The 72,089-nt window shown below is 42.1% G+C and overlaps 1 pseudogene; it reads left to right on the forward strand.

Annotated features, from left to right (window-relative positions):
* Positions 1-1,084: 1,084 nt before the first annotated feature.
* LOC120045914 lies at positions 1,085-45,471 on the forward strand (annotated as a pseudogene).
* The last annotated feature ends 26,618 nt before the right edge of the window (positions 45,472-72,089 follow it).

Raw genomic sequence — 72,089 nt, forward strand, 5'->3', positions numbered from 1 at the left:
TCAATGTGATGACGTTGAATCAATGTGGAAAACTGATTGGATTTGCAAAAAGTCATCAACGTAAGGGCATTTAGTATTTTTTATACGTTTAACCTAAATCCAATGACAGGATGACATTTTTTGTTGAGTTCACGTTAGTTGACAACTCAACCAAATGTAAATATAAACTGGACAATGAACTGACGTCTAAGCCCCAGTGGGACAGACGTGTTACAAACATTGAACTACAGTAGGGTACGTCAAACATCTTATCTTGACTCAAGAACAGAAATAACAAATTCACCTTGTAGACAAACACACAAACATTCAGGCTGGAGGGTTACTTTCCCAGGTGGCATGTGTGAAATCACATCAAGCACTAAGTCAATTACTGCATCATTCCAATTTCAGGCCTGATTTCTGACAACTAAAAGGTAATTTTGTTAATCTTGCAACTGTAAATTGTCATGTCTACTCCCGCTCCTCCCCTCCAGCGTTTGCCGTCGCCGGTTTACTAACCATCATCACGCGCACCTGGCATCAATCATTACATGCACCTGCACTTCATGAGGCACACCTGGACTCCATTACCTCACTCATTACCTCCCTTTATCTGGTGCTCCATTAGGTTCATTTCCCACGCAGTATTTCTTCTGTGTTTTATGTCAAGACACTACACCTATGTTGTCTCAGTACTCAGTTCTTTGTTTTATTAAACTTACCACCTGCTTCTCGACTCCCAGCTTCTACGTTACAGAATACTGCCTCAACAAATGGAAGCAGCAGGACATCAGAACATCTCCCAGACGGTCATCAGACAGGGGTTCTTACTACTTCAACACCACGACCAGCTGGCGCAACGGCGGACGGCTATGGAAGAGGTTCTTCGCAGTGTTCAACATCTCAGACATACCCGCAGTGTTCAACATCTCAAACATCCCCGAGAAGCATTGTCTTCAACTAGAGGAGGATACTACACCGCCAGTCGACCCAGCACACTAGCCCCTCACGTCAGTGACTCCCGTTTGTCCCTCCCGGATAAATATGACGGCACCCCATCGTCTGGGAGAGAGGAGAGGAGGAGCTTGATTTGTATGAGGGGTTCATGGCTCTGTTCAGAGGTGTCTTCGATCATCCACCGGAGGGTAGAGAGCGGGGTGAGCTCCTACTCCAACTAGGGCAGGAGGACCAGACTGCTGTCAAGTACACGCTCAGCTTGCGGACAGTAGCAACATCCAGTGGATGGAATGAGTCGGCGCTCCGTACGCTATTCAGAAGAGGACTGCGTGAGGTCCAGATCCAGTCTGGATAACCTACTTCGGGAGCGTCGGTACACCCATCGCTTCTTTCCCTCCCTCAGTGAACACTTTGGTACAGAGCCTGAAATTATGAAGGTAAGGGTCACACGCCTCCCTGCAGCGGAGCGACGCAGATGGAGACAGCTGGAGATCCGTCTCTATTGTGGTCAAGGAGGGCACCAGCTCAAGCAGTGTCCAGTTCGTCTCAACTCGGGATCCACAAGAGCAGATGGATGGTCACGTGATCTTCCACCTCCTGGGGCAGGTGTGAGTATCCCCTCTTCATCACTTTCCACCAAGCTCTTTTTGGTATTGATCACACTCGGTGACTGTCCCTCATGTACTGTTTCTACAGCATTAGTGGATTCTGGTGCTGCAGAGAACTTTATTGACCAGACCCTTGCCGCCTCTCTTAACATCAACTCATACCCGCTCTCCTCTTCTTTCCCAGTTCAAGCCCTCGATAATCGGCCAGTAGGTTCTGGGACCATCACATACATCACCAAACCACTCACCCTCACCGTGGAGTCCATCCATCAGGAGAACATTTCCTTCATCACCAGTGCACCAGCTCACAAGATCATTCTTGGCCTCCATTGGCTTCAACGCCATAACTCCACCATCTCATGGTCGAGGATGAAAATCACTGACTGGGCACCTATATGCCGGCGGACCTGCTATCCCATCCCCTGTGGTTCCACATCAGTTGAGAGTCCTGTGGTTGTTCTTCAGCCCAACATCCCATAGGTATACCAGGACCTGCAGGAGGCATTTTCCATAACCCGCTCCACCTGTCTCCCTCCTCATCGCCCATGGGACTGTGCCTTCGACCTGTTTGCAGGCTCTGTGCCCCCGCGCAGACGCATCTACCTACCCTCTGTCGGTGGATGAAGCCAAGCCCATGGAGGAGTACATCCATGAGGTGCTTCAACAAGTTTATATCCGCACGTCCACTTCTCCTGTGTCTGCAGGCTTCTTCTTCGTGGCCAAGAAGAATGGAGGGTTAAGCCCAAATCAAATCCCAAATCAAATTTTATTTGTCACATACACATGGTTAGCAGATGTTAATGCGAGTGTAGCGAAATGCTTGTACTTCTAGTACTGACAATGCAGTAATAACCAACGAGTAATCTAACCTAACAATTCCACAACTACTACCTTATACACACAAGTGTAAAGGGATAAAGAATATGTACATAAAGATATATGAATAAGTGATGGTACAGAACGGCATAGGCAAGATGCAGTAGATGGTATCGAGTACAGTATATACATATGAGATGAGTAATGTAGGGTATGTAACCATAAAAGTGGCATAGTTTAAAGTGGCTAGTGATACATGTATTACATAAATATGGCAAGATGCAGTAGATGATATAGAGTACAGTATATACATATACATTATATTAAGTGGCATTGTTTAAAGTGGCTAGTGATACATTTCTGATCAATTCCCATTATTAAAGTGGCTGGAGTTGAGTCAGTATGTTGGCAGCAGCCACTCAGTGTTAGTGGTGGCTGTTTAACAGTCTGATGGCCTTGAGATAGAAGCTGTTTTTCAGTCTCTCGGTCCCTGCTTTGATGCACCTTCCTGTGACATCGGGTGGTGTAGGTGTCCTGGAGGGCAGGTAGTTTGCCCCCAGTGATGCGTTGTGCAGACCTCACTACCCTCTGGAGAGCCTTCCGGTTGTGGGCGGAGCAGTTGCCGTACCAGGCGGTGATACAGCCCAAACAGGATGCTCTCGATTGTGCATCTGTAGAAGTTTGTGAGTGCTTTTGGTGAGAAACCGAATTTCTTCAGCCTCCATGTATTGATTAGAGGACTCAATGATATCACCACCAAGTATGGTTACTCTCTCCCGTTGATGCTGGCAGCCATTGAACAGCTCCGCGGGGCCCGGTTCTTTACCAAATTGGACCTGCGGCATGCATACAATCTCATCCACGTCCAGGAGGGGGATGAATGGAAGACAGCTTTTTGCACAATATCTGGTCACTACGAGTATTTGGTGATGCCTTTTGGCTTAGCCAATGCTCTGTCAGTGTTCCAGGCATTCGTAAATTAGGTTTTCCGGGACATTCTCGGATGCCAGGTGGTCGTGTATATCGACGACATCCTGGTCTACTCAGCTACCTTCGGAGGATCACATCGCTCACGTCCAAGTAGTCCTGGATCGACCTCCGAGCTAACCAAATGTTTGTCAAGGTAGAGAAGTGCCAGATTCATCAGGAGGCTGTTTCCTTTCTAGGCTACCACATCAGCCCGTGAAGATGAACGTCAAAAGGTAGATGCAGACAGGTCCTGGCCAGTCCCAACCACAAAGGGGTTTCAATGGTATTTGAGGTTTGCCCACTTCTACTGCCGTTTCATCAGGAACTTCAGCTCCATTGCCGCTCCTCTTACCTCTCTCCACAAGGGTGGTCCCCATAGGTTGGTGTGGAGTCCAGCAGCTGACGAGTCCTTCCGAAGGGACGTTTCACCTTCACCCCATTGCTGAAACACCCAGATCCCACAATACCCTTTGTGGTGGAGGTGGACACTTCAGAGGTGGGCGTGGGGGCACTAAGGACCCATTCATCATCCTCAATGAGGTGGGCCCTTTTCTTTACGAGGTTTGACTTCACGCTGATCTATTGCCCAGGTTCAAAGAACACCAAAGCCGATGTCCATCTTGATATTTGCATGAACATGGCCATGTCTGTCTGTTTGTATTGAGGTAGCGTCAAAGCTGTCATTTTTGTGTCAAAACTATTTTGATGGGTGGTTAGGACGTTATACTAGCCAGACACACTAGTCTGTCTAGTATGTGCTCATCTCCATTTCCAACAGACTTCAGGATGTGGAGAGGTTGCCTGAGGGGAAACACCTGAAAGGAATGTTAAATGCTGAAGTTTATCAATGAGAGGATGACTCAAAGTACATAAATTATTTGACCCTGCTGGTCTTCTATTAACATTTTAACATATTGTAGAATGATCTGGCCTTAATGGCCATGTACTCATATAATCTCCACCCTTGCCACCCCTTGGAACCTGGTTCCTCTCTAGGTTTTTCCTAAATTCCTGCCTTTTCTAGGGATATTTTCCTAGCGCCTGTGTTTCTACATATGGATTGCTTGCTCTTTGGGGTTTTAGGTGTGTAAAAAGGGTTTTATAAAATACGTTTGATTGATTGCGGCTCTGACGCTCAACGGAAGATTTGGCATGGGCCCACAGACCCTCAAAGTCCTACAGCTGCACCATTGAGAGTATCTTGACTGACTGCATCACCGCTTGGTACGGCACCTGCAAGGCATCAGACTGCTAGATGCTACTGAGGGTAGTGAGTACGGCCCAGTACATCACTGGGGCCGAGCTCCCTGCCATCCAAGATCTCTATACCAGGCGGTGTCAGAGGAAGGCCTAAAAAATGGTCAAAGATTCCAGCCGTCAAAGCCATAGACAGTTCTCTCTGCTACCGCATGACAAGCGGTACCAGTCCACCAAGTATGGAACCTGAACAGCTTCTATCCCCAAGCCACAAGACTGCTAAATAGCTAATCAGGTGGCTACCCGAACTACCTGCATTGACAATGTTTTGCACTAACTCTCATGCACTGACTCTTTGAACACACACTGGAGTCTACCCACACCCTCACACACACTTAGACTGACACCCCAACACACACACACACACAAACACACACACACAACATGCACACACATGCATACTGACACCACACTCACACACTCACACACACTTTCAGGCTCACCACATACAATGCTGCTACTGTCTATCTATCCCTACCTATATGTACATATGCTACCTCATGTACCTTGTTCCCCTGCACATCGACTCAGTACTGGTACTCCCTGTATATAGCCATGTTATTTTAACTCCTCATTGTTATTTGTTTTTCACTGAATATTTATTCCTCGTGTCACTATTTCGAATTATTATTTTTTTAAATCTTTAACTCTGGAAGAGGACCCGTAAGAAAGCATTTCACTGTTAGTCTACCAATGTTTACGAAGCATGTGATAAATATAATTTTGTTAAAACATTTTTGATAAAGAGAGAGTTCTGGTAAAAAAAGATAATCTTACAGGTAACGGGTGGGACCTGAAAATCAACAAAGATGCAAACTATTTTACTGAAAACATCTTAAGGGGGGGGGGCAGTTGCGCAGACAGAGTGTAATTTAAGTCAGGACTATGCTAATTCTACTTAAATTAATTCAGTTTTTTTTTTTAAATGGCTTTCTGAGACATTGCTTAACTTCAGATTAAATAGTTCTAGACTAGGGAGTCCCAAATTAAGGTAAATAAGGACTAACCAGTTAATTTAACGATGTGTACTTAGTGCTGACCTGAGAATCCTTAAAAAAACAGGGATAGGACACATACGTAAGCATTATGTGGAATTGAAGCAAGTCACCTAAACCAAAAAAGTAAATGAAAGGATGACACCAACTTCAGGTAAAATGCTGCATTCATTGTTGGCCCACTTTTACAAAAGAGAGTCACTTTGAAATGTTATTTTTCTTGTGTAACACAACACATTTGGGCCTAAATGTATTTGTGTGACAAAGGTAACACAAACAATATCATACATAATTACTAATATCATTTTTATATTGTCTTGCCTTTCTAATATCCTGTGTAAAAACAAAAAAATGAATTTAAAGAAGATAAATGCTGTTGCTCATAGGGAGTGTTTCAAGACTGGTAAGACCAGAGACAGATGAGCTGGGGGACTTGGTGACGAGGATCATTGATAGCCACCAACCCCTGGAAGGTATCACTGATGATGACCATTTGGACAGTTCAGATGGGGACCGTTCCAGTCCTCAGTTGGTAGGACACATTAATTCAACATGTGCCATCCCTGGACTGCAGGGAATATGTAATGTTGTCAGTCATCTCTTGATGTAATGAACTCAACTCTCAACTAAATAATGTTCTCTAATAATTTTCTAGAGACAGATGTTCACCATAGCGTGCAGGGGACTTTCTTAACATGAAGAAGATCAGCCCGCAACATCTGCAGCAGCCAGGAGGGAAGATTGTGTCACTAACCTGTTCTGGAGGACAAAGACAAAGAGGCTGAGCATGCATGAGAAACTGGCAGCATCTTCTTGGTTGAAAGTGTGCTTCTGATACACTGAAAACAACTTTTCCATACACCAAACATGCACTCCACTATACCTCTGGTGCGCATATGAGCTTGGTTGTACCGTTGTTGCTCAGGTCCTATTGCATGAAGATAGGGGATGAACAAGAAGTTGGTCTGTGCATACCCACAGTCACCAAGCATGATTCCACTATGTTGTCCTCCTTCAAGCTGAGTATACAAAGAGTTTTGAAAAAGTAATTGAGTCATGAGTTGCACCTTTCGAACTTGCAACAATGTTGGAGAATTGCAAATTGGGATTGCACACACTTTGTGCATTTATTAATAATCATTTAAGATTCCTGTACTACTCAGCATATGCTCTAGAGGGACACTTGATGGGAATATGAAATCCATCTATACAGCTAATGACTCCAGGGAAGTTCTCATATTCAACTCTACCATGTAGTTGGCTTGGGAAGCAGCATCAGTAAACTTGATCAAATCAAATCAAAGTTTATTTGTCACGTGCGCCGAATACAATAGGTGTAGACCTTACAGTGAAATGCTTACTTACAGGTTCTAACCAATAGTGTGAAAAAAAGGTATGTGTGTGTGTGTGTGTGTGTGTGTAGGTAAGTAAAGAAATAAAACAACAGTAAAAAGACATTTGAAAATAAGAGTAGCAAGGCTATATACAGACACCGGTTAGTCAGGCTTATTGAGGTAGTATGTACATGTAGATATGGTTAAAGTGACTATGCATATATGATGAACAGAGAGTAGCAGTAGCGTAAAAATAGGAGTTGGCGGGAGGTGGGACACAATGCAGATAGCCCGGTTAGCCAATGTGCGGGAGCACTGGTTGGTCGGGCCAATTGAGGTAGTATGTACATGAATGTATAGTTAAAGTGACTATGCATATAAGATAAACAGAGAGTAGCAGTAGCGTAAAAATAGGAGTTGGCGGGAGGTGGGACACAATGCAGATAGCCCGGTTAGCCAATGTGCGGGAGCACTGGTTGGTCGGGCCAATTGAGGTAGTATGTACATGTAGATATGGTTAAAGTGACTATGCATATAAGATAAACAGAGAGTAGCAGCAGCGTAAAAGAGGGGTTGATGTAATTATCTTTCAGTTCACATATAGCATTGCAGACTTTGTGGACTATTCTGCTTGAAGTTAGTTCACTTACAACACAAAAATCTGTTTCAGAATTAAAGGTTCCAGATTCCAAAAACATCAAGGTGATCAGTACTTGTTGGGAAGGAGGGATGGGCCTTCCCCAAATAGAGTCATATGAAAGCCTTGGTTCAAGAAAACAAATGTCCGCTGCATTTTCTTTGTACTGTACATACGGAAACCTGTCCTTGGTGGTGCTCTTTGATCATCACTGAAATAGTCCAGGAATTCATTTTCCTCCATTTCCAAGGTCAACCTGGGGACCAACATCCTCTAATCTGAAGTTAAACCTGTCTCTGATTGACACAGTCTCCTATGAACAGTTGATGTTGAGATGTGTCTGTTACTTCAACTCTGTGAATAATTTATTTGGGCTGCAATCTGAGGTGCAGTTAACTCTAATGAACTTATCCTCTGCAGCAGAGGTAACTCTGGGTCTTCCTTTCCTGTGGCTGTCCTCATGAGAGCCAGTTTCATCATAGCGCTTGATGGTTTTTGTGACTGCACTTGAAGAAACGTACAAAGTTCTTGAAATCTTCCATATTGACTGGACTGTCATGTATCTTTGCTTATTTGAGCTATTCTTGCCATAATATGGACTCTGTTTTTTTACCAAATAGAGCTATCTTCTGTATACCACCCCTACCTTGTCACACTAATTGTCTCAAAGACATTATGGAAAGAAATTCCACAAATTATCTTTTAACAAGGCACACCTGTTATTTGAAATGCATTCCAGGTGATTACCTCATGAAGATGGTTGAGAGAATACCAAGAGTGTGCAAAGCTGTCGTCAAGGCAAAGAGGGGCTAGTTTGAAGAATCTCAAATATAAAATATATTTTGTTGAACACTGTTTTGGTTATTACATGATTACATATGTGTTATTTCATAATGTTGATGTCTTCACTAATATTCTACAATGTAGAAAATAATAATATATATATTTTATTTAAAGAGTAGGTGTGTCCAAACTTTTTTTTAAGTGCAATTTAGTCTATGATTAGGCTTAATCTCTGTCTGCGAAACCACCCCTGAATGCAATACTGACAGCTACAGTCATACAACATTTTTGAATGGTTTAATTTGTGTATAGAGTGAGATATTATAGGTTTAACTGAACCAACCATTGAAAAATGTTTTATGATGCTACTATACCTGCATTCCAGTATTTCACACTCTCTAGCAAAAAGCACACTAGCTGCACCAAGCCCCCTTACATAATTGGCACTTCATACATGTGCTTTCATGGTTTAAATATGTTTTCTCAAAAGTCAATATGACAACATGTTTTATACATTTTTTCACACAAAACCATTTATATTAACTTTTGCTTTCTGAGAATTGCAGTCAGTGGAAAGTGAGATGCATTCAGGGTTGTGTAGGCTACTTTCTAAATGTAATCGGTTACATTGTAGTTACCTGTCCAAAATTGTAATCAGTAATGTACTGTAACATTTGGATTGCTTAATCTCAGTAATGTAAGCTGATTACATTCCCCTTAAATCCTTTAGAGTCTATTGACGCACCCATACGTCAGTCTAAGTAATATAATTGAAAAAATTCCCATTAAAATCTGTCAGTTTAAGATAAAGATATCAGCAATTTTTGGGATATCGGCCTTCCGCATCTGCGGCTGAAAGGTGGCCAAGCTACAATGGTGTTCTTACGAAACTTTCTGTAGCATCCAAACGGTTTGGCCTACAAACTATTATGACTCTCACAAACATGATGGTGTTCCCTGTTTTGCTCTACGACCCCCACAAGTGTCACAGTAACCGATACAAACAAATTTAATTGTGAAGGTATTTTTTTGCCAACAAAAATAAGGGGTTAAATATGTGTCAAAAAATGTCCAGAGCTTTCTTATATCTCCTAGATATAGCACCTACACTTCAAAACCTTATTCCTTATGATTTATTTTTTGACCGTCTTTATTGCCATTTATTCATTTGTTATTTATTGTGTTTCTATTACCTTCAATATTTTATCAAATAATGTAAAATATATTCTTTATATATATATACCTAAAGGGGTCCTAAATAAATTGCTAAATGAATGCATTTTTTATGTTAAAATAGGTAATTAGACAGCAAATTGTATTCAGTTAGAAAATGTATTGATTGATGCAGAAGCTCATTAACTGTAAATACTAAAATAAGATGAGTGTATTTTCAGACTGTAAGACAATAGTTGCCCGTACAAACTTCACCTAAACTATATTGAAATTCCACATATACGAATAATTATAATAATAGAGACAAGTTAAATTGACAATAGTCTGATGTATGACAATATTATCAATTTCGAATAGTTAATGAAGAGACTGTAGACCTGCACAGCGTGCATTGACAGCTTGCATTGACAAAGAAGCAAGGAGCATATATATGTATATATATATATATATATATATATAAGGATATAGCACTTCTTCCATATCATCCTACAGATGTCCATGCTGGCCAGATGTTTTGATTGCTACAGTATACCCTATCAAAAAGAGCAGATTCCAAAGTTTCTAATTAACCTATTTTTGCCAAACAACTGTGCAAATGTTGTGGATGGTCTCTGTTTCAAAATATTACTTTTTCCTAGAATAACTGTGGCTCCTAGTAGGCTACTGGTGACAATCAGCAATAGCCATTTGGGACATTCCATTATGTCTTACTGTACAATATCTGTGTTGACTGTAGGGCCTGTGATGTCTGCTAAACTAACTAGTTGATAGGCATGGCACAGCCATAGATTGGAATTGTGCAGCCATAGCCTTGGCAATTAAGCACAGATCTGGGATAGGGTTTGGCCTGGGTAGGCCATCATTGTAATTAAGAACGTGTTCTTAACTGACATGGCTATTTAAATAAAGGTAAACTTAAAAAATGTAAAATACAACTCAAAACATGCTATTTTCCTCTTTTGAAATACATTGCCTTGCATCATGTTTTTTTATGACCCTCCTAAACAAAATATTGATTGATTTATTTGTGATAGTGTATATTAACACTAGAAAGGCAGAGAGCATCATGTCTCAAAATTAATTTAAATGTTTAATTAGTCTGCCATTTTTAAAGTCATCTCTCCCTCCTCCTTTCCTAAATAGGTCTATATAGCACACTGTCATTGTTAGAGTCTTATTCTTGGGCTCCCGAGTGGCACAGCGGTCTAAGGCACTACATCTCAGTGCAAGAGGTGTCACTATAGTACCTGGTTTGATCCAGGCTGTATCACATCCGGCTGTGATTGGGAGTCCCTTAGGGAGGCGCACAATTGGCCCTGCGCTGTTGGGGTTTGGCCGGAGTAGGCTGTCATTGCAAATAAGAATTTATTCTTAAATGACTTGCCAAGATAAAAAAATATCATAATATCACAAACAGAGCTGGAGTTATAACACATTTTGGGAGGGCATGTCCTTTATGTAATGATTTTCTCCGCTCCTTCTCTGATGTTGAATGTGCCATGCCCAGTTTATAATCACCCGACATTTGCATCGAAACTGAACCTAAACTATAACGAAACTAATTTCACACATATAACTACAGATGAAATAAATGTGGAGAAAATTTTGTGGAGAAAAGGGGAGAGTAGGTGAGTTGATGAGTGAGGGGAAGGAACGATACATAATTATGTAATCCCCAATTGTGAATGAAGAACAGGGCGGGCCATTCTATTGTATTCATCTATTCTAATTATAATCTCATGAACAGCGCATGAATAACACCACACGCAGGAGAGACTTCATCATGAGTCTGGCACACGGGCTACGCGAGAGACATATGAGGGCCAAGGCAGCAGCATAGATTCCACGCAAGCCATTGCGCGAGTCAAATTGCGCATGGCTCCTGGGGAGGATACATTTCAAGGTGGGCAGATGCACTCGGAACAGAACCCGGACACCTGTATCAGCTGCAAGGGACTTGTTTGTGGGAAGTGTTGTAATCAAGTGAATGTGACAAAGATTTGTAGTGACTGTTAGGACAAAGGATAACAGCTAAATGAGATCCAACTGTTGTGTAAAGACACACCATACTGAAAGCACGAGCAAATAATGTGTCAAATATCTGAAAACAATATACTATTTTTGACCACTGTCATATCGACACATATTCATTCATTAATAATTCCATTATTTATTTTGTGTTAATTTTCACTATTCACAAGCACGCTTGGTGCCTATACTGATATTTAGGCTACTTGTCACGCCCTGACCTTAGAGATGACTGTTTATTCTCTATATTTTGGTTAGGTCAGGGTGTGACTAGGGTGGGTACTCTAGTTTTTGTATATCTATGTTTTTCTTTTTCTTTGTTGGCCTAGTATGGTTCCCAATCAGAGGCAGCTGTCTATCGTTGTCTCTGATTGGGGATCATACTTAGGCAGCCCTTTTCCCCACCTTCAGTTGTGGGATCTTGTCTGTTTGATTGCATCTATTTTGCATGACGAAGCTTTTCGTTCGTTGTATTGTTTATTGTTTTTTTTTGCTGGTTCACATTTTAATAAAATCTGATGAACCCAAATCACGCTGAGCCTTGGTCTACCCTTAACGACGAACGTTACACTACTGATATTTTCTGATGTTTTCTTCATTGACCACGTATCTTGCGGTTTGGGCATTTAAATGTATTTTGTTGTTATAAAAATAAGTGTTTACTGTATTTCAATGCACTTGCTTTTTGATTCATAGTTGTAACAAAGGCATTCTACACATAAAATAGATTTTACACTTGAAATTCAGTTTTGTGGTTTTTCGTTTTCTCATATAGCCTACAGTAACATAAACTAATGAAAATGTTCTTAAGTTCTTTCAAATAAATCAAATCAAATGCTATTTGTCACATGCCCGTATTCAAATGTTACCTAACACCTTAATAAACACAACCAAATGACATTGGCATGAAAGGGGGGTCCAATGAGGCCAGGCTTTTTTCATTAAATGAATTTATTAGATTGGTGGCTATAGGTACTTGACAATTAAACCTATTAAAAATTCCCTGTCTTAGGTCAGTTAGGACCACCACTTTATTTTAAGAATGTGAAATGTCAGAATAATAGGAGAGAGAATGATTTATTTCAGCTTTCATTTTTTCATCACATTCCCAGTGCGTCAGAAGTTTACATACACTCAATTAGTATTTGGTAGAATTGCCTATAAATTGTTTAACTTGGTTAAAACGTTTCTGGGTAGCCTTCCTCAAGCTTCCCACAATAACTTGGGTGAATTTTGACCCATTCCTCCTGACAGAGCTGGTGTAACTGAGTCAGGTTTGTAGGCCTCCTTGATCGCATACACTTTATCAGTTCTGCCCACAAATTTTCTATAGGATTGAGGACAGGGCTTTGTGATGGCCACTCCAATACCTTGACTTTGTTGTCCTTAATCCATTTTGACACAACTTTGGAAGTATGCTTGGGATCGTTGTCCATTTTATATCAATAGCAGTCAATTATTAATTGTCACCTTCTCTCAGTCTCATTCTGATTGTCATAAGTACTTGGTTATCTTCACGAATCCTGGCTGACAAAGTGAATCAGCAATACAAAAATTTGCTTAATTATTTGTTCACTAAATACCTAAATAATCACACAGAATTACATATACACAGGATGGATCATACATCAATTACTAATCATGTCATAAAATAAAAAATCCCTAGCGGACGAAACCGATATGACAGCTGGCTACACAAAGAAAGGCTGTTGAGTTTGAATGAAAAAGCGTGAAGACTGAGGGACAAAGGGGATTGGGTCTCTAACGGACCTTAAGAAGCTATGCTACCGTAAATACAGAATCTTATGCATTCTAATAACCGCCCATTCGGAAAAGGAAAATGCAAGAAATATACGGTATTTACACTGAGCTGCACTTGCCATGCGTGGCCATGCACGCCTCCAACTCAATCATCAAGTTTGCAGACGACACTACAGTGGTAGGCTTGATTACCAACAACGACGAGATGGCCTACAGGTAGGAGGTGAGGGCCCTCGGAGTGTGGTGTCAGGAAAATAACCTCACACTCAACGTCAACAAAACAAAGGAGATGATCGTGGACTTCAGGAAACAGCAGAGGGAGCACCACCCTATCCACATTGATGGGACAGTAGTGGAGAAGGTGGAAAGTTTTAAGTTCCTCGGCGTACACATCACAGACAACCTGAAGTGGTCCACCCACACAGACAGAGTGGTGAAGAAGGAGCAACAGCACCTCTTCAACCTCAGGAGGCTGAAGAAATTCGGCTTGTCACCAAAAACACTCACAAACTTTTACAGATGCACAATCGAGAGATCCTGTCGGGTTGTATCACCGCCTGGTACAGCAACTGCTACGCCCACAACCGTAAGGCTCTCCAGAGGGTAGTGAGGTCTGCACAACGCATCACCGGGGCAAACTACCTGCTCTCCAGGACACCTACACTACCCGATGTCACAGGAAGACCAAAAAGATCATCAAGGACAACAACCACACAAGCCACTGCCTGTTCACCCCGCTATCATCCAGAAGGCGAGGTCAGTACAGGTGCATCAAAGCTGGGACCGAGAGACTGAAAAACAGCCATAACTAACATTGAGTGGCTGCTGCCAACATACTGACTCAATCTCTAGCCACTTTAATAATAAAAAATTGGATGTAATAAATGTATCACTAGTCACTTTAATACAGGTAATGAGTGGAGAACAGGAGGGCTTCTTAAAGAAAAACTAACATGTCTGTGAGAGACGGAATTCTTACTGGTTGGTAGGTGATCAAATACTTATGTCATGCAATAAAATGCAAATTAATTACTTAAAAATCATACAATGTGATTTTCTGGATTTTTTTAGATTCCGTCTCTCACAGTTTAAGTGTACCTATGATAAATATTACAGACCTCCACATGCTTTGTAAGTTGGAAAACCTGCAAAATCGGCAGTGTATCAAATACTTGTTCTCCCCACTGTATGTAATACTGAGATATACTCCATGAACTGCAACGTCATTCGTCTTATTTCAAAGTAGCATTAACATTTTTACAACTTAAAAACTGATACAAGCTTTAAATGGATTGAAATGTTGCACGCACTGTGTATTTTTCACATTTTGTATCATCACCGCAGCTGCATTACACTGAACATATTATAAACGGAACATGTAAAGTGTGGGTCCCGTGTTTCATGAGCTAAAATAATAGATTGTGGAAATCTTTCAGATGCACAAAACAGCTTATTCATTATAAATGTTGTGAACAAATGTGTTAACATCCCTGTTAGTGAGCATGTCTCCTTTGCCAAGTTAATCCATGCACCTGACAGGTGTGGCCTATCAAGACAGTGATTAAACAACATGATCATTACACAGGTGGACCTTGTGCGTGGGACAATAAAAGGCAACTCTAAAATGTGCAGTTTTGTCACACAACACAATGCCACAGATGTCTCAAGTTTTGAGGGAGTGTGCAATTGGCATGCTGACGGAAGGAATGTCCACCTGAGCTGTTGCCGGATAATTTAATGTTGATTTCTCAACCATAAGTCCACTCCAACGTTGTTATAGAGATCTTGGCAGTATGGCCAACCGGCCTCACAACCGCAGACCACGTGTATGGTGTTGTGTGGGCGACCGGCTTGCTGATGTCAATTTGGGGAACAGAGTGCTCCATGGTGGGGTTATTGTATGGGCAGGCATAAGCTATGGACAACGACACACTTGCATTTTATCAATGGCAATTTAAATGCACAGAAATACTGTGACGAGATCCTGAAGCACATTGTGAGGCACATTTTTTTAAAGGTACTGTAGGTTATTATTGTGGAGCAACGACAATGTTGCTGATTCATCCTCAGTTTTCTCCGATCACAGCCATTAAACAATGTAACTGTTTTGACGTCACCATAGGCCTCATGTTGAAATCCCTGAGCGGTTTCCTTCCTCTCTGGCAACTAAGTTAGGGAGGACACTCTTTTTAGTGACTCGGTGTATTGAGTTTGACTCACCATCCAAAGTGTGATTTATAACTTCACCATGCTCAAAGGGATATCCAATGTCTGCTTTTTTTATTTTTACCCATCTACCAATAGGTGGCCGTCTTTGCGAGGCACTGGAAAACATCCCTGGTCTTTGTGGTAGAATCTGAGCTTGAAAATCACTGCTCATTTCACACCCTGATCTGTTTCACCTGTCTTTGTGCTTGTCTCCACCCGTCTCCAAGTGTCACCCATCATCCCCATTATCTGCAGCGTATTTATAAGCTGTGTTCTCTGTTTGTCTGTTGCCAGTTTGTTTTGTTTCATCAAGTCTACCAGCATTTTTCCCCATGCTCCTGTCTTTCTCTAGTTCCTGTATTCTAGTTTTCCCGGATTTGATCATTCTGCCTGCCCTGACCCTGAGCCTGCCTTCCGTTCTGTACCTTTCAGACTCTACTCTGGATTACTGACTTCTGCCTGCCCTTGACTTGTTGTTTGCCTGCCCCCCTGTTTTTGTAATAAACTTTTGCTACTTTGAAAATGTCTGCATCTGGGTCTTCTCCTGAGCCTTGACAGCTTAAAACTTCTTATGGCTAGGGGGCAGCATTTTCACGTTTGGATGAAAAGCGTGCCCAGAGTAAACTGCCTGCTACTCAGTCCCAGTTGCTAATATATGCATATTATTAATAGATTTGGAAAGAAAACACTCTGAAGTTCCTAAAATTGTTTGAATGATGTCTGTGAGTATAACAAAACTCATATGGCCGGCGAAAACCTGAGAAAAATCCAACCAGGAAGTGGGAAATCTGAGGTTTGTAGTTTTTCAACTCTTGGCCTATCGAATACACAGTGTCTATGGGGTCATTTTGTACTTCCTAAGGCTTCCACTAGATGTCAGTCTTTAGAACCTTGTTTGATGCTTCTACTGTGAAGTGGGGGCGAATGAGAGGGGATTGAGTAAGGTCTCTCCCAGAGTGCCACGAGCTGACCATGCGCGTTCATGTGAGAGTTAGCTTGAGTTCCATAGCATTTCTGAAGACAAAGGAATTCTCCAGTTGGAACATTATTGAAGATTTATGTTAAAAACATCCTAAAGATTGATTCTATACTTCGTTTGACATGTTTCTACGAACTGTAATATGACTTTTCGTCTGAACTTTTGCCTGGACCTGCCCGCGCGTCGTGAGTTTAGATTGTGTACTGAACGCGCAAACCAAAAGGAGGTATTTGGACATAAATTATGGACTTTATGGAACAAATCAAACATTTATTGTGGAACTGGGATTCCTGGGAGTGCATTCTGATGAAGATAATCTAGGGTAAGTGAATATTTATAATGCTATTTCTGACTTATGTTGACTACAACATGGCGGATATCTTCTTGGGTTGTGTTGGTCTCTGAGCGCCATACTCAGATTATTGCATGGTTTGATTTTCCCGTAAAGTTTTTTTGAAATCTGACACAGCGGTTGCATTAAGGAGAAGTATATCTTTAAATCTGTGAATACACTTGTATCTTTTATCAATGTTTATTATGAGTATTTCTGTACATTGATGTGGCTCTGTGCAAATTCACGGGATGTTTTGGAGGCAAAGCCAAGTGTAAACTGAGGTTTTTGGATATAAATATGAACTTGATCAAACAAAACATACATGTAGTGTGTAACGTGTTGTCCCGGGAGTGTCATCTGATGAAGAATATCAAAGGTTAGTGATTAATTTTATCTCTATTTCTGCTTTTTGTGACGCCTCTCTTTGGTTGGAAAATCGCTGTATGCTTTCTGTGACTAGTTGCTGACCTAACATAATGATATGTTCTGCTTTCGCCGAAAAGCTTTTTTGAAATCGGACACTGTGGTTGGATTAACGAGAATTTTATCTTTAAAAAGGTCTCTAATACTTGTATGTTTGAGAAATGTTCCGCTAGCGGAACCCCAGTACTAGACAGGTTAACTCAGGGACCTTACAGATAATTGTAAGTGTGGGGTACAGAGATGAGGTAGACATAAAAAATCATGTTAAACACTATTCTTGCACACGGAGTGAGTCCATGCAACGTATTATGTGACTTGTTAAGCAAATATGTACTCCTGAACCTTTTTAGGCCTGGGTTAAATATTTATTGACTCAAGACATTTCAGCTTCGAAAAACGTAATTCCACTTTAACATTATGGGGTATTGTGTGTTTAGGCCAGCGATGAAAAAAATCTTAAATTGTACATTTTAAATTCAGTCTGTATAAAAACAAAATATGGGAAAAGCAAAGGGCTGTGAATACTTTCTGAAGGTACTGTATATACTCTTAAATGTAATGGAAAAATGTAGATTTCCACCTAAATAGACGTACACAAAATAAACTGCTATTCACGTTAAATTACATGATTCTGACATGCAAAAACTTGGTATTTTTGGAAAAAAGACATATGGGAGATTATGAGGAAATGATCAGAAGATATAGAGTATATATACATACATACATAAATAAATACATACATATACAGTTGAAGTCGGAGGTTTACATGCACCTCAGCCAAATACATATAAACTCCGTTTTTCACAATTCCTGACATTCAATCCTAGTAAAAAAATCCCTGTTTTAGGTCAGTTAGGATCACCACTTTATTTTAAGAATGTGAAATATCAGAATAATAGTAGAGATACATACACTCCACAAATTTCTTGTTAACAAACTATAGTTTTGGCAAGTTGTTTAGGACATCTACTTTGTGCATGACAAGATATTTTTCCAACGATTGTTTACAAACAGATTATTTAACTTATAATTCACTGTATCACAATTTCAGTGGGTGAGAAGTTTACATACACTAAGTTCTGTGCCTTTAAACAGCTTGGAAAATTCCAGAAAAGGATGTCATAGCTTTAGAAGCTTCTGACAGGCTAATTGACATAATTTGAGTCAATTGGAGGTGTACATGTGGATGTATTTCAAGGCCTACCTTCAAACTCAGTGCCTCTTTGCTTGACATCAAGGGAAAATCAAAAGAAATCAGCCAAGACCTCAGAAAATAAATTGTAGACCTCCACAAGCCTGGTTCATCCTCGGGAGCAATTTCCAAACGCTTGAATGTACCACGTTCATCTGTACAAACAATAGTACGCAAGTATAAACACCATGGACCACATACAACTCAGGAAGGAGACGCGTTCTGTCTCCTAGAGATGAAATTTGGTGCGAAAAGTGCAAATCAATCCCAGAACAACAGCAAAGGACCTTGTGAAGATTCTGGAAGAAACAAGTACAAATGTATCTATATCCACAGTAAAACGAGTTCTATATCGACATAATCTGAAAGGCCGCTCAGCAAGGAAGAAGCCACTGTTCCAAAACTGCCATAAAAAAGCCAGACTACGGTTTGCAACTGCACATGGGGACGAATATCGTATTTTTTGGAGAAATGTCCTCAGGTCTGATGAAACAAAAATATAACTATTTGGCCATAATGACCATTGTTATGTTTGGAGGGAAAAGGGGGAGGCTTGCAAGTCGAGGAACACCATCCCAACCGTGAAGCACGGGATTGGCAGCATCATGTTGTGGGTGTGCTTTCCTGCAGGAGGGACTGGTGCACTTCACAAAATAGATAGAATCATGAGGTAGGGAAATTATGTGGATATATTGAAGCAACATCAAGACATCAGTCCAAATGGACAATGACCCCAAGCTTACTTCCAAAGTTGTGACAAAATGGCTTAAGGACAACAAAGTCAAGGTATTGGAGTGGCCATCACAAAGCCCTGACCTCAATCCCATAGAAAATGTGTGGGCAGAATTGAAAAAGTGTGTGCGAGCAAGGAGGCCTACAAACCTGACTCAGTTACACAAGCTCTGTCAGGGGGAATGGGCAAAATTCACCCAACATATTGTGGGAAGATTGTGGAAGGCTACCCAAAACGTTTGACTCAAGTTAAACAATTTAAAGGCAAAGCTACCAAATACTAATTGAGTGTATGTAAACTTCTGACCCACTGGAAATGTGATGAAAGAAATAAAAGCTGAAATAAATCATTCTCTCTACTATTATTCTGAAATTTCACATTAAAATAATGTGGTGATCCTAATTGACCAAAATCAGGGAATTTTAAATTAGGATTAAATGTCAGGAATTGTGACAAACTGAGTTTAAATGTATTTGGCTAAGGTGTATGTAAACTTCTGACTTCAACAGTACATACTGTAAATGCCTTATGTCATATGATGCTATACATACTATGAAGTCAGACACCTTTGTTTATTCATTACACATGCAGAAAGTCATAACGATGTAAAAATAAATGTATTAACTCTAAAAGGAATTATCACTAAAAGCTAAAACAAATCAACATTAAAGACAAGTTTAAACCATACATTTCCCTATATTTTTTACATAAAATAAATACATAAAGTTTCGGCCAGCAATGCAATTACATTACACATGGCGGTGAATAGTGTATCTTGTCCCTGAGCTGTCAGACAAATGGTTCTTGCCTCTCTTCCTGCTGGAGGTACTGCATGTTGGGGTGGGGGTCCGCTAATACAGGACTAGTGAAGGCCCAGTGCACTACTTTTATGAGTAAGCATTGTTGTTGTCTATAATTCTACATTTATTAAACTGGGGGTAAACCAGAAAGAAACTGGGGGATGTAAACTGATTTAAAACGGCCCATCCAACGTTTTTTCTGTGCATGACTGCACTTTAGAGCTTGTGTCATTCTGCAGCACAGCATTTTGGGGAAAGTTGAGGGCAAGTCCAATACTGGCTGTGCAACCTAGAGGGAAAGAGGTTGGGCCATTCTAGAAAGGTTTAAGAGTAATATAATATAATATATGCCATTTATCATTGTAATGGGGCACATAGTGTACTGTGCACAGAGACTGTGCACTCTCATTAGTTTATTTCCTGTTTTGTGTTATTGAAAAAATGGCATTTATCTGACACAAAATTGCATTGTGATCACTTTAGCATAGTAGATGCACATTGTCAGGCATTGCAGATGTTACAGGAATGTAAGTGATGCTCACTCATACTGATAGGCATGGTGTGGTGCACATTGGGCCTGATTTATAAAGTGCTCATACCAGTGCGGTTTGCACCATTTATTATCCTGAATGATTATAAAATAAAAGAGGTTTCTTGAATACAGCTGAAGGGAGGAAAATACCTTTAAGTAAAGTCAAAAATAGACATGTTGAGCTATGTTTTAGGCTGTTATTCACCTCTAGAAATAGTAGGTGCAAACTTTGCCCAAGTATAAACTCGTAGAGTTTTCACTTGGCATACACTTTGTATAATATCTATACTTTTAAAAGATCACACACGTCATAGCGAAACACTGTCCTCTCCATTACTCCAACCTTCTTTATCTTTGGATGGCATGATGGTAGCAACGTAGGCTAACGCTGTTAATCCATGCAATTCCAACCACAAACAGGAGGGATTTATACAGCCACAAGCCCGGGACTTTCCACAGTCCCAGCCACAAGGGGTAACCATGTCATGGGCTGTGTTCAAAGCAACTTGATAGCTAGCAACTAGGCTAGCGTCTTCGCCAGGCAACAGCTCTTTAGAATTTAGGGTTTGGCAGTATCCCGGGCCAGATAGTAGCGGTCCCAGCAACTGAGGAAAAACATATCCAGAAATGTTGAAAACAACAAACTGAGCTCTCTCTCTCGTTTGCTGTAACCTGTGGATATGATGAATACATTTGGATATGCTTTGAATATGAGTGTAACGATCGTCGTAGGTGGAATTAGACCAAGGTGCAGCGTGGTACGTGTTCATGCTTCTTTAAAAAAAAAAAACGAACACCAAACAAAACAACAAAAGAACAACGAACGTAACGTATTGAAGGCTCACCAGAGCTAACAAAAACAACATCCCACAACTAAAGTGGAAAAACAGGCTGCCTAAGTATGATTCCCAATCTGAGACAACGATAGACAGCTGTCCCTGATTGAGAACCATACCCGGCCAAAACATAGACCCACAAATCATAGAAATAAAGAACATGAATGCCCACCCAAATCACACCCTGACCAAACCAAAAAGAGACATAAAAAAGGCTCTCTAAAGTCAGGGCGTGACAATGAGATGACTCTGTAGAGATACCCCTGTTTGTATAATAATGAACATACAGTATAGTACAATAATAGACAGGTTACCAGGACACCATTTATTTTCCAAACACTGTGCATGTAAAACTCAATTAAGACCCGTTTACTTAGAACACAGGAAGGTGGAGGACAGAGGAATTTTCTTGCAAGAGGAGCAAGCAGCCTGAAGCGTGCCTCATTGTACTTCCACCACTCAAGTGGATTACCCTTCCCTCTCAGTCTATCACTGGCTCGTTGAGATACAGTTCCACCTCAGCCTCAAGGCGGGCCACAACTCCACTCGTAGCTGGCTGGGTGTGGGGTCCAAGTAGAGTCTGGTACATTCTGTCAATGAGACCCCGACTAGACTGACCATGTTCTCTCCGTGATCTTTTTGGGTCCCTACCCTTTCTCCTGTGCCTCCATCTTCTCTGGTGTCTCCTCCTCTGTCTCCTCTCCTCCTGTGTCTCTGTCTTATTCTCCCCTCCTCCAGTGAGGCAGCCTGCTCTCCTTGACCAACCCCTTCTTTTAGCCATTCCTTGCTCTTGTTCAAAGCATTTGCATTTAAATGTATTTTGGATCTCCATTAGCTGCTGCCTTGGCAGCTTTTGTCCAGTCACTAACCACGCCCACGTGAGCACAGACATTATGGCAACGTGATGGAACCGCCCTCACTTGTTGTGAATCCAGCCAACATGTCAGAATTCAAATAGGCTTTACGACGAAAGCACACCAAACGATTATGTTAGTCACAGAAAAACACAGCCATTTTTCCAGCCAAAGAGAGGAGTAACAAAAAGCAGAAATAGAGATAAAATTAATCACTAACCTTTGATGATCTTCATGAGATGACATTCATAGGACTTCATGTTACACAATACATGTATGTTTGTTCGGTAAAGTTCATATTTATATCCAAAAATCTGAGTTTAGGCGGGACGCTACTGTCTCACTTGGCCAAAAGCCAGAGAAAATGCAGAGCGCCAGATTCAAATACATTTCAATAAAAATCGAACTTTCATTAAATCACACATGAAAGATACCAAATTAAAGCTACAGTTGTTGTGAATCCATCCAACGTGTCAGAATTCAAATAGGCTTTATGACGAAAGCACACCAAACGATTATGTTAGGTCAGAGCTGACTCCTAGTGTTTCATGTCGTCACCATAGATGGTTTTCACTGCCTACCAGCTCACAAAGGCCCAGGAAAGATGGAGTTATTAACGTTACTTTAGTTATTCTACAAACATTGGGCTCTATGTTTACATTTTTTATACATTGTAAGGCTTCATTTTATTTAACTAGGCAAGTCAGTTAAGATCAAATTTTTATTTACAATGACAGCCTACCACGGCCAAACCCGAATGACGCTGGGCCAATTGTGCGCCGCCCTATGGGACTCCCAATCACGGCCGGATGTGATGCAGCCTGGATTTGAAGCAGGTACTGCAGCGACTCCTCTTGTACTGAGATGCAGTGTCTTAGACCACCGCGCCACTCGGGAGCCCCATTAGTCCTGATGGTCAATAGCGAATTGTTAACAACTAACACAACCAAAACATAACCGCAGAGAGAAAGCAGAGACTTACAGATTGATGGCTGGATCCCATCTGATTGTAAAACTTTTAACAGAGTTAGCTACCAAAGCGAGGGGGAGGTGGGCGCTTCACTGGCTGAGGGAGAGTCAGTGAAGGAATTTCAATAGCTATAGCTATTATGAGAAAAATCCCAAATAAATAGATTCCAGATGTCTATTATATAGCTAGCCCGCCAGGACTCAGCCAAGGTGGGAAAAGTTATGAAACTCTCATAGCCTACTTCACAGAGAACATGTCGAAAAGTGACATAACAAAAAGGAGAACCGACAAGGTACTACACAATTAGAGCAAACAGGTATGATTTTCTTTTTTGTTTTGGGCCCATGGCAAGAAGGCATCAGAGCCTGACGTTATAATGGGTTCACGCTACATAACACAGCCACAAAGTCCATGAAGAGCATGATGATGCTAATGGTAGCCAGCTTGAGCTAGCTACCGAGCTAGCATACAAACTCGGTAAGAATGTAACGGCAGTCTAAGTCGTCCTCCTCATCGGACGAGGAGAGGCGAGAAGGATCGGAGGACCAATGTACAGCGTGGTAAGTTTCCATGATTTAATAACACGAAAACTAGACAAAATACAAAACAACAAACGAACCAACCATCACAGTCCCGTGTGGCACAAACACTGACACAGGAAACAACCACCCACAAAATCCCCACACAAAACAAGCCACCTATATATGATTCTCAATAAGGGACAACGATTGACAGCTGCCTCTGATTGAGAACCATATTATGCTGAACACAGAAACAGACAAACTAGACACACAACATAGAATGCCCACCCAGCTCACGTCCTGACCAACACTAAAACAAGCAAAACACATAAGCACTATGGTCAGGACGTGACAAAGAAAGAGTATATTCTCCATGTAACGTTAAGAAATAGTGCATTGTGGTTAGTTTAGAAGATATTAGGAAATAATTTTTTATTACATATGTAATAACCCAAAAACAGAATTATGTTTGTAGTTATAGATAACCAGATCATTACCAAGATCTGAGATGGCGTAGCAGTCAGATGTCTTTGTCTCTGTCTCGTCCCATGTATATATATTTTTATATATTTTTCTTCGCATTCTTTTTAATATTTTTCCTAAACCTCAACTTCAAAATACTCTCCTGCAACCCTCCTCACCCAATGTGGTGTGGATCTGTTTTTTCTAAAGTATTTCTATTTACCTCTGAACTGGAATACCTCAACTGAAGCTAGCTAGCTAACTAGCAACCAGCTATCACTCAGCTAACCACTGCTAGCGGTCATCAGCTAACATTTCTCTCGGAAAGCTCTCGCCAGTTGGTACAACGCGTTTCAAACCAGAGCATACCAGACCTATTTTTCTCTCCATATCCCCGGATTCCTACCGCAAACTCGGAACCTTTTCATCATCACAGCTAGCTAACCTGGGTTGACTACTCCTGGCTAACGTTTCTGTCCCAGAGCTAGCACCAATTAGCCTGGAGCTAGCCCATGATAGACCCATCTCCCGTCTAGGGCTCCTGGGCTACTACTCCTCGGCTTCTAATGCCGGTACGGGGCACGGAACCCCGCCGATCCAACACGACTGGAATAACGACATAATCTGCACGAGGATCCCAACAGGCCCTCAGGCGCGACGTCCCCTGAAGGCCCATTCTGCTAACCGCGAACTGCTAGGTATCTAGAGCATATTGGACTGTTAGCTGATCCATCGGCCAGTTTCTTGGACCACTATACCCATTTTGCCAATTGGACTTGGACCCCTCTGCTACTTGGAACCCTACTAATTCCACGACTGGTCTATCAACGTCACCGCACGAGGAGGCAAAAACAGACTTTCCCCCTTTGCGATGTCCATCTAAGGCCCTTATGCTAGCTTGCTAGCCCCGGCCTGTTAACTGTCTGAATCGCCGTGTCCCCAGCCAGCCCAACCACTCACTGGACCCATGCGATCACTTGGCTACGCATGCCTCTCCCTAATATCAATATGCCTTGTTCATTACTGTCCTGGTTAGTGATTACTGTCTTATTTCACTGTAGAGCCTCTAGCCCTGCTCAATATGCCTTAACTTCTCTGGGATAGGTGGGACGGTAGTGTCCCACTTGGCCAAAATCCAGAAAAATTCAAATTCAAATTCAAATATATTACTATAAAAATCAATCTTTAATGAAACCACACATGAAAGACACCAAATTAAAGCTACACATGTTGTGAATCCAGCCAACATATCTCATCTCAAAAAGGATTTACGGGGAAAGCACACCAAACAATTATGTTAGCTCAGTACATAGCCACAGAAAAACCCAGCATTTTCCCAGCAAAAAGATAGTAGTCACAAAAAGCAGAAATAGAGATAAAATTAATCACTAACCTTTGATGATCTTCATCAGATGACACTCATAGGACATCATGTTACACAATACATTTATGTTTTGTTCGATAATGTGCATATCTATATCCACAAATCTCGGTTTACATTGGCGCCATGTTCAGAAATATCCGGAGTAATTGCAGAGAGCCACGTCAAATAACAGAAATACTCATCATAAACTTTGATGAAAGATACATGTTTTACACAGAATTAAAGATACACTTGTTCTTAATGCAACCGCTGTGTCAGATTTAAAAAAAACTTTACGTAAAAAGCACACCATGCAATAATCTGAGACGGCGCTCAGATTTAACAAAATTTCTCCGGCATGTTGGAGTCAACAGAAATACGACATTACATCATAAATATTCCCTTACCTTTAATTATGTTCATCAGAATGCACTGCCAGGAATCCTAGTTCCACAATAAATTGTTGTTTTGTTCGACAATGTCCATTACTTATGTCCAATTAGCTACTTTTGCTAGCATGTGTAGTACCCGTGTCCAAACGCTCGCGCAGATGCAGGCAAAAGTCAGACGAAAACTTCAAAAAGTTATATTACAAGTCGAATAAGCTGGTCAAACTTAGTAGAGAATCAATCTTCAGGATGTTGTTATCATTTATATCCAATAAGGTTCCAACCGGAGAATTCTTTTCAGTCTCTATAAGTAATGGAACGCATGGCGATATCATGAGGAATGCGCCTGACCAAGAACTGGCAATCTGCCAGACCACTGACTCAAACACCTCCCATCCGGTCCCACATCACAGTATAGGCTTCATTCAGCGTTCTACAGACTGTTGACATCTAGTGGAAGGCGTAGGAGTGCAAACAGATCCATATATTACAGGGAATTGAATAGGCGATGAGTTTAACAATGACCAGTCTCAGAATTCTCACTTCCTGTTTGGATTTTTTTCTCAGGTTTTTGCCTGCCATATGAGTTCTGTTATACTCACAGACATCATTCAAACAGTTTTAGACACTTCCGAGTGTTTTATATCCAATAGTAATAATAATATGCATATATTAGTATCTGGGACAGAGTAGGAGGCAGTTCACTATGGGCACGCAATTCATCCAAAAGTGAAAATGCTGCCCCCTATATCAAAGAAGTTAACCAACCATGTTGTTCCACCTCCTACATATGCGATGACATCACTTGGTTTAAACGTCTCTAGAGATTATATCGCTCTCATCATTACTCAATGCCTAGGTTTACCTCCAATGTACTCTCTTCCAACCATACCTTTGTCTGTACATTGTGCCTTGAATCTACGCTGTCGTGCCCAGAAACCTGCTCCCTTTACTCTCTGTTCTGAAATTGCTAGACGGCCAGTTCTTATAGCCTTTAGCCGTACCCTTATCCTACTTCTCCTCTGTTCCTCTGGTGATGTAGAGGTTTATCCAGGACTTGCAGTGCCTAGCTCCACTCCTCCTCCCCAGGTGCTCTCATTTGTTGACTTCTGTAACCGTAAAAGCTTTGGTTTCATGCATGTTAACATTAGAAGCCTACTCCCTAAGTTTGCTTTATTCACTGCTTTAGCACATTCTGCCAACCCGGATGTCTTAGCCGTGTCTGAATCCTGGCTTAGGAAAACCACCAAAAACCCTGAAATTTCCATCCCTAACTATAACATTTTCCGCCAAGATAGAACTGCCAAAGGGGGCGGTGTTGCAATCTACTGCAGAGATAGAACTCAGCAGGCTATCTTACTATCCAGGTCTGTACCAAAACAATTTGAGCTTCTACTTCTAAAAATTCACCTTTCCAGAAACAAGTCTCTCACCGTTGCAGCTTGCTATAGACCACCCTCTGCCCCCAGCTGTGCCCTGGAAACCATATGTGAAATGATTGCCCCCCATTTATCTTCTGAGCTCGTGCTGCTAGGTGACCTAAACTGGGACATGCTTAACCTCTCTAGGGTATGTGGGATGGTAGCGTCTCACCTCGTCAACAGCCAGTGAAACTGCAGGGCGCCAAATTCAAAACAACAGAAATCCCATAATTAAAATTCCTCAAACATACATGAATTCTACACCATTTTAAAGATACACTTGTTGTAAATCCAGCCACAGTGTCCGATTTCAAATAGGCTTTACGACGAAAGCAAACCAAACGATTATGTTAGGTGAGTGCCTATTCACAGAAAAACACAGCCATTTTTCCAGCCAAAGAAAGGAGTCACAAAAATCAGATATAGATAAAATTAATCACTAACCTTTGATGATCTTCATCAGGTGACACTCATCGGACTTCATGTTACACAATACATGTTTTGTTCGGTAAAGTTCATATTTATATACAAAAATCTCAGTTTACATTGGCGCGTTATGTTCAGTAGTTCCAAAACATCCAGTGATATTGCAGAGAGCCACATCAATTTACAGAAATAGTCATCATAAATGTTGATGAAAATACAAGTTTTACACAATGAATTTTAGATCCACTTCTCCTTAATGCAACCGCTGTGTCAGATTTCAAAAAAACTTTACGGAAAAAGCTAACCATTCAATAATCTGAGTACGGCGCTCAGACGATAAATCAACCCAAAGAGATATCCACCATGTTGGAGTCAACAGAAGTCAGAAATAGCATTATAAATATTCACTTACCTTTGATGATCTTCATCAGAATGCACTCCCAGGAATCCCAGTTCCACAATAAATGTTTGTTTTGTTTGATAATGCCCATAATTTATGTCCAAATTCCTCCTTGTTGGTCACGCGTTCAATACACAATCTAAACTCACGACGCGCATGCAATTCCAGCGGAAAGTACGGATGAAAAGTCCAAAACGTTCCGTTACAGTCCGTAGAAACATGTCAAACGATGTACAGAATCAATCTTTAGGATGTTTTTAACATAAATCTTAAAAAATGTTCCAATCGGAGAATTCCTTTGTCTTCAGAAATGCGATGGAACGCAGCTAACTCTCACATGAATGCGCAATGTCAGCGCATGGTCAGTTCGTGGCACTCTGGGAGAGACCTGACTCAATCTCCTCTCATTCGCCCCCACTTCACAGTAGAAGCATCAAACAAGGTTCTAAACACTGTTGACATCTAGTGGAAGCCTTAGGAAGTGCAACATGACCCAAATTCCACTGTATTTTGGATAAGCAAAGAGTTGAAAACCTACAAATCTCAGATTTCCTACACCCTGGTTGGATTTTTTCTCAGGTTTTTGCCTATCATATGAGTTATGTTATACTCACAGACATCATTCAAACAGTTTTAGAAACTTCAGTGTGTTTTCTATCCAAAGCTACTAATAATATGCATATCCTAGGATATGGGCCTGAGTAGTAGGCAGTTTACTCTGGGCACGCTTTTCATCCGGACGTGAAAATACTGCCCCCTACCCCAAAGAAGTTAACACCCCGGCCATTCTACAATCTAAGCTTGATGCCCTCAATCTCACATAAATTATCAATGAACCTACCAGGTACAACCCCAAATCATTAAACACGGGCACCCTTAGAGATATCATCCTAACTAACTCGCCCTCCAAATACACCTCTGCTGTTTTCAACCAAGATCTCAGCGATCACTGCCTCATTGCCTGCATCCGTAATGGGTCTGCGGTCAAACGACCACCCCGCATCACTGTCAAACGCTCCCTAAAACACTTCAGCGAATAGGCCTTTCTAATCGACCTGGCCGGGGTATCCTGGAATGACATTGACCTCATCCCGTCAGTAGAGGATGCCTGGTTATTCTTTAAAAGTTCCTTCCTCACCATCTTAAATAAGCATGCTCCATTCAAAAAATGTAGAACCAGGAATAGATATAGCCCTTGGTTCACTCCAGACCTGTCTGCCCTTGACCAGCACAAAAGCATCCTGTGGCGTTCTGCATTAGCATCGAATAGCCCCCAAGATATGCAACTTTTCAGGGAAGTTAGGAACCAATAAACACAGGCAGATAGGAAATTTAAGGCTAGCTTTTTCAAACAGAAATTTGTATCCAGTGGTACAAACTCAAAAAGTTCTGGGACACTGTAAAGTCCATGGAGAATAAGAGCACCTCCTCCCAGCTGCCCACTGCACTGAGGCTAGGAAACACTGTCACTACTGATAAATCCACAATAATTGAGAATTTCAAGAAGCATTTTTCTACGGCTGGCCATGCTTTCCACCTGGCTACCCCTACCCCGGTCAACAGCCCTGCGCTCCCCAAAGCAACTCGCCCAATTCTCCCCCACTTCTCACCCAAATCCAGAAGGCTGATGTTCTGAAAGAGCTGCAAGATCTGGACCCCTACAAATCAGGCAGGCTAGACGATCTAGACCCTCTCTTTCTAAAATTATCTGCCGAGATTGTTGCAACCCCTATTACTAGCCTGTTCAACCTCTATATCGTATCGTCTGAGATTCCCATAGATTGGAAAGCTGCCGCGGTCATCCCCCTCTTAATAGGGGGATACACTCTAGACCAAAACTGCTACAGACCTATATCTATTCTACCCTGCCTTTCTAAGGTCTTTGAAAGCCAAGTTAATGAACAGATTACCAACCATTTCGAAACTCTCCGTACATTCTCCGCTATGCAATCTGGTTTCAGAGCTGGTCATGGGTGCACCTCAGCCACGCTCAAGGTCCTAAATGATATCATAACCACCATCAATAAGAGACAATACTGTGCAGCCGTATTCATCGACCTGGCCAAGGCTTTTGACTCTGTCAATCACAACATTCTTATTGGCAGACTCAACAGCCATGGTTTCTCAAATGTTTGCCTCGCTTGATTCACCAACTACTTCCCGATAGAGTACAGTATGTCAAATCGGAGGGCCTGTTGTCCGGACCTCTGGCAGTCTCTACGGGGGTGCCACAGGGTTCAATTCATGGGCCGACTCTCTTCTCTGTATACATCAATGATGTCGCTCTCGCTGCTGGTGATTCTTTGATCCACCTCTACGCCGACGACACCATTCTGTATACCTCTGGCCCTTCGTTGGAACACTGTGTTAACTATCCTCCAGATGAGATTCAATGCCATACAACTAACCTTCCGTGGCCTCCAACTGCTCTTAAATGCAAGTAAAACTAAATGCATGCTCTTCAACCGATCGCTGCCCGCACCTGCCCGCTCGTCCAGCATCACTACTCTGGACGGTTCTGACTTAGAATATGTGGACAACTACAAATACCTAGGTGTCTGGTTAGACTGTAAAAACTCTCCTTCTAGACTCACATTAAACATCTCCAATCCAAAATTAAATCTAGAATCGGCTTCCCATTTCACATCAAAGCATCCTTCACTCATGCTGCCAAACATACCCTCGTAAAACTGACAATCCTACCGATCCTCAACTTCGACGATGTTATTTACAAAATAGCCTCCAACACTCTACTCAACAAATTGGATGCAGTCTATCCGTTCTGTCACCAATGCCCCATATACTACCCACCACTGCGACCTGTATGATCTCGTTGGCTGGCCCTCGCTCCAGGTCATCTACAAGTCTCTGCTAGGTAAAGCCCTACCTTATCTCAGCTCTCTGGTCACCATAGCAGCACCCACCCGTAGCACGCGCTCCAGCAGATATATCTCACTGGTCACCCCCAAAGCCAATTCTTTCTTTGGCCGCCTCTCCTTCCAGTTCTCTGCTGCCAATGACTGGAACGAACTGCAAACATCTCTGAAGCTGGAGACTCTTACCCCCCTCACTAGTTTTAACTTCTTATGGCTGCAAGCCCGACGTCGGTACACTTATGACAACAGCCAGCTCAAGTGCAGGGCGCGAAATTCAAAATATATATTTTTTTAAATATTTAACTTTCACACATTAACAAGTCCAATACAGCATATGAAAGGTACACATCTTGTGAATCCAGCCAACATGTCCGATTTTTTAAATGTTTTACAGGGAAGACACAATATGTAAATCTATTAGCTAACCACGTTAGCAAAAGACACCACTTTTTTTTACTCCACCAGTTTTTTACTCCATCAGTAGCTATCACAAATTCGACCAAATAAAGATATAAATAGCCACTAACCAAGAAACAACTTCATCAGATGACAGTCTGATAACATATTTATTGTATAGCATATGTTTTGTTAGAAAAATTTGCATATTTCAGGTATAAATCATAGTTTACATTGCAGCTACAATCAGAAATTGCACCGAAAGCAGACAGAATAATTACAGACACCAACGCCAAATAACTAAATACTCATCATAAAACATTTCTGAAAAATACATAGTGTACAGCAATTGAAAGACAGGCATCTTGTGATTCCAGCCAATATTTCCGATTTATCAAGTGTTTTACAGCGAAAACACAATATAGCGTTATATTAGCTTACCACAATAGCCAAAAACACAAGCAATTTCCCAGTAGCAAAAGTAAGCGATCGTAACAAACAAGCAAAAGATATATAATTTTTGACTAACCTTGATTTTCTTCCTCAGATGACAGTCCTATAACATCAGGTTATACATACACTTATGTTTTGTTCGAAAATGTGCATATTTAGAGCTGAAATCAATGGTTACACATTGTGCTAACTTAGCTACGTTTTCCCACTGCGTCCGGATTTTTCCTGACACTTTTTCTGACACACATATTCTGACCAAATAGCTATTCATAAACATAACAAAAAAATACATGTTGTATAGGAAATGATAGATCCATTAGTTCTTAATGAAATCGCAGTGTTAGAATTTTAAAAATAACTTCATTACGATATGCAGCTTCGGTATAACTAGAGTACCCAAAGGTTGGGCGCCGACGACTAATTCACATGTACGACAGATATATGAAATAGCATCATAAAATGTTTCTTACTTTTGCTGATCTTCCATCAGAATGTTGGACAAGGTGTCCTTTGTCCAGAACAGTCGTTGTTTGGATTTAGAACGGCAACTTTCCCTCTTCATTTAGCACGCGCACTAGCCAAGTGGCACGAATCGCTCCATCGTCAACAAAGTCAGAGAACGGAACACGGCAAAACTCCCGAAAAAATTTCAATAATCTGATTAAACTATATTGAAAAAACATACTTTACGATGATATGGTCACATGTATCAAATAAAATCAAAGCCGGAGATATTGGTCGTCCATAACGGCAGCTAAACAGAAGGCAATCCCACTGTCCACCTCGCGCTCCCAAGAGTACCGGAAATGAGGGACACGTCATACAAAGAGCTTGTATTCAACTTCAGACCAAGATAAACACGAAATTTCTTCTCTCACCGCCTCTTGACATCCAGGGGAAGGTCTATGAAGTGCACGTAGACTCTTACGTATCATGCCCATGTATAGGCAGGAAGTAGAACAGAGCATCGATTTCAGACTTTCCACTTCCTGGTCAGGAAGTTTGTGCCAAATGAGTTCTGTTTGACTCACAGATATAACTCAAACGGTTTTAGAAACTAAAGAGTGTTTTCTATCCAATAGTAATAATAATATGCATATTGTACGAGCAATAATTGAGTACGAGGCCGTTTGAAATGGGCACCTTTAATCAGAGCTACTCAATACTGCCCCTGCAGCCATAAAAAGTTAAGCACCAGCTGTCAGAGCAGCTCACAGATCACTGCACCTGTAAATAGCCCATCCAATCTACCTCATCCCCATACTGTATTTATTTATTTATCTTGCTCCTTTGCACCCCAGTATCTCAACTTGCACATTCATCCTCTGCACATCCTACCATTCCAGTGTTTAATTGCTATATTGTAATTACTTTGCCACCATGGCCTATTTATTGCCTTACCTGTCACGACTTCTGCCAAAGTCGATGCCTCTCCTTGTTCGGGCGATGCTCGGCGGTCGACGTCGCCGGTCTTCTAGCCATCGCCGATCCATTTTTCATTTTCTATTTGTCTTATCTTGTTTTCCCACACACCTGGTTCTCATTTCCCTCATTATGTGTTGTGTATTTAACCCTCTGTTTCCCCCATGTCTTTGTGTGGTATTGTTTATTCTGTTTCATGTTATGCGCACGTTAGTCTGTTGCGCTGGGTTATGTTAACACGTATTGTTATTTCGTGTTCACTTTGCCGTATGTTTTTGGTTCGCCTAAATCACATATGTCAGAGTCAAGGCCCGCGGGCCACATCCGGCCCGCGAGAAGGTTTTTTACGGCCCCTGGGATGATCTTGATTTATTATTAGAACCGGCCCGCAGACCGCAGCAAGCCGGCAGCCCGCAGATCTTTTACACGCACCAATACTACATTTCCCACAATGCAACGGTGACGCACCGAGCAGTAGGCTGCTTCATTTCAATATTTATTGGCACAGCAGTCGTCAGCATCACAGTAAAATTAACTTTCAGATACCCATCAAAAATGGCAAAACGGAAGGTGGACACTGAGAACCGGGGGTTTCAAACAAGGTGGGAGTCGGAGTATATGTTCACGGAGGTAGCTGGAAAACCTGTGTGTCTTCTGTGTGGAGAAAGTGTGGCGGTACTGAAAGAGTATAATCTGAGACGACATTATGAAACGAAACACGCGGACAAAAACAAGAATATGGACATGGAACAAAGGCTACAAAAGGCTAGATTTTTGCACTTTATTTTATTGTATTTCAATCCAATTATATTTTAAAAATATTTCAGTTGAGTGGATGATAGAAAATTGCTATTATTGTTTTTTTCTTTGAAGTAAATTTAGCCCACTTTTGCTAAAATAGAAAATATAGGCTACTGATGGTGCCTTGAATACCGGTTTCTTTCATTTAATGTTCATGTTATGGGGATTTTTATATAAAGGAAATTTGTCTTTTGTGTCTGTTGAAAATTAAAGATTACTGACAGAGCCATAAGAAAATATTGCTTTATTTATCTGATCATATTGGAATATATTTGTTAGGTTTTCAGTAGGTTCAATTAGGTTCACTAGACTATATGCGTCATTTAAAAATGTTTCAATGAACATTCGAACAGTCCGGCCCTCGGCTTGTAGCTAAATTTTTTATTTGGCCCTCCGTCCATTTGACTTTGACACCCCTGGCCTAAATAAAAGGCTCCGTTGGCTACCCAATATCTGCTCTCCTGCACCTGACTCCCTTACAGCCATTTACGCATACCTGACATGACCTCTCTTGTCCTACCTAATTTGCACATGCTGTATATAGATTTTCCTACTGTATTATTGATTGTATGTTTCTTTATTCCATGTGTAAGTCTGTGTTGTTGTATGTGTCGAACTGCTTTGCTTTATCTTGGCCAGGTCGCAGTTGCAAATGAGAACTTGTTTTCAACTAGCCTACCTGGTTAAATAAAGGTGAAATAAATAAAAAATTACTACAACCAAGTTACTAAGTCTTTGACCACACTGTGTTGTTACTTTGGTGAGTAAAAACTCATGCTACAACAACAAAAATACTTAAATACATGTAATTTTGTCCTTGAAACATTTAAGTGAAATACTGTAGAATCCATTCATTCCTATGGAAGACTGCTCCTTCTGGGGAGTGCCAATATTGCCGACTGGTGGCTTCAAAGCCTCTCAAAGGCCAATACATAGCATCAGCAATCCAGGATTCATGTACATCATTAGAGAGTTACCGTCTCTGCTCTCTATTACTCTGAGAAATTACACAATTCAGGGGTGGAGTGGTAATTGTGGAGATAAGTTTAATACCCCTCTCCCCAGACACATGCTTCAGTCAGGAGATGAAAAGGCCTGGAAATATTAATGTGTGGAGAGGGAGAAGAACCTTGGCTCTCTGGCTTTTTAATGTCCTTATCTGTTTTGCACAGGGCCGCTTTGTGGAACGGGGCCCTCCCAAGTATGCAAATGAACGTCAATTGGGCCGAGTGTAAATTGGGTAACACTAATTTTTCTCCCAACCGTGTGGTGGCTTAATGTATATTATTACCACCTCTGTCTGCGAGATGGTGCAGAACACGTCCGTAATTGATGATACGGCAGCTGCCTTTTTTCATTAGATGCTGTTTGCCTCCCTCTACTTCTATACACTAGTCAGGATGGACACTCCCTCTCTCTATGATAAGTGCTCTCCCCTCTGTGGGTGTAGTTGGTACATCCCAGCTACTACTGCTTGTGGTTTAATAATTGGATTCAACAAAATGTCTTCTTTCTCTTGCTCTCCCTCTGATCTCCCCTGGTAAATCCTTGTATGACAAAAAGTTCTGCAAATATCAACTATGTGTGTATGTGTTTGTGTGCATATACATGTCCACGTGTGTACCTGGCTATTACTTCTCACATCCCTCCCTGGAACCCCCCCACCAATGTAATAACGCTGTGCTGAGGGTCACACATAATCAGATAAACCTAACGCCTGACTAATAGATGCCTATTGCACCTGACTATTCCACATATGTGAGAATTAGGGTTTAACTTCTTATGGCTGCAGCCCGACACCGGTACACTTATGACAACATCCAGCGCAAGTGCAGGGCACGAAATTCAAAAGATATTTTTTTTAAATATTTAACTTTCACACATTAACAAGTCCAAGACACCAGATGAAAGGTACACATCTTGTGAATCAAGCCAACATGTCCGATTTTTAAAATGTTTTACAGGGAAGACACAATATGTAAATCTATTAGCTAACCACGTTAGCAAAAGACACCACTATTCTTACTCCATCAGTTTTTACTCCATCAGTAGCTATCACAAATTCGACCAAATAAAGATATAAATAGATATAAAAAGATATAAAGATATAAATAATGTAGCGCTATATTAGCGTAGCCACAATAGCCAGAAACACTTGGGCGCCCACGACCAGTTCACATGCACGACAGATATTAGAAATAGCATCATAAAATGTTTCTTACTTTTGGTGATCTTCCGTCAGAATGTTGGACAAGGTGTCCTTTGTCCAGAACAGTCGTTGTTTTGATCTGGAACGGCAAATATCCCTCTTCATTTAGCATGGGCACTTGCCAAGTGGCACGGATCACTCCAACGTCAACAAAGTCAGAGAACGGAACATGGCAAAACTCCCGAAAAAATTTCAATAATCTGATTAAACTATATTGAAAAAACATACGTTACGATGATATGGTCACATGTATCAAATTTACATTTAAGTCATTTAGCAGACGCTCTTATCCAGAGCGACTTACAAATTGGTGCATTCACCTTATGATATCCGGTGGAACAACCACTTTACAATAGTGCATCTAACTCTTTTAAGGGGGGGGGGGGTTAGAAGGACTACTTTATCCTATCCTAGGTATTCCTTAAAGAGGTGGGGTTTCAGGTGTCTCCGGAAGGTGGTGATTGACTCCGCTGACCTGGCGTCGTGAGGGAGTTTGTTCCACCATTGGGGTGCCAGAGCAGCGAACAGTTTTGACTGGGCTGAGCGGGAACTGTACTTCCTCAGAGGTAGGGAGGCGATCAAATAAAATCTAAGACGGAGATGTTAGTCGTCCATAACGGGAGCAAAACAGAAGGCATATCCATGTCCTCTTTCGCGCGCTCCAGAAACAGGAAGTGGACGGTCACGTCAAAGAAATAGCTTTTATTCCACCTCAGACCAAGATAAACACAACATTTCTTCTCTCACAGCCTCTTGACACCCAGAGGAAGGCGTATGAAGTGTACGTAGACTCTTACGTATCATGACCATGTATAGGCAGGAAGTTGAACAGAGCATATATTTCTGACATTCCACTTCCTGGTCAGGAAAAGTGCTGCAGAATGAGTTCTGTTTCACTCAGAGAAATAATTCAAACGGTTTTAGAAACTAGAGAGTGTTTTCTATCCAATAGTAATAATAATATGCATATTGTACGAGCAAGAATTGAGTACGAGGCCGTTTGAAATGGGCACTATTTAACTGGCTACTCAATACTGCCCCTTGCAGCCATAACAGGTTAATTGCAGGGTTATCAAGATGTACAAAGAATTCCCACTCAAACACACTCCCACTTCCTGGGATAAATAACTGAGAAACTGGTAAACTTTTATTGATAAATCATTTCTTTGAACAGCATTTATATGCAATGTCTAAATCTGGCATCTCTACAGCCTTTTCTGCTCTGCTCTCTGCATGATCAATCATCAACACTCAGGGATAGTGGACCCAGACAGCACATCTCAATATGATGCGCAGTTCACAATGCATGAAGGCTATCATCTCATCAGCTGGTAACTTTTTGTCTAGTGACAGGTAGGCTACATTTGTTGCAGAATAGCTTATGCTACAGTATTATTAGGACTAATATACCGTGTCTGAATGCGTGTCTAAGTTAAACTTCGATCTCGCTTTCAGGAGTCAAGTTATTTTTTATTGTAAAGATTGTATCATTTTTTTATTGCAGCTGCAGAGTTTTAAAAACAGCCTATCACTCAAATAGCGTTGCTATCATCACATTCCCAGTGGGTCAGAAGTTTACATACACTCAATTAGTATTTGGTAGCATTGCCTTTAAATTGTTTAACTTGGTTAAAACGTTTCTGGGTAGCCTTCCTCAAGCTTCCCACAATAACTTGGATGAATTTTGACCCATTCCTCCTGACAGAGCTGGTGTAACTGAGTCAGGTTTGTGGGCCTCCTTGCTCGCACACGCTTTTTCAGTTCTGCCCACATTTTCTATGGGATTGAGGTCAGTGCTTTGTGATGGCCACTCCACTACCTTGACTTTGTTGTTGTTACAGATACAGGTATCCTCTGTGTATTTCTTTTCTCTCCTTCTCCCCTCACAGGTGGCAATCATCGTTCCCCAATTAGTCACCAATCAGTCATCAATCAGAAGACACACCTCCTCCTGTTTCCATTACCCAATCACATCCCCTTTCCCTTGGTTTAAATACCCAGTCAGTTGTTTTCTCTGGAGCTCAATCTCTCGGTCATGCAATCTCTCTGTAGAGCTCTGTAGAGCTCTGTAGAGCTCTGTAGATCTCTCGCTCCTTAATCGGAGCCTGAGCATGCGGTTGCTTATCAACAGATTGTTAATAGTATGACAATCCGGGCAAATCCAAATAAACTGTTGCCATTGAAATAAAAGTATGACAGAGGTCCACTGTAAAACCCAAGTGCTAAATGTCTGTGTAAACCCATTTTGAAGGATCAACACTGCCATAGCCCCAGCAAGAGCAGGCATAGTCATAGGCTGGCTAGGTGGTTCTGTAACAAGAGGTGCATTGTGTGGTTTTGTATGGTCATGTTAACATTGTACCACTGAATGAAACAAAATGTACTATCATGCATGGATGGATGTAGAGATTTGTAGGCTAACATGCTGACCAGACCGCACGCATTCGAGCTTCTGCGTGCGCCATCGTGTGCATGTTGATTTTGTCCCCCCACACCAGACGTGATCAGGACACGCAGGTTGAAATATCAAAACAAACTCTACAAATTATATTAATTTGGGGACAGGTCGATAAGCAAACATATGGCAATTTAGCTAGCTAGCTTGCTGTTGCTAGCTCATTTGTCCTGGGATATAAACATTGGGTTGTTATTTTACCAGAAATGCATAAGGTCCTCTACTCCGACAATTAATCCACAGATAAAACAGTAAACCCTAGTTCGTTTCCAGTAATATCTCCTACTCCTAACTCCTATCTCCTACAAATGAATATTCATTCTTTGGACTTTATATGGTGGTTGGCAACCAACTTAAGGTGCATTACCACTAGTGACTGGACTGGAGTGTAGACCTCAGTTCATCTTTCAATCACCCACGCAGCTATATGCTCCTAAAAACAAACAAGGAGATGCAAGAGGCGGGACTTGCAACACGTTAGGCGTCACAAATAGAACCTATTTGAACCTAAATAGAACATAGGTGCTCGCGAGCAGTGTAGGTGACAATTTAATAATATGTATGTGTACATTTAATTTGCAACGCGAGCGGTGCTGTCAACATGTTATGATACTTATGTTGATTCCATATGGAGAGACCATACGTAGACACATTCTGGTCGTTCATCAGCCATTATGCTGATTATGATGATGGTTATGATGACCTTAAAATAAATTGTATCCATTACAAGTTGCCATTACAGTGCACCAACTGTAATATTTTGGATGCAGTAATTACAGTATAACTGCAAAGTACTGCACTGTATCTAACTTTTTTTTTAAACGTTTTTGATTCACTACACTGGGATGCATTATATCAACAACAAACAACAACAAAAAAGATCTAATACAATTTGGAATTTACTAGAAATATTTTGAATACAGATTCCAATAGTGACCACATGTATTTGAATTCAAATCTCAAAACATATTTTTTTTCAGGCCCTTATTATCAAAATAATATCACATGATACTATCATATGAAGTAATTTCCCTCCTTTCAGTGATTTATATTAGATCTAAACTATTTTTTAGAAGTTGGTATTAACAAATAAGCTATGAAATATTTTTTTGGAGGGCCCAGGTCCAAACCACGATGCTAATCAACAAGAGATATGGAGTTTGCCTCCTCCCTCGTTTTTAACCTCTATGAACTTCTCCTTGGCATGCGTGATGTTCAGATAGATAGGCCTAAAAATAGATTGATAGATTAGATAGATCGATAGATACTGAAGAGAGCTATATAATGTACATGTATGTACAGGCCTGGTACTTCATCTTCTGCAATGTCTTTCACAACTCCATTCTCCAAGTTCTTGGGGACAAGCTGAGGAAGATAGATTTTTCATCATATCAGAAGTAGTAGTACACACACTGTTTACTAAAGCATAAAGAGCACAACAAGTTGACACACACATCATTTTGTACCAGAGCACAGCAGGTGAACATGAGTCCCAGGTCTGTCAAGGCTAACCCATGTTATATACACCTGTCCAGACCTGGAATTTATTTGTTATTTAATTACTTATTTTCTGTGTAGTGGACATATAAAAAAAATTGTCCCGAATCAATTACTTCTATTGGAAGTATTTGAAATAATAAATAGCCTAATATTTGAAAATATTTTCTAAATACATTATTTCAAATACCAAACAGACCTGGGTATATTTAAATATTTGTATTTGAAAATACAATTGTCTGTGCATTTGAGTATGAAATACATACCAATATTCCCAAATACATTCAAATATTCAACTACTTGTGTTTTCAAAAAATGTTATCCAAAGACTTCAATTACTTTCAATAATTGAAATAACCTAAAAGTAGTATTTGAACCCATGTATGCACCTGTCCAACTGTATTCACCAGAGAAGACTCTGAAATAATACTCCCTCTGCAAATTGCCCCTCCTGGCCACACCTGTCAGTAGTCACAGCTGTAATATCATCTTGTTTGTCTTTCGACTGTGACTGCCATACAAACCCTACCCTTGTTATTTGAACGGACTTTAGCAACGTAAGCTATCATGTTGAACTTGTGAAAGAAATCACCTTACATCGCTTTTGACGTGTGATTTTTTTTCATTTTTTATTAATTGAGTCATAATCCTTACATAAAGGTGATGTGTAAAGATAACGTTGTCCAGTTGTACTAACTCATAAATACATATATATATTTTTTTTTAATAAATTGAAAGTAGTAATTGCTCTGCATTTTATGTGAACGTTTAATTACTAGAAATAGTAAAAGTAATACACTTCTTATGGCTGGGGGCAGTATTGAGTAGCTTGGCTGAATAAGGTGCCCAGAGTAAACTGCCGGCTTCTCAGTCCCAGTTGCTAATATATGCATATTATTAGTATATTTGGATAGAAAACACTCTGAAGTTTCTAAAACTGTTTTGAATGATGTCTGTGAGTATAACAGAACTCATATGGCAGGAAAAGACCTAAAAAAAATCCAACCAGGAAGTGGGAAATCTGAGGTTGGTCGTTTTTCAACTCATTCCCTATTGAACATACAGTGGGATAGTGGTCATGTTGCACTTCCTAAGGCTTCCACTAGATGTCAACAGTCTTTAGAACCTAGTTTTATGCTTCTACTGTAAAGTGGGGGCGAATGAGAGAATGAGTCAGAGGTCTGACAGAATGCTTTGAGCTCGTGATGCTCGTTCACGTGAGAGGTAGCTCGCATTCCATTGCATTTCTGAAGACAAAGGAATTCTCCGGTTGGAACATTATTGAAGATTTATGTTAAAAACATCCTAAAGATTGATTCTATACATCGTTTGACATGTTTCTACGGACTGTAACCGAACTTTTTGACATTTCGTCTGCTCCTAGTAAACGCGCTTCGTGACTTTGGATTTGTTTACAAAACGCGCTATCAAAAGTAGCTATTTGGACATAAATGATGGACATTATCGAACAAAACAAACATTTATTGTGGAACTGGGAGTCCAGGGAGTGCATTCTGATGAAGATCATCAAAGGTAAGTGAATATTTATAATGCTATTTCTGACTAATGTTGACTGCACAAAATTGCGGATATCTTTTTGGCTTGTTTGGTCTCTGAGCGCCGTACTCAGATTATAGCATGGTTTGCTTTTTCCGTAACGCTTTTTTGAAATCTGACACAGCGGTTGCATTAAGGAGAAGTGTATCTAAAGTTCCATGCATAACACTTCTATTTTCATCAACATTTATAATGAGTATTTCTGTAAATTGATGTGGGTCATCAAAGGTTAGAGATTCATTTTCTCTATTTATGATTTTTGTGACTCCTCTCTTTGGCCTGAAAAATGGCTGTGTTTTTCTGTGACTTGGCTCTGACCTAACATAATCATTTGTGGTGCTTTCGCCGTAAACCCATTTGAAATCAGACACTGGTGGGATTAACAAGAAGTGTATCTATAAAATCGTGTGAAATAATTCTATGTTTGAGGAATTTTAATTATGGGATTTCTGTTTTGAATTTGGCGCCTTGCACTTTCACTGGCTGTCATATCGATCCCGTTCGCGGGATCTCAGCCATAAGAAGTTTTAAACATGCCTTCTGGGACTTCCATTAATACATGGCAATAGATATGAAAATAAACATAATTTTTCCAATTTCTGAAACATGAACTGTTTTTGGGATACAAGGTTTTCCAGGAAACCAACCATATGACAGGTGAGATGTGACATTTGAGGTGAGTCATTGTTATCAGGTCATATTATGATGACAGTGGCTGCTCTCCCATGCTACAGACAAACAAAGGTGTGAGGAGAGTTGCCAGAATAAGCCATCACGCTGGGACTCTTGCCATGGTGTGTCTGTGTGTGTCCACATTATGTGCGTGTGTGTGAAGCTCACTTTCCCCATTCAAGCCAAGCACTCAGGGTGTAGTGATTTGAGCCCAGTTGAAAGTCACATCTCTGGTCATTAGTAGCTACCAGCTCTGACATTGGCACGTCATGCTCCATCCATTAAAGGAAAAGAGAGACAAAGGTGGGAGATTGGGAGATAGTGGGGCAGCGGCTGGGTAAGAGCTTGGGACTATGGACTCTTAAGTGCAACTCTATCCTGTTCCAAGGGGACCAACAGAGAGAATTCAACGTATTTTTGTTCATAACCCTGGATACAGTGCACACAGAACAAATCAAAAATTATGTACTTAGCTGCAGGTTCATAAATGTGAATTGTTGGAATTTGTCTAGCCATAGATTTTCAAGCTGATTTAATCCTCCCATGGTCCTCGGGGTCAGAGTGACCCAGGCCCTGTGTTTGGAGGGCTCCCCCTCTGTGCTGTGGGTCAGCGTGACCCAGCCAGCCACTAGCGAGGTGTATGTTATTGTGTGTACAGAGTCTGAGTGGCGAGGTTGTGTGCGGCTCCCCCTCTGTGCTCGGGTCAGAGTGACCCAGCCAGCCACTAGCTAGGTGTATGTTATTGTGTGTACTGTGTGAGATGGGGGCTCCCCCGCTGTGCTCGGGGTCAGCGTGACCCAGCCAGCCACTAGCCAGGTGTATGTTATTGTGTGTACTGTGTGAGGTGGGGGCTCCCCCGCTGTGCTCGGGGTCAGAGTGACCCAGCCAGCCACTAGCCAGGTGTATGTTATTGTGTGTGAGGTGGGGGCTCCACCGCTGTGCTCGGGGTCAGAGTGACCCAGCCAGGGCTACACACGTCCAGACATGCCCCGCTGTGTGTGCAAGAGAGCAGCCCAGTGGTGCAAATGCACACACGATTACACGCGCAACAGGGGCGAACACGCGCCTCGTCGATTCACGTCGTCTCCCGTGTAAACTGGCTGTAGAGGATACTAATATTGTTAGCGGCACACAAAGTCATCGTTACCCCCGTGCCGCGTGATCTCCCCCGCCGCTGCTCAGTGGACCCAAGCCGCGCGTTTCACCACAGCACAGGTCCTAGAACAGATCTTCTCCAGCGTCGACCAAGAAGATTATTCCGATTCCGAGGAGGAGTAGGAAGCAGTTTCGGAAGACGAAGACGGGGAGGAATGCAACCTAGAGCGCGAGGTCGACCAGGCGTCTTCGCGCTCTTCAGAGGAAGACCCGGAGGAAGCCCCCAAGGACGAACACGATGACGAGATCGCCTCGGCTCGATCCCAAAGGGAGATGCCGTTGCTGTCGAAAAACTGCAAAATCAAATTTTCCCCCTGGCCTACGGCCGTCACAGGGCCCGTGCGATCTGCTACGCCGGGCCGGACGAGACTCCGGGCCCCGCGGGTTATACCGTGAATCACGCCCGCGACGTCGCGTCCACCTTCCACCTGTTCGTCACACCGGCGATAGAAAGAATAATTCTGGAAATGACAAATCTGCACGGGGCGAGAAAATACGGCAACGTCTGGCGAGCCATGGACGCCACCGACCTGCGCGCCTACGTAGGGCTGCTGATCCTAGCGGGCGTCTACATGTCCCGAGGCGAGGCCGTGGCCAGCCTGTGGGACGTGGAGAGCGGCAGGACCATGTTCCGAGCCACCATGCCGCTCAAGGTCTTTCACAAGTACTCGAGGCTGCTGCGATTCGACGATCGCCAGTCAAGACCCGCGAGGCTCGTCACGGACAAACTCGCAGCCATACGAGAGGTCTGAGACCATTGGGAGGCGCGGCTGCCGGCCCTCTACAACCTGGGGCCTGATGTGACAGTGGACGAGCAACTGGTCCCGTTCAGAGGTACTGTGTGTGTGTGTTTGTGTGTGTGTATATATAGAGAGAGCTGGTATATGTATAACGTAGCACTCATTGGCCCCAATGAGCCGGTAATGACGCCAATCTCTTCTCCTCTTGCCAAAGGCCGCTGTCCTTTCCGTCAGTACATTCCCAGCAAGCCGGCGAAATACGGCATCAAGTCATGGGTGGCCTGCGACGCCATGTCCAGCTACGCTTGGAAGATGCAAGTGTACACCGGCAAGGCGGCCAGCGGAGGCCCCGAGAAGAACCAGGGGATGCGCGTCATCCTCGATCTGACAACGGGACTGAGCAACCGCAATGTCACGTGTGACAATTTCTTCACCTCCTACGAACTGGGACAGCGGCTCCTCGAGAGGAACCTCACCATGGTGGGCACGGTGAGAAAGAATAAGGCTGAGCTCCCGCCGGCGCTGCTCGAGTCAAAGGGCAGACAGGTCCTGTCCTACAGGTTTACCTTCACGCCCACCGCCTCTCTAGTGTCCTACCTGGCAAAGAAAAATAAGAACGTGTTACTTCTGAGCACGCTGCACACAGAGGCCCAAGTCAGCGATCGCCGCGACAGGAAGCCGGCCTTCATCCTAGACTACAACTGCAACAAAGGCGGCGTGGACTACCTAGACAAGGTGGTCGGCACGTACAGCTGCAGACGGATGACTGCCCGCTGGCCCCTGGTCATCTTCCACAACATCCTCCACGTGTCCTCCTACCACGCCTTTGTCATATGGCGAGAGATCAAGCCTGACAGGATGCCTCGCAAGCGGCACAAGAGGAGGGTGTTCCTGGAGCAGCTGGGAAAGGCACTTGTGAAGCCGCTGATCCAAAGAAGGCAGCATCTCCCCCGCACCGAAGCGGCGTCAGCACTTGTCAAATTCCTACAGAGTGCTACGGCGGCTCGTCAACAGCATGAGGAGCCCGCCGCTGCCCCGCACACCGGGGCAAGAAAGAGGAAGAAGTGTCAGCTCTGTCCACCGAAGAAGGACTCTTAAGACACACACGGTGTGCTGCAGGTGTAAGAAATACATCTGCCAAGGCTGTTCACACGCATACTGTCACACTTGCGCCCATTGGGCCTTTAGACGGGACAGGGTGACCCGGAGGACGCGGGATCTAGACACAATATGAGGATGACGGGAGGGTTAATTTAAAACTAGGCCACTCAGGAACATTGAATGTCATCTTGGTAAGCAAGTCCAGTGTAGATTTGGCCTTGTGTTTTAGGTTATTGTCCTACTGAAAGGTGAATTTGTCTCCCAGTGTCTGGTGGAAAGCAGACTTACACTCCCTAGTCCTTGCCGATGACAAGCATACCCATAAAATGATGCCACCACCATGCTTGAAAATATTTTTTTTAAATGATGCCACCACCATACTTGAAATAATTCAGTGCTTTGAAGCAAACAGGATGTATTTTTTGTAATATTTTTTATTCTGTACAGGCTTCCTTATTTTCACTCTAGGTTAGCATTGTGGAGTAACTACAATGTTCTTGTTCCATGTCATGCCCTGTTCTGTTTCATTTGTCTTTGTGATTGTCTCCACCCACCTCCAGGTGTCACCTGTTTTCCCCATTAGTCCCTGGGTATTCAACCGGTGTTTGTCTGTTGCCAGCTCGTCTTGTCTTGTCAACCAGCGTGTTTTTCCGTGCTCCTACTTTTTCTTATCTCTCTTTTGCTAGTCCTCCTGTGTATGCATCTGGATCTCGCCCTGTGCCCTTATAGTACAAACTGGCAATGACAGACCCAGCAGACTTGGACCAGCTCCGCCGAGCAGTCTCCCTGCAGGACCTTTTGGAAGGGGTTTGTTCCCTGACGGAACGCCACAACCAAGGTTCAAGGCTATTATGGAGCAAATCAGGGAGTTAGCTCATAGGCAGCCCGCCACCTCTAAGACCCCCCACCACCCAGTAACCTTTTTACTATTAGTGGTGGATTTGTACAGCCTACCCTGGCTCCCAGAGAACTCCGCTTACCTCCTCCGGAGCGATATTCTTGTGATCCTGGAACCTGCCAGGGTTTTCTTTCTCGGTGCTACCTCATTTTTGAGCTGCAGCCATCTTCGTTCCCTTCGGATCGGTCAAAGATAGCATATATTATTACGCTAATGTCGGGAAGGGCGCTCTACTGGGCTATGGCAGTTTGGTAGCAACAATCCCCTATTTGTCGTGATCTGGAAGACTTCATGGCAGAGGTGAGGAAGGTTTTCGATACTCCGATATCCGGAAGAGAGGCGGCCCGAAAACTAGACTCCCGTAGTATGGCAGACTACGCTGTAGACTTTCGCACGTTGTCTTCCGAGAGTGCCTGGAATCCGGAGTCCCTATTCGATACCATCCTTCATGGATTATCAGAGGTGATAAAAGATGAGCTAGCTGCTTGGGAGTTACCGGTGGACCTCAATTCCCTCATCGTTCTCACCATTAGGATTGATGGACGTCTACGGGAACGCAGCAGTGAGAGGAGATCTGGCCTAGGTCACACTCGTCCGTCTGTTGTGGCTCGTTCACCTCCGAAGGAATCCGGAAGTCCCCGAAGGCTGTTTTTCCGAGAGGATCCAAGGCCACACGAGCTCCCTCGAGAATCATCGACGACGGGTGAGTCGGATAAACCGTAACCTATGCAACCGGGAAGAGTTCGATTATCACCTAGGGAACGTTTACGCATGCTAAGCTCCAATAGTTGTCTGTATTGTGGTGCTGTAGGGCATTACATAGCCACCTGCCCAGTGAAGAGACCTGAATATAAGCTTTCAGCCGATATAAGAAACTTATGTACCAAAATGTTTAAAATCCATAATATTTATTAGAATTTATTTGAATTATGCTCCCTCCAGTTTCACCGGAAGTTGTCCCACCAGCGGGACACCAATCCTTAAGATGTTTTAACTGTTTTAAAATCCCTATTGGCGTCATGGTGAAATCTCTTAGCCGTTTCCTTCCTCTCCGGCAACAGAGTTTGAAAGGACGCCTGTATATTTGTAGTGACTTGGTGTATTGATACACCCTCCAAAGCCTAATTATTAACTTCACCATGCTCAAAGGGATGTTCAACATCTGCTTATATATATATATATACACTGCTCAAAAAAATAAAGGGAACACTAAAATAACACATCCTAGATCTGAATGAATGAAATATTCTTATTAAATACTTTTTTCTTTACATAGTTGAATGTGCTGACAACAAAATCACACAAAAATGATCAATGGAAATCAAATGTATCAACCCATGGAGGTCTGGATTTGGAGTCACACTCAAAATTAAAGTGGAAAACCACACTACAGGCTGATCCAACTTTGATGTAATGTCCTTAAAACAAGTCAAAATGAGGCTCAGTAGTGTGTGTGGCCTCCACGTGCCTGTATGACCTCCCTACAACGCCTGGGCATGCTCCTGATGAGGTGGCGGATGGTCTCCTGAGGGATCTCCTCCCAGACCTGGACTAAAGCATCCGCCAACTCCTGGACAGTCTGTGGTGCAACGTGGCGTTGGTGGATGGAGCGAGACATGATGTCCCAGATGTGCCCAATTGGATTCAGGTCTGGGGAACGGGCGGTCCATAGCATCAATGCCTTCCTCTTGCAGGAACTGCTGACACACTCCAGCCACATGAGGTCTAGCATTGCCTTGCATTAGGAGGAACCCAGGGCCAACCACAACAGCATATGGTCTCACAAGGGGTCTGAGGATCTCATCTCGGTACCTAATGGCAGTCAGGCTACCTCTGGCGAGCACATGGAGGGCTGTGCGGCCCCCCAAAGAAATGCCACCCCACACCATGACTGACCCACCGCCAAACCGGTCATGCTGGAGGATGTTGCAGGCAGCAGAACGTTCTCCACGGCGTCTCCAGACTCTGTCACGTCTGTCACATGTGCTCATGTGATCAGTGTGAACCTGCTTTCATCTGTGAAGAGCACAGGGCGCCAGTGGCGAATTTGCCAATCTTGATGTTCTCTGGCAAATGCCAAACGTCCTGCACGGTGTTGGGCTGTAAGCACAACCCCCACCTGTGGACGTCGGGCCCTCATACCACCCTCATGGAGTCTGTTTCTGACCGTTTGAGCAGACACATGCACATTTGTGGCCTGCTGGAGGTCATTTTGCAGGGCTCTGGCAGTGCTCCACCTGCTCCTCCTTGCACAAAGGCGGAGGTAGCGGTCCTGCTGCTGGGTTGTTGCCCTCCTACGGCCTCCTCCACGTCTCCTGATGTACTGGCCTGTCTCCTGGTAGCGCCTCCATGCTCTGGACACTACGCTGACAGACACAGCAAACCTTCTTGCCACAGCTCGCATTGATGTGCCATCCTGGATGAGCTGCACTACCTGAGCCACTTGTGTGGGTTGTAGACTCCGTCTCATGCTACCACTAGAGTGAAAGCACCACCAGCATTCAAAAGTGACCAAAAACATCAGCCAGGAAGCATAGGAACTGAGAAGTGGTCTGTGGTCACCACCTGCAGAACCACTCCTTTATTGGGGGTGTCTTGCTAATTGCCTATAATTTCCACCTTTTGTCTATTCCATTTGGACAACAGCATGTGAAATTTATTGTCAATCAGTGTTGCTTCCTAAGTGGACAGTTTGATTTCACAGAAGTGTGATTGACTTGGAGTTACATTGTGTTGTTTAAGTGTTCCCTTTATTTTTTTGAGCAGTGTATATATATATATATATATATATATATATATATATATAAATCGGTTCCCTTCTTTGCAGGGCTTTGAAAATCCTCCCTGGTTTTTGTAATTGAATCTGTACTTAGAATTCACTACTCAGTTGAGGTACCTTACAGATAATTGTATGTGTGGGGTACAGAGATTGGGTAGTTATTCAAAGATAATTTTAACCACATTATTGAACGCAGAATGAGTCCATGCAACTTATTATGCGATTTATTAAACACATTTTTGCTCCTGAACTTATTTCGGGTTTCAATACTTATTATGTCACACCCTGGCCATAGAGAGGCTTTTATTCTCTATTTTGGTTAGGCCAGAGTGTGACTAGGGTGGGCATTCTAGTTTCTTTATTTCTATGTTTTCGTGTTTGGCCGGGTGTGGTTCTCAGTCAGAGGCAGCTGTCTATCGTTGTCTCTGATTGAGAACCATACTTAGGTAGCCTTTTTTCCACCTGTCTTTGTGGGAAGTTGACTTTGTTTAGTGCACTTAGCCTTTAGCTTCACGGTTTGTTTTGTAGTGTTTATTGTTTTGTTCAGTGTCATTTTAAATAAAAAAGGAAATGTACGCTCACCTGCACCTTGGTCCTCCTTTTCCAACAGCAGTGACAGAACTTCCCACCACCACCAACGGACCAAGCAGCGTGGTAGAAAGGAGGAATGGACATGGGAGTACATCCTGAACCGCAAGGGATCCTGGACATGGGAGGAGATCCTGGCCGGAAGGGATCGCTTTCCATGGGAGCAGGTGGAAGCATTAACTTCTCTGGGATATGTGGGACACTAACGTCCTACTTGGCCAAAAGCCAGTAAAAATGCGGAGGGGGGTCTATTTCTGTTTCTATTTTTGTGACTCCTCTCTTTGGCTGTGTTTTTCTGTGACTTGGCTCTGACCTAACATAATCGTTTGTGGTGCTTTCGCTGAAAAGCATATTTGAAATCGGGACACTTTGGTGGGATTAACTTCTTGACGCTACGGATCCCATTACCGGGATCATTTTCCTAAACAACCACTGAATTGCAGAGCGCCAAATTTAAAAATGTTTATAATCATGCAATTACAAGTGAAATATACCAAAACACAGCTTAGCTTGTTGTTAATCCACCTACCGTGTCAGATTTTGAAAATATGCTTTACAGCGAAAGCAATCCAAGGGTTTGTGAGTGTATCAATCAATGCTAGAACAGTTAGCCTTAAATTAGCTTGGTCACGAAAGTCAGAAAAGCAATAAAATGAATCGCTTACCTTTGATAATCTTCGGATGTTTGTACTCACGAGACTCCCAGTTACACAATAAATGTTCTTTTTGTTCGATAAATATTAGTTTTATAACAAAAAAACGCCATTTGGGTTGCGCGTTATGTTCAGAAAACCACAGCCTTGTTCCGTTCCTGAAAGGCAGACAAATTCCAAAAAGTATCCGTAATGTTCGTAGAAACATGTCAAATGTTTTTTATAATCAATCCTCAGGTTGTTTTTAACATACACAATCAATAATATTTCAACCGGACGGTAACCTTTTCAATAAAAGAGAGAAAGAAAATGTCGAGCTACCCCTCTCGCGCGCAGGAACTAAACAAAGGACACCTGACTCGTTTTGAAAAATCTCGCTAATTTTTCAAAATAAAAGCCTGAAACTATGTCTAAAGCCTAGTCACAGCCTGAGGAAGCCATTGGAAAAGGAATCTGGTTGATACCCCTTTAAATGGAAGAAAGACGGGCCAGGAAACACAGATTAAAAAAAATACAAAAACACTTCCGGGTTATATTTCCTCAGGTTTTCGCCTGCAGAATCAGTTTTGTTATACTCACAGACAATATTTTGACAGTTTTGGAAACTTTAGAGTGTTTTCTATCCTAATCGGTAAATTATATGCATATTCTACGATCTGGGCCTGAGAAATAGTCAGTTTACCTTGGGAACGTTATTTAAAAAAAAAATAACACCCCTAGCGTCAAGAACTTAAATAGCCTCTCAAAGCACTTAATGTTGACAGAAGTGACTGCTATGGACAGAAGTGAGTGATAGTCATTTAGTTTAGTTACCTTCGTTTTCTTGATTACAGTAACAGTGGTGGACATATTGAAGCAAGTGGGGACAACAGACTTAGACATGGAGAGATTGAACATGTCCATTAACACTCCCGCCAGCTGGTCTGCATATGCTCTGAGGGCGTGGCTTGTGGTTGTAGTGGAATTTCTTAAAATGCCAATTCTGTGACATCCATGCAAGGCAACAATAATTGCTGCAGGTTTATGATGTAATAATGCAGACAGATGATGCATTATTCAGTCAAGAAACGATGTCTTCCTAATTCGTTTTGAAATAAATGACATGGCCAGTATAGGACATGATACAATGAAATATGACTATGACGACAATCTTTATACTACATCAAAGTACAATACAGGACCAAAAGTATGTCGACACCTGCTCGTTGAAAATCTGCTTCCAAAATCGTGGGCATTAATATGGAATTGGTCCCTCCTTTGCTGCAATAACAGCCTCCACTCTTCTGGGAAGGCTTTCCACTAGATATTGGAACATTGCTGCAAGGACTTGATTCCATCCACAAGAGCATTAGGGAGGTCAGGCACTGATGTTGGGTGATTAGACCTGACCCCCAGTCAGCGTTCCAATTCATCCAAAAGGTGTTCGATGAGGTTGAAGTCAGGGCTCTGTGCAGGCCAGTCAAGTTCTTCCACACCGATCTTGAAAAACGATTTCTGTATGGACCTCGCTTTGTGCACAGGGGCACTGTAATGCTGAAACAGGAAAGGGCCTTCCCCAAACTGTTGCCACAAAGTTGGAAGAATCTAGAATGTCATTGTATGCTGTAGTGTTAAGATTTCCCTTCACTGGAACTACAGTAAAGGCCCTTGCCTGAACCATAAAAAACAGTCCCAGACCATTATTCCTCCTCTACCAAACATTACAGTTAGCACTATGCATTCGGGCAGGTTGCGTTCTCCTGGCATCCGCCCAACCCAGATTCGTCCATCCAATGGTGGCAAGATTTACACCACTCCAGCCGATGCTTGCATTGCACATGATCATCTTAGGCTTGTGTGCGGCTATTCGGCCATGGAAACACATTTCATGAAGCACTCTGCGGTCCTGTTCTGTGAGCTTCTGTGGCCTACCACTTGGCAGCTGAGCCGTTGTTGCTCCTAGACATTTCCACTTCAAAATAACAGCACTTACAGTTGACAGGGGCAGCACTAGCAGGTCAGAAATTTGACGAACTAACTTGTTGGAAAGGTGGCATCCTATGATGGTGCCACGTAGAAAGTCACTGAGCTCTTCAGTAAGGCCAATCTATTTCCAATGTTTGTCTATGGAGATTTCATGGCTGTGTGCTCGATTTTATACATCTGTCTGCAACGGGTGTGGTTGAAATAGCCGAATCCACTAATTTGAAGCTGTGTCCACATACTTTTGTATTTACAGTATAGTGTATCTCTCAATATGTGATGAGCTACTCAGCTCAGTGTCCTAAAACATCCATTAAATCAGCAGCAAACAAACACTGATTTTCATCTCCAGAAACACAAATTAATGTGTATCTGTTTGAGGCTGTGGTAGACTATTTTACGGATTGTTTTGGATGGCTTGGTCTCACTCTACTGCAGAGGGTGGGGCTGTGCTTGATCAGCAGCCCTGGTGCTATCCCATTAACTCTGGAGCTGCAGGGGTTGCTGTTCCACCCCACAGGACCATGGGTAACAGCAGGCCTGTAGAAGAGATTTTCATCTCCCTGCTCTTCTCTGCTCCTGCTGGCCAAGGCTCTGCTGCATGTGGCATCTGCTCAGGTTCCAACCCAAGGTGTGACTACATTAAACCTCAAGCAATGAGCCTTCCTATATGTTAATGTTGGGAAATGTAACGTGTAGTATTGTACAGACAGTGTTTATTCAGGGGTTTGATCCTTACAATAATGGTTTGAGCATGTGTACAACACACCATTACGAGACTTGAAGCGGTACGTTTTCTCTCTCTATATACATTAGTCAGGGCTGAATAGAGAGCTAACAGCGAGGGAAATACACAGAAAATTGAAATTTTATAGGTGTATAATTTTGTTTTTCCCAGTTCCCACATTATGTGTCCTCTAAAAGTCTAAGCCTTTTGAGGGGTTCTACTAAGCTAACATATGGAATTGTTTTAAGATGGTCATATAATGGATTATTTAGCTATTTGATTTGGAATTTTAGGACCCTGTAGGTATTTTTTTAAGTATGTAAAAATGAATTGATTAAATATTGAATTTGGTCTTTACTACTTTAGCCCATAGAACCGCACTGAATAACACATTCATTGATGGCAAAACATAATCATAAGGAATACGATTTTGAAGTGTCTATCCTCTATCTAGGAGATATAAAACATCTCAGGAAATATGTGTTTTTTGGACACATACAATATATATACAGTACCAGTCAAATGTTTAGACACATCTAATCATTCAAGGGCTTATTTTTTTACTATTTTCTACATTGTAGAATAATAGTTAACACTTCAAAACGATTAAATAACACATATGGGATCATGTAGTAACCAAAAAAGTGTTAACTTCTTGAGGGCAGGGGGCAGCATTTTCACTTTCGGAAAATTAGCATGCCAAAATTCAAATGCTTGCTACTCATCCCCAGAATATAAGATATGCATACTATTAGTAGATTTGGATAGAAAACACTCTGAGGTTTCTAAAACTGTTTGAATCATGTCTGTGAGAATAACGGAACTTATGTAGCAGGCAAAACCCTGAGGACGAACCATTCAGAATTTGTATTTTTTTGATGTCACTGTCTTTTCAATGGATTTTCTTAGAGACACCAGAATTCTAATGGACTTGCTTGCAGTTCCTACCGCTTCCACTGGATGTCACCAGTCCTTGGAAATCGGTTGAGGTTATTCCTTTGTGTAGTGAAATAGTAGGGCTATCGTAAATGAGGGTCACATGAAGTACATTTTTTGAGAGTCACGTTACGAAAAAAGTTGCGTCAGTTTGTTTTCTTTTTGTATTGAACACAGATCATCCCGTCTTCAAATTGATCGATTATTAACGTTTAAAAATACCTAACGTTGTATTACAAAAGTAGTTTGAAATGTTTTGGTAAAGTTTACATGTAACTTTTGATATATTTTGTAGTGACTTGGCGAAAGTTGGAAGCTGTGTTTTTCTGGATGAAATGGTCCAAATAAATTGACATTTTGGATATATATCGACGGAATGAATCGAACAAAAGGACCATTTGTGATGTTTTTGGGACATATTGGAGTGCCAACAAAAGAATTTCGTCAAAGGTAAGGCATGATTTATATTTTATTTCTGCGTTTTGTGTCGTGCTTGCAGTGTTGAATTATGCTACTCTCTTTGTTTACTGTTGTGCTATCATCAGATAATAGCATCTTATGCTTTCGCCGAAAAGCCTTTTTGAAATCTGACATGTTGGCTGGATTCACAACGAGTGTGGCTTTAATTTGGTATCTTACATGTGTGATTTAATGAAAGTTTGATTTTTATATCATGCTATTTGAATATGGCGCGCTGTATTTTCCCTGGCTATTGGCCGGTGGGACGCTTGCGTCCAGAGGTAGCCTGACTGCCATTAGGTACCGAGATGAGATCCTCAGACCCCTTGTGAGACCATATGCTGGTGCGGTTGGCCCTGGGTTCCTCCTAATGCAAGACAATGCTAGACCTCATGTGGCTGGAGTGTGTCAGCAGTTCCTGCAAGAGGAAGGCATTGATGCTATGGACTGGCACGCCCGTTCCCCAGACCTGAATCCAATTGAGCACATCTGGGACATCATGTCTACTCTCCATCCACCAACGCCACGTTGCACCACAGACTGTCCAGGAGTTGGCGGATGCTTTAGTCCAGGTCTGGGAGGAGATCCCTCAGGAGACCATCCGCCACCTCATCAGGAGCATGCCCAGGCGTTGTAGGGAGGTCATACAGGCACGTGGAGGCCACACACACTACTGAGCCTCATTTTGACTTGTTTTAAGGACATTACATCAAAGTTGGATCAGCCTGTAGTGTGGTTTTCCACTTTAATTTTGAGTGTGACTTCAAATCCAGACCTCCATGGGTTGATAAATTTGATTTCCATTGATAATTTCTGTGTGATTTTGTTGTCAGCACATTCAACTATGTAAAGAAAAAAGTATTTAATAAGAATATTTCATTCATTCAGATCTAGGATGTGTTATTTTAGTGTTCCCTTTATTTTTTTGAGCAGTGTACATGATTTTGTCTTAGTTAAAAATAAGTTGTCCTCCAGTAAACTTTGATTAAATTTCCAATATCCCCGTCCACGTGGAAAATCTGTAAGAGTTATGTGAATGCCAATTAGATGATGATCCAATCGCATTCTGTCCCTTATTAAAACTTGTTTAACCTGTGACGCAAGAGAGAAAGAGACAAGAAAGAAGTCAAGATGACTAGCTTGATTAAGTCTCCTCCATGTACAGTTGAAATCGGAAGTGTACATACATCTGTATCCTCAGTTTAACCTCTCTAGGGTATGTGGGACGGTAGCATCCCACCTCGTCAACAGCCAGTGAAACTGCCGGGCGCCAAATTCAAAACAACAGAAATCCCATAATTTAAATTCCTCAAGGATACAAGTATTTTACACCATTTTACAGCTACACTTGTTGCAAATCCAGCCAATGTGTCCGATTTCAAAAAGGTTTTACGACGAAAGCACACCAAACGATTATGTTAGGTATGAGCCAAGTCACAGAAAAAGACAGCCATTTTTCCAGCTAAAGAGAGCATTAACAAAAAGCAGAAAGAGATAAAATGAATCACTAACCTTTGATAATCTTCATCAGATGACACTCATAGGACTTCATGTTACACAATACATGTATTTTTTGTTCGGTAAAGTTCATATTTATATCCAAAAATCTGAGTTTAGGCAAGAAGCTACTGTATCACTTGGCAAAAAGCCTGAGAAAATGCAGAGCGCCAAATTAAAATGATTTACTATGAAAATTACTATAAAATCATACTTTCATTAAATCATGAAAGATACCAAATTACACTGGTTGTGAATCCAGCCAACATGTCAGAATTAAAATAGGCTTTTCAGCAAAAGCATACGATGCTATTATCTGAGCACAGCACTTATAGTAAACAAAAGAGAGAAAACATTTCAACCCAGCAGGCGCGACACAAAACGCAGGAATAAAAATATAATTCATTCCTTACCTTTGACGAGCTTCTGTTGTTGGCACTCCAATATGTCCCCTAAACATCACAAATGGTCCTTTTGTTCAATTAATTCCGTTGATATATATCCAAAATGTCCATTTATTTGGCGCGTTTGATCCAGAAAAACACCGGTTCCAACTTGCTCAAACATGACGACAAAATATATCAAAGGTTACCTGTAAACTTTGCCAAAAAATGTCAAACTACTTTTGTAATATAACTTTAGGTATTCTTTAACGTTAATAATCGATAAAATTGAAGACGGGATGATCTGTGTTCAATACAGGACTAAAACGAAATGTTGCATGCCTTCTGTTTGATTGAAGCGCATGTACAGGACACCTGGAGTGCCTCGACTTCAAGATGGCTGTATTTCTTCATTACACAAAGGAATAACCTCAACCTATTTCTCATGACTGTTGACATCTATTGGAAGCCGTAGGAACTGCAAGCAATTTGCTTAGAAATCTGGTTTCCCAATAAAATTTCATTGAAAAGACAGTGACCTCAAAAAAATTAAATCTGAATGGTTTGTTCTCGGGGTTTCGCCTGCTAAATAAGTTCTGTTATACTCACTGACATGATTCAAACAGTTTTAGAAACTTCAGAGTGTTTTCTATCCAAATATACTAATAATATGCATATCTTATCTCCTGGAGATGAGTAACTGGCAGTTGAATTTGGGTATGCTTTTCATCCAAACGTGAAAATGCCTCTTAAATAAAGGTGAAATATATAAAAATAAAAAAAATACTTTCTGAAGGCACTGTACATATATAGTAGGTTACATTCCTCCTCATGATTACACTTTCATAGTTTCCAGCTTCCCTATCTCTTTTATAGATATTTTGTTACATTTTTTGCCACTTTACTTCTCCCTCCTGTCTCTCTCTTTCTTCATTCTCTCCACTTTCCATCGAGAGAGTGCTGTAATTAATTTCTCTTCCTACATCAAAAGGTGTTAGAATTAGAGCGCTCATCCATGGATATCCCAGAGGTGCTGCCGTAGGAGGGTCAGAGGAGGAGGAGAAAAACACAGCGGCCACATCTCCTCAGAGAAGGTATGGCACCCCCACAGGTGTACTGGTGGAAGGCAATTATCAAAAAAGGGTTGCACACACAATCTCTATCACAGTTGTAAGTCAAAAGAAGATTATGTAACTTGTTTATTGAAATAAGTGTAGTGTCATGACGTTGCCTTGTTGGGTGAGGTTTATGGCCCCCATAAATACCTTTCCCCCTTTTCTCTCCACTCTACAAAATGGACTCTTGGAAAGCCCTTTGTTAACATAGAGTATGGTAACATCAAAAGGTTGGGGATTGGAACAATATTCCTGTAATCCAACCAGTTGAAAGTATCCGTTGATACTTCAAAGAATATGATGTCAGATCAGTGGTGTCTGGGACATTATATCTGATGATAGGATCAATAAATTGTATCTTGGAAAGTCTACACATTCTAGTTATCAGATTCACATGGAATTGTTGTGCAATTCAAATGTTTAAATTTGAAACTATTTGTGAAAAGATTAAATGTAATTTTAGCTTCTAAATGAGAGAAGTGTTTTCATAAGTAAACTATGCTCACTCAGTGGCCACGCTCAAGTGAACAGACATTGGTTAAGAACTATGAAGCACGCCCTTCTCTCCCCCACTACAAAAGCCCATTGATGGAAGACAAACTCAGTTCCCAATGACGTGAGGACTGGTGTCCATACTTTTAAAAGGGCTAATTTCAACGTGGAGGTGACGATCGCCACGCTGGAAGGATGCATTTCGACAAGACCAGACAGAATACAGCATGAGCTGAGTATGGCAACTTGGTATGAACTTTGAGCTCTTATTCACTAAAGAAGTGATAAAATCCTAGGCGTCGAGTTATCAGCTGCAGCTGTAAATGCATGTGGCCTGGGAAAGTACTGACAATCCTATGAGAAGACAGGGTACTTCAACATATCTGCTCTACAACACTACGACCAGAAAGATTCTACAAAGGACAAGGGCGATCTCTGCTGGGCAAACCAGTCTTCCATCTCAAATCCAAATCAAATCAAATGTTATTTGTCACATACACATGGTTAGCAGATGTTAATGCGAGTGTAGTGAAATGCTTGTGCTTCTAGTTCCGACCATGCAGTAATATCTAACAAGTAAACTAACAATTTCACAACAACTACCTTATACACACAAGTGTAAAGGAATGAATAAGAATATGTACATAAAAATATATATGGATGAGCGATGGCCGAACGGCATAGGCAAGATGCAGTAGATGGTATAGAGTACAGTATATACATTTGAGATGAGTAGTGTAGGGTATGTAAACATTATATAAAGTGGCATAGTTTAACTGCACCTGTTTGAACTCGTTACCTGTATAAAAGACACCTGTCCACACACTCAATCAAACAGACTCCAACCTCTCCACAATGGCCAAGACCAGAGAGCTGTGTAAGGACATCAGGGATAAAATTGTAGACCTGCACAAGGCTGGGATGGGCTACAGGACAATAGGCAAGCAGCTTGGTGAGAAGGCAACAACTGTTGGCGCAGTTATTAGAAAATGGAAGAAGTTCAAGATGATGGTCAATCACCCTCAGTCTGGGGCTCCATGCAAGATCTCACCTCGTGGGGCATCAATGATCATGAGGAAGGTGAGGGATCAGCCCAGAACTACACGGCAGGACCTGGTCAATGACCTGAAGAGAGCTGGGACCACAGTCTCAAAGAAAACCATTAGTAACACACTACGCCGTCATGGATTAAAATCCTGCAGCGCACGCAAGGTCCCCCTGCTCAAGCCAGCGCATGTCCAGGCCCGTCAGAAGTTTGCCAACAACCATCTGGATGATCCAGAGGAGGAATGGGAGAAGGTCATGTGGTCTGATGAGACAAAAATATAGCTTTTTGGTCTAAACTCCACTTGCCATGTTTGGAGGAAGAAGAAGGATGAGTACAACCCCAAGAACACCATCCCAACCGTGAAGCATGGAGGTGGAAACATCATTCTTTGGGGATGCTTTTCTGCAAAGGGGACAGGACGACTGCACCGTATTGAGGGTAGGATGGATGGGGCCATGTATCGCGAGATCTTGGCCAACAACCTCCTTCCCTCAGTAAGAGCATTGAAGATGGGTCGTGGCTGGGTCTTCCAGCATGACAACGACCCGAAACACACAGCCAGGGAAACTAAGGAGTGGCTCCGTAAGAAGCATCTCAAGGTCCTGGAGTGGCCTAGCCAGTCTCCAGACCTGAACCCAATAGAAAATCTTTGGAGGGAGCTGAAAGTCCGTATTGCCCAGCGACAGCCCCGAAACCTGAAGGATCTGGAGAAGGTCTGTATGGAGGAGTGGGCCAAAATCCCTGCTGCAGTGTGTGCAAACCTGGTCAAGAACTACAGGAAACGTATGATCTCTGTAATTGCAAACAAAGGTTTATGTTCCAAATATTAAGTTCTGCTTTTCTGATGTATCAAATACTTATGTCATGCAATAAAATGCAAATTAATTACTTAAAAATCATACAATGTGATTTTCTGGATTTTTGTTTTAGATTCCGTCTCTCAGAGTTGAAGTGTACCTATGATACAAATTACAGACCTCTACATGCTTTGTAAGTAGGAAAACCTGCAAAATCGGCCGTGTATCAAATACTTGTTCTCCCCACTGTATATACTATATCAACTATGCTCCCCTTCAAGGTGTATGAAATTACACATCATTGAATTTGTGAACCTGTGTGAGCAAGTATACCCCTTTTACGTAGTCTACAGTCACCTTTTTTGGGAAGATGGTCATTTCATTAGAGAAAGGGCAAAGAATAAGATACTTGATCTGGAATGGCAAAGATTTGTATTACAATGATAATATTTAAGCTAGAGGGGAGAAGATAATTCCATATCCTTGAAGTTATAACCCTGAAGGTGAGAAAGTAACACTATCCAGCTCCACTGTGATCTATCTCTGAAGTCAGGACTATTCATGACAGGGTCACAGAGGGCCAAAGCCCAGAGGACACTGAGGTAACTGCCATGGCTCTGTAGGTGGTCATAACAAAGATGGACGAGAGACACGAGGTCATAGGTCATCATTATATACTTTTTAGGCTTTTTTTGCACTTTTCTTTTACCATTATTTCCAGCATTATCCACTAGGTTTTCTGCAGGTAGAAATGTTCCTTAATGTTCAATCGATCAATCAATATCTGGTTGTTTGTCTAAGTCAGGGGAGGCATAGCTCTGCGAACCTTAATCACACAAGCCTATTATGTGCAGGGAACATTATTTGTAGATCAGAATTTCTACACCTATTTTCCTCTCCATTGTACTAGGAGGTTATAGCTAAACATGAATACATTAGGGGCAGTTAAAAGAGAGAGTCAGTTAATTGGGGTACCCCCCCTTCTTCTCAATTTCCGCCTAAAGACATACCCTAATCTAACTGCCTGTAGCTCAGGCCCAGAAGCAAGGATATGCATATTCTTGGTATCATTTGAAAGGAAACACTCTGAATTTTGTGGAAATGTGAATTGAATGTAGGAGAATATAACACAATAGATCTGGTAGAAGAAAATACAAGGAAATTAACATACGTTTTCTGTTTTTTATTGTTGCTGCATCATCTTTCAAATGACCAAGAACAGCCAAACATACAGATAGGATGCTGTGGATGATTTGAATGAAGAACATAAGATGGCAACAATAGCTGAGCAAAGTTTTAGACAGATAACTTCAAAAATGAGCGAGCTACATGACATTGAGCATGAAGTCACCCAGGTGTCCCACACAAATGTACCCAAGTGGCCGAATTGGTACAGTGATACATTTTGAAGGAAATAACTATATACAAAATACATAAATACTATTCTAACACAACCCCAAAAAATAAATATATATATACATTTTAAAAATAAATAAATAATAATAAACAAACAAATAACAAGGGTAACTATTTACACATTTTCTATTTACAATATTGTATATTTTATAAATAAATAAATAGATAAATATTGTGAAGACCTTCAGCCCTCAGTCCTGGTGCCATGGCCCATAGCAGTCTCTTTCTGCTGTAAAGCAGATGCTTACTGAACAGGTGGTGCAGGTGATGGGGCATTTCCTGTGACAAAGGGCACAACGTCACCTCCCCACTGTGCCCTTTTTGCCCTGAGGCACATTCATGCCTGCAGAGATGAATCTGGGCAGGTGAACACCACTGGTTGACAGAGCAGAAGGTGCTGCAGTGGACTTGCTGTAGCTAGCAAGCTCCTGGATGAGCAGTTCCCTGAAGGCTAGCTGTGAGATGGGGGGCTGTTTCTATCAATTTCCTCTATAATTTGGGTTAAATCTGTATACCTAGACTTTGTTTCAGCTTTTCCTGATTTATTTCGCCATTATTTAAATATATAAACTTGTTGAAAATGCTATTGAATATGTACTGCTATGTGTAACACTCGTGGCTCCGTCAAGTAGGATTTGCAATGGCAAATGAACCTCTTTTATGCCAGAGTTTACGACAAAGGCTGGTCTTCAAACGTATAACCATTACATATTGCCGTTACCTCAGCTCATCGGCTATCTTCCAAGCTAGATTTCAAGATGATCAGTGGTCATTGGGCCAAAATACAGTCAATCAACGATAGACCGGTCCTACCATTGGTGCGCAGTGAGGTCATTGATTGGTGTCTTCAAATCGGTTTGTTTCGGTCAATACGTCCCGGGAAAAGAGCCATCATGTATGGTTGTGTTAGTAACAACCAGAGGATTGCAATGAAACCAACCATGACTGGATAAACGTTTGTCTAGTGTGTGTAATTACCACGAACGCTTCGTCCAAAGTTGAATGAGACGGAAATCACGACGCAACCGGTTTACAAATGTTTCGTGTTAGGCTATAAAAATTGATTTTATCAAACATTCACTGTGTAGTTAGGACACTTGGCATTGCCACCAGAGGAAGATCTTCAATGGTAAGCGATTTATTTTATTGTTATTTCTGACTTTCGTGACGCTAATGCTTGGTTGGAAAATGCTAGTAATACTTGTGTGTGTGGGGAGCCGTCCTCAGAAATTCGCATGTTTGCTTTTGCAGTAAACCTTTTTGAAATCTGACAGAGCGGCTGGATTAATAAGACGTTCATATTTTAAATGATGTAAGATACATGTATTTACAAGAATGTTTAATACAACGAATGGTGTATTTAAAATGTTAGCTCTCTGCAGTTTCACCGGATGTTGGCCTGGTGGGACGTTAGCGTCTCACCTACCCTAGAGAAGTCAAACCAACCATGGAAGTATATTGTAATGAATTTGGGGGATAGCTCTCAACAGGGACTTGAACACAGATCCAGTGACAAGCCAACACCTTAACCTGTTTGGGCTGCAGGGGCAGTATTGAGTAGCCGGATAAAAGGTGCCCATTTCAAACGGCCTCGTACTCAATTCTTGCTCGTACAATATGCATATTATTATTACTATTGGATAGAAAACACTCTCTAGTTTCTAAAACCGTTTGAATTATATCTGTGAGTAAAACAGAACTCATTTTCCAGCAAACTTCCTGACAGGAGGTGGAAAATCTGAAATCGATGCTCTGTTCTAGGGCCTGCCTATAAATGTCCTTGATATATATCAGTATACATGCACTTCATACGTCTTCCACTAGATGTCGACAGGCAGTGAGAGAAGAAATTGAGTGTATAACTTGATCTGGGCTCGAATAAATGCTCTTTGTATGACGTGTCACCAGTTTCCTGTTTTCTGGAGAGCGCGCGAAGGGACCTGGTTTTGCCTTCTGTACAGCTGTCGTTATAGACGACTAATATCTCCGGCTTTGATTTTATTTGATACATGTGACAATATCATCGTAAAGTATGTTTTTTCAATATAGTTTCATTAGATTATTGAAATTTTTTCGGGACGTTAGGCGTGTTGCGTTGTCTGCGTATGTTCAGGAAGGAGAGCTTAGCGCCACTTTGCTAGCTTTCCGTGCTAATTGACTGGAGAAGAGAACATTCTAAATCCAAACAACGATTGTTCCCGACAAAGGACCCCTTGTACAACATTCTGATGAAAGATCATCAAAAGTAGGACCCATTTTATGATGTTATTTCATATATCTGTCGAACATGTTGTACTAGTAGGTTGCGGCCAGGTTTTGGGCACGCTCTCGCCATAACGTAAACTGCATATCGTAATGAAGTTATTTTTAGAATTCTAACACGGCGATTGCATTAAGAACTAGTGTATCTATCATTTCCTATACAACATGTATTTTTTAGTTATGTTTATGAATAGTTATTAGGTCAGAATATGTGAGTGCCAGAAAAATATCCGGACGTTGTGGGAAAAAGATGCTACGTTAGCACAATGTATAACCACTGATTTCAGCTCTAAATATGCACATTTTCGAACAAAACATAAGTGTATGTATAACCTAATGTTATAGGACTGTCATCTGATGAAGCTTATCAAGGTTAGTCAAAAATTATATATATTTTGCTGGTTTGTTACGATCGCTAACTTTTGCTGCTGGGGAAGGGCTTGTGTTTCTGGCTATTGTGGTAAGCTAATATAATGCTATATTGTGTTTTCGCTGTAAAACACTTAAGAAATCGGAAATATTGACTGGAATCACAAGATGCCTGTCTTTCATTTGCTGTACACCATGTATTTTTCAGAAATGTTTTATGATGAGTATTTAGGTATTTGACGTTGGTGTCTGTAATTACTCTGGCTGCTTCGGTGCCATTTCTGACGGTAGCTGTGATGGTAGCTGCAATGTAAAACTGATTTATAGCTCAAATATGCACATTTTTCGAACAAAACATAGATTTATTGAATAACATGTTATAAGACTGTCATCTGATGAAGTTGTTTCTTGGTTAGTTTGGTTGGTTTTGTGCATGCTACCTGTGCTGTGAAAAATGTCTGTCCTTTTTTGTATTTGGTGGTGAGCTAACATAAATATACGTGGTGTTTTCGCTGTAAAACATTTTAAAAATCAGACATGTTGGCTGGATTCACAAGATGTTTATCTTTCAAATGCTGTATTGGACTTGTTAATGTGTGAAAGTTAAATATTTCTAAAAAATATATTTTGAATTTCGCGCCCTGCACTTGAAGTGGCTGTTGTCATATTGTGCCCGGCTTCGGGCTTGCAGCCAGAAGAAGTTAACCTTACGTCAAGAGGTTTGGACGTATTGGCGTAACGGTTAAGGTGTTGGCCAAAAGGTTCGGAACTCTTCGAGTAACGGTTAAGGTGTTGGCCAAGAGGTTCGGACCTGTTTGAATAGGACCCAGGTTTGAGTCCTGGTCGGGCCTACCCCCCGAATTCGCTACAAAATGCTGTACTTCAATGGTTTGTTTCATTGACTCTCACATGTAGCACTTTATACTCGTACCCGTATACGGGCTGAAACACTGATAAGTGCCTAAATTGGAACAGAGTGGATGTACAGTAACACACTATACATGATGTCAGTTCTTAGAGTCTCCACTTCACAGCTCTGTATGGGTTTTGACTGACAGTCGCGAGCGACAAGAAGTTGCCCCAATCCCTCCCGCTAAATGTGCAACTTTTGCAATTGTTTTGTTTTCTGAGTGAGAGAAATGCTGTAAATTAAGAGGACTCAATGTATTTAGCCGAGTATTCGAATAAGTATCACTTTGACGTCATACAAGCAAGCCAAATACCCATGTCAAATGTGCACTTCACAATTCCATATCATAAAACTCATGTAATATACAGTGTGAACGTTTATAATCATTATGTTTGATGTACAATTACAAGATGATATGGCGTTATACCCTGGGTTGTCCACACATCTAAATGCACTCATGACTCCATTCTATGCTCACCAAAATTACAATCTTATTTGTCTTGTGAAAGCCTAACACTGTAAGATCGTATTGTATAATTTAGTTATTCATGTTGGCAATAGAACACGCTTTCAAATGATGACCACCTGACCCAGATTGCGATTTATAATGGACCGTTTTTGGATAGTGTAAACAACAACAGTAATTGTGTGATGGCGGGGATGCAGGGCTGTGTTGCAAACAAAACAACTACAAGTGTGCTTGCTCTACTCAACGGCTCAGCTAAGAGAGCTCAAAAAAGCACCTTGTAGTTGACACTTATTTGAGTCATAAAAGTGCATTGAAATTACTTATTAATGATGGACACTTTGGAGAGGTGTGTGGCTACTTATAAAAACAAGAAGTGATGCAGTCAGTCTTTCCTCAACTCTTAACTCTGATTACAATGTAGAGCAAGATGTGCAGCTCTGTTCTGGGTCAGCTGCAGCTTAACTAGGTTTTTCTTTGCAGCATTTGACCATATGACTGGACAATAATCAAGATAAGATAAGATAAAACTAGAGCCTGCAGGACTTGCTTTGTGGAGTGTGGTGTCAAAAAAGCAGAGCATCTCTTTATCACAGACAGGCCTTTCCCCATCTTTGCAGCCTTTGAATCTACAGCATATGTTTTGACCATGACAGTTTACAATCTAAGGTAACACCAAGTAATTTAGTCTTCTCAACTTGTTCAACACCCACACCATTCATTACCAGATTCAGCTGAGGTCTAGAATTTAGGGAATGATTTGTACCAAATACAATACTCTTAGTTTTACAGATGTTCAGGACCAGTTTATTACTCGCCACCCATTCCAAAACTGACCGCAACTTTTTATTATGGGTTTAAGTGACTTCATTAGCTGTGGTTGCCAACGCATATATGATTGAATCATCAGCATACATGAACACAGATGCTTTGTTTAATGCCAGTGGCAGGTCATAAAGGCAATTTCCCACAAGTGTAATGGGTTACCTGCCCCTAATTACAGTTTTTTTCAATTGCTAACAAACATCGGTCAGTACCGAAGCCACCTTTTCAAAACTCTTCACACAGTCTGCATTACCAACATGCATCTTGGCCAAATAGTTAATCTCACCTCCAAAACTCACTCAAACCACTTCATACACGTCTCAAAATAAGCTCGTTCGACCATAACACTGGCAACAATTCTCACTCAGAAAGCATACATTGTCACTCATAACACACTGATCTTAACAACACTAACAACAGGGAGCATTACATAAATGAACTTTTCTCGTTGAGTATTTCATCATAGAATAACACCTTTTCACTTTATTGACTGTACTAAAGTATATGTAACACGAATGAATCAGAAATGCAGCAATTTGCTTCAATAGCCTTTATTTTTTCTATATCTTTGCATATAGTAATTTACTTGGAAAAATAAAAAGTTGAAACAAAAAACAAATTCCTGAAATTCCAGGGCTGCGACAATAAAAAAAAAAAAACATCAACAGCATGTACTGTACTGTACATACTGTAATCACAAAACTCCTCTATGGGGTTTAGCAAGGGGTATGGAGGCAGGAATAGTACTGACATCCTGGGATGTGCAGCAAACCAGTCTGTGACTGCAGCAGAGTAGTGGAATGCCACATTTTTTTTTAATTTCACCTTTATTTAACCAGGTAAGCTAGTTGAGAACAAGTTCTCATTTACAACTGCGACCTGGCCAAGATAAAGCAAAGCTGTCACGACTTCCGCTGTCACGCCCTGACCATAGAGAGTCCTCGGTTCTCTATGGTGTTTAGGTCAGAGCCTGACTGGGGGGGTTATGTAGTTTATAGATTTCTAGGTTGGTGGTTTGTGTGGTTCCCAATTAGAGGCAGCTGGTAATCGTTGCCTCTAATTGGGGATCATATTTAGGTAGGCTTTTTCCCCACCTGCATTTGTGGAATATTGTTTTGTGTTTGCACTACGTAGTGCATGTGCACCATGTAGTCACGCTTAGTTGTTCGTTTATTGATTTATTGTTTTCTCTTTAAGTTTCACTTTGCAATAAATATGTGGAACTCAACATCTGCTGCGCCTTGGTCCCGTTCTTACGACAACCGTGACAGAATATCCCACCAACAAAGGACCAAGCAGCGTGAAAATGAGGTAAGGAAGTTTTGGACTTGGGAGGACATGAGAGGACACGAGACCCTTCCTTGGTGGGAGTCGCCAAGGAGCATGGAAGGACAGCGACGACACCGGGGACCACGGCCACAGAAACCCCAATATTTTTTTTGGGGGGGGGGGGGGCACATGGAGATGGCGGTCGAGCAGCGGAGAGTGCCAGAGCCTGTTTGGGAGTCGGAGGAGGAATTTGATGAAAGATTCCGGGGAGAGGTGGTAGCGATGAGAATGCTGCCGTACAGGCATGCTGAAGAGCGTGACACCATTCCGGTGCCATCTGCACCGGTTTCACGCATCTGGCCTCCAGTGCGCCTTCCCAGTTTGGTACGTCCTGTGTCAGCTTCCCGCACTCGCCCTGAAGTGCGTGTCACCAGTCCGGTGCCACCTGTGCCGGATCCACGCATCAGGCCTCCATCTGCACCGGTTTCACGCATCTGGCCTCCAGTGCGCCTTCCAGTTCGGTACGTCCTGTGTCAGCTTCCCGCACTCGCCCTGAAGTGTGTGTCACCAGTCCGGTACGTCCTGTGCCCGCTCCCCGCACTCTCCCTGAAGTGCGTGTCACCAGTCCGGTACCACCTGTGCCGGCTCCATGCACTAGGCCTCCAGTGCACCTTCCCAGTCCGGTACGTCCTGTGCCTGCTCCTCGCACTTGCCCTGAAGTGCGTGTAACCAGTCCGGTGCCACCTGTACCGGCTCCACGCACTAGGCCTCCAGTGCGCATTCACAGTCCAGAGCTTCCGGCGACAGTTCACAGTCCAGAGCTTCCGGTGACGGTTCACAGTCCAGAGCTTCCGGCGACGGTTCACAGTCCAGAGCTTCCGGCGACGGTTCACAGTCCAGAGCTTCCGGCGACGGTTCACAGTCCAGAGCTTCCGGCGACGGTTCACAGTCCAGAGCTTCCGGCGACGGTTCCCAGTCCTGAACCTCCAACGAGGGTCCACGGTCCGGAACCTCCAGCGACGGTAAACGGTCCGGAACCTCCAGCGACGGTCAACGGTCCGGAACCTCCAGCGACGGTCAACGGTCCGGAACCTCCAGCGACGGTCAACGGTCCGGAACCTCCAGCGACGGTCAACGGTCCAGAACCTCCAGCGACGGTCAACGGTCCGGAACCTCCAGCGACGGTCAACGGTCCGGAACCTCCAGCGACGGTCAACGGTCCGGAACCTCCAGCGACGGTCAACGGTCCGGAACCTCCAGCGACGGTCAGCGGTCCGGAACCTCCAGCGACGGTCAACGGTCCAGAGCTTCCAAGCAAGGCGTCCAATCCCGTACCATGGCAGGAGCCTTCCTCTGCGTCGGGGCCCAGTCCGGGCACGGCGTCTAGTCCAGCTCCAAGGCCAGAGCCTTCCTCTGCGCCGATGCCCAGTCCAGGCACGGCGGTCAACTCAGCTCCATGGCCAGAGCCTTCCTCGGCGCCGGTGCCCAGTCCGGGTGCGGCGTCCAACCGAGCTCCATGGCCGGGGTCCTCCTCTGTGCCGATGCCCAGTCCGGGCACGGTGTTCTACCCAGCTCCATGGCCGGACCCTGGGCGGGGGCATAGACCCGCACCGGAGCCGCCACCGACACTAGTCACCTGCCCTACCCTCCCCATTTGGATTCAGGTTTTGCGGCCAGAGTCCGCACCTTTGGGACGGGGTACTGTCACGCCCTGACCATAGATAGCCCTCGGTTCTCTATGGTGTTTAGGTCAGAGCGTGACTTGGGGGATAATCTAGTTTATAGATTTCTAGGCGTGAGGAGGTAAGGCAATAAATAGGCCATAGTAGTGAAGTAGTTACAATTTACCAAATTATCACTGGAGTGATAGATGTGCAGATGATGATGTGCAAGTAGAAATACTGGTGTGCAAAAGAGCAGAAAAGTAAATAAAAACAATATGGGGATGAGGTAGGTAGATTGGGTGGGCTATTTACAGATGGGCTATGTACAGCTGCACACAACAACGAAGGTAGGGGAGTTTCTTGCCCCTCTCTCCTCTGCTGGCACAAGTCGATTATGCAGGTCATTCAGAAAAGAAATGAGCCTTTCTGTATTGTAGGGGCCAATGAGTGGTTTGTGTAACAGCAAACCATCATTGAACAGTGCTGGACACATTGTGATGTTAGCTCCTCTCTGGCCTGGGACATCCGCGGTTGCTCTCTGTCCAATCACATTTCTTCCCCTGCGGCGTGTTTTTGCCAGGTTGAATCCAGCTTCATCCACAAAGATGAATGTATGTGCAGTTTGCCTGGCTTCCATCTCTATTACACTCTAAAATACAGTACATCCACAGTTTTACAGTACTTTACATTACGCATAGCTGTGTATGTACCCTGTTTGGCTATTGAACAGACATCTTACCTGGACATATTGATACCGAAGTTATTTTACACGTTCACCATTTCTCTCAAAGGGTTCAGTGTACAACTGCTTCATCCTTATTTAATGTTCCTCTAGGACTCTGGCAATTGTCGTTGTGCTGACCGCATTCACATTCCCAAAAGTGATAATGTCTGCCAGCACTGTGTCCTGAATTTCCCGCAGTTTTATTGCCTTGTTGCCAATTACCATGTCAACAATGGCAATTCCCTGCACATCTGATAATAGTCTGCCTCTCCCTCCTGTGGGAGGCAACCTTTGGATCCTACTGAAAAACACAAAACAATCAATATATTTCAAAATGTCAGTACATGTAAAAATTTGAACATACTCTATTGTACTGTAATATGTAGTTCAATTTTCATTGAAGGATACACATCTCACCTGTTGTTTTGCCGGAAAATGTGTACTATTGATGCAACTGTTGAACGCTGCAGTTTTGGTTGCACCCTTAAAACTTCTTGTCAATAGGGGGAGCTGTTAGCACTATTTTTTTCTTGGTCTTCCCAAATTAAACTGCCTCGTACTCAATTCTTGCTCGTACAATATGCATATTATTATTACTATTGGATAGAAAACACTCTCTAGTTTCTAAAACCGTTTGAATTATGTCTGTAAGTGAAACAGAACTGGACTTAGAGCAATTTCCCTATGTGGAGTTCAGAATGCAGATTTTTCCAAAACTGTTCTCAGACCTGTGTATTAATTTGCCTGTCCTCTATTGGTTGAGATGCACTGCATACGCCTACCCCTGGTTGTTAGCGAATAGAGGGCCTTGAAATGGAGTCTCTACGCAGTTCAGAAAGTCTATAAATTGATTGGAATCGAGGTGTCCACCCTTTTGGATCGTCGCGCTGACGCAGAGAGGGTCTTGGCATGTCTTTTTAGAAGCTCTGGTTTTAGCTCCTAGTTATATCCGGCTCTGTTTTTATTCGATATAGGCTTTAAAGACATCATAATCTTGTTATTTTAAACCGATTTATATCAGTTTATGTCAGTATATTGCGATTTTCGGGCATTTCATTTTCTGACGTTGTATTGAGTTGGGTATCTCTCTCTCTCGCATGCCATTGTGTACTGCTAATTGCAACATGGAAGGAAACATTCTCCAACCCAGCAACGATTCTTTTGGACAAAGGACACCTTTCCCAAGATTCTGATGGGAGTTCAGCTAATAGTAAGAACTATTTATGCTGATAATTCGTTGTTCTGTTGAAAAAGTAAAATGCATAAGACGCCATTATTTGCCGTGTAGCCTTGCGTTATCGCACCCTGTATTGCACCCTGTATTGTGCAGTAAGGTTAATTTTAAAAATGTAATTCAGCGATTGCATTAAGAACTAATTTGTCTTTCAATTGCTGTCCACCCTGTATTTTTTTGTCAAGTTTATGATTATTTATTGATTAGACTAGGTGACTCTCCAAGATGGCGCCCGACATTTTCTGGGCAGCTTGGCAACTTTTCTCATTGTATAAGCACGATTTGTGCCGCTAAATATGCACATTTTCGAACAAACTCTATATGCATTGTGTAATATGATGTTACAGGACTGTCATCTGAAGAATTCTGAGAAGGTTAGTGAAAATTAATATATTTTGGTGGTGAATACGTTATCGCTATGTTTGGCTGGAATCAATGCTGTTGTTTGGTTTGCTACTGTGCTAAGCTAATATAACGCTATATTGTGTTTTCGCTGTAAAACACTTAGAAAATCTGAAATATTGTCTGGATTCACAAGATCTGTGTCTTTCAATTGCTGTACGCTGTGTATTTTTAAGAAATGTTTTATGATGAGTAATTAGGTAATACACGTTGCTCTCTGTAGTTATTCTAGTCGAGTTGTGATGGTGGCTGCAATGGTAAACTATGATTTATACCTGAAATATGCACATTTTTCTAACAAAACATATGCTGTACAATAAATATGTTATCTTCTTGCAACTATAGGGGGAGCTGTTTCGCATTAGCATAATTTGCTCTCCAGATTAAACTGCCTAGTACTCAATTCTTGCTCGTACAATATGCATATTATTGTTATTATTGGATAGAAAACACTCTCTAGTTTCTATAGCCGTTTGAATTATGTCTCTGAGTGAAACAGAACTCATTCTACAGCACTTTTCCTCCCAGTGTGTGAGATTTCAGACATCTTGGCCTCTGGTTCCAGATCAGTTTTAAACTCCCTGTAAATCGTATGAGGATACAAACACTGCCCACGCCTTCCTCTAGATGTCAGTAAGTGGTGACAATTTGAATGGAGTCGATTGCGCAATCAGTGCCTGTATAAAACGGCAAAGACCGGATGTACCGTCCCTTTGCTCCCTGCGCATTACGCAAGATGG

This window comes from Salvelinus namaycush, chromosome 4, assembly GCF_016432855.1.
Source record: "Salvelinus namaycush isolate Seneca chromosome 4, SaNama_1.0, whole genome shotgun sequence".
Taxonomy (NCBI): domain Eukaryota; kingdom Metazoa; phylum Chordata; class Actinopteri; order Salmoniformes; family Salmonidae; genus Salvelinus; species Salvelinus namaycush.